Source organism: Heterodontus francisci, chromosome 3 (assembly GCF_036365525.1).
Source record: "Heterodontus francisci isolate sHetFra1 chromosome 3, sHetFra1.hap1, whole genome shotgun sequence".
NCBI classification, from domain to species: Eukaryota; Metazoa; Chordata; class Chondrichthyes; order Heterodontiformes; family Heterodontidae; genus Heterodontus; species Heterodontus francisci.
Window position 1 is genome coordinate 199,022,306 of NC_090373.1, and position 72,089 is coordinate 199,094,394.

Below are 72,089 nucleotides of genomic sequence, written 5' to 3' on the forward strand. Positions count from 1 at the left end.
AACCAACGGATCAAATCTAAGCTCTGCAGTCCTGCCACATCCAGTCATGAATGGTGGAGGACAATTAAATGACTAAATAACTAAGAGGAGGAGTTGTCTCCATAAATATCCCCATCTTCAATGATGGGGGAGTCCAGCACATCAGTGCAAAAGACAAGGCTGAAGCATTTGCATCCATCTTCAGCGACAAGTGTCGAGTGGATGATCCATCTCAGCCTCCTCCTGAAGTTTCCAGCATTACAGATGCCAGTCTTTAACCAATCAAGAAACGACTGAAGGCACTGGATACTGCAAAGGCTATGGACCCTGACAACATTCCGGCAATAGTACTGAAGACCTGTGCTCCAGAACTTGCCGCGCTCCTAGCCAAGCCGTTCCAGTACAGCTACAACACTGGCATCTACCCTGCAATGTGGAAAATTGCCCAGGTATGTCCTGTACACAAAAAGCAGGACAAATCCAACCCGGCCAATTACCGCCCCATCAGCCTACTCTCAATCGTGAGTAAAATGATGGAAGGTGTCATCGACAGTGCTATCAAGCTTAGCAATAACCTGCTCAGTGACGCTCAGTTTGGGTTCTGCCAGGGCCACTCAACTCCTGACCTCATTACAGGTTCAAACATGGAAAAAAGAGCTGAACTCAAAAGGTGAGGTGAGAGTGACTGCCCTTGATATCAAGGCAGCATTTGACCGAGTATGGCATCAAGAAGCCCTAGCAAAACTGCAGTCAATGGAAATCAGGGGGAAAACTCTCCGCTGGTTGGAGTCATACCTAGCACAAAGGAAGATGGTTGTGGATGTTGGAGGCCAATCATCTCATTCCCAGGACATCACTGCAGGAGTTCCTCAGGGTAGTGTCCTAGGCCCAACCATCTTCAGCTGCTTCATCAATGACCTTCCCTTCAATCATAAGGTCAGAAATGGGGATGTTCGCTGATAATTGCACAATGTTCAGCACCATTCGTGTCTCCTCAGATACTGAAGCAGTCCATGTAGAAATGCAGCAAGACCTGGACAATATCCAGCCTTGGGCTGATAAGTGGCAAGTAACATTTGCGCCACAAAAGTGCCAGGCAATGACCATCTCCAACAAGAGAGATCTCCCCTTGACATTCAACAGCATTACCATCGCTGAATCCCCCACTATCAACATCCTAGGGGTTACCATTGACCAGAAACTGAACTGGAGGAGCCAGATAAATACTGTGGTTACAACAGCAGGTCAGAGGCTAGGGATCCTGTTGTGATTAACTCACCTCCTGACTCCCCAATGTCTGTCCACCATCTACAAGGCACAGTGTGATGGAATACACTCCACTTGCCTGGATGGGTGCAGCTCCAACAACACTCAAGAAGCTCGACATCATCCAGGAAAAAGCAGCCCACTTTGATTGGCACCCCATCCACAAACATTCACTCCCTCCACCACTGACACACAGTGGCAGCAGTGTGTACCATCTACAAGATGCACTGCAGCAACTCACCAAGGCTCCTTAGACAGCACCTTCCAAACCCGCGACCTCTACCATGTAGAAGGACAAGGGCAGCAGATGCATGGGAACACCACCACCTGCATGTTCCCCTCCAAGTCCCAACCATCCTGACTTGCAACTATATCGCCGTTCCTTCATTGTCGCTGGGTCAAAATCCTGGAACTCCCTTCCTAACAGCACTGTGGTTGTACCTACCTCACATGGACTGCAGCGGTTCAAGAAGGCAGCTCACCACCACCTTCTCAAGGGCAATTAATGTCAGTGACACCGACATCCCATGAGCGAATTTTAAAAAATCCTCCAGAACCTCACAATCATGAGGGCGCAGGTCTTATCACCAGGTCTTCCGAGGACACTGTGATGAGGATGAGGAAAAGAGAATGTATCTGGAATCCATTTCCTCCGGATGGGGTGTCCATGACTGGATACTCACAGCTGTGGGGGCGGGGAGAGAGGGGGGAAACAGAAAGGAGAGGGGAGAAACAGAGAGGGGAGGAGAGAGGGAGGGGGAGGAGAGAGGGGGGAAGGGAAGGAAGGAGGGGGGAGGGGAGGAGGAGAGAGAGGGGAGAAGGGGAGGAGGAGAGAGAGGGGGCGAGGGGGAGGAGGAGAGTGAGGGGGAGGGGGTGGAGGGAAGAGCGAGAGGGGGGAGGAGAGAAAGGGGGGAAGAGAGAAAGGGGGGAGGAGAGAGAGGGGAGAGACAGGGGGAGGGGGAGGGGGAGGGGGAGAGAGAGGGGAGAGACAGGTGGAGGGGGAGAGGGAGAGAGGGGGAGGGAGAGGGAGAGGGAGGGGGGAGAGAGAGGGAGAGAGAGAGAGGGGGGGAGAAAGAGAGGGGGGAGAGGGAGGGGAGAGAGGGAAGGGAGAGAGGGAGGGGGGAGAGAGGAGGGGGGGGAGAGAGGGTGGGGGGAGAGAGGGTGGGGGGAGGGAGGGGGGGAGAGAGAGGGTGGAGGAGAGAGGGTGGAGGAGAGAGGGTGTGGGGAGGGAGGAGGGGAGAGAGGGTGGGGGGAGAGAGGGGGGTAGAGAGGGTGTGGGGAGGGAGGGGGGGAGAGAGGGTGGGGCAGAGAGGGTGGGGGGAGAGAGGGTGGGGGGAGAGAGGGTGGGGGGAGAGAGGGGGGTAGAGAGGGTGTGGGGAGGGAGGGGGGGAGAGAAAGGGTGGAGGAGAGAGGGTGGAGGAGAGAGGGTGTGGGGAGGGAGGAGGGGAGAGAGGGTGGGGGGCGAGAGGGGGGTAGAGAGGGTGTGGGGAGGGAGGGGGGTAGAGAGGGTGTGGGGAGGGAGGGGGGGAGAGAGGGTGGGGGGAGAGAGGGTGGGGAGAGAGAGGGTGGAGGAGAGAGGGTGGAGGAGAGAGGGTGGAGGAGAGAGGGTGGGGGGAGGGAGGGGGGGAGAGAGAGGGTGGAGGAGAGAGGGTGGAGGAGAGAGGGTGTGGGGAGGGAGGAGGGGAGAGAGGGTGGGGGGAGAGAGGGGGGTAGAGAGGGTGTGGGGAGGGAGGGGGGGAGAGAGGGTGGGGGGAGAGAGGGGGGTAGAGAGGGTGTGGGGAGGGAGGGGGGGAGAGAGGGTGTGGGGAGGGAGGGGGGGAGAGAGGGTGGGGGGAGAGAGGGGGGAAAGAGAGGGGAGGAGAGAGATGGACACAGAGAGGATAGGATTTGACACAGAGAGGGAGAGAGCGAGTGAGAGGGGTGAGAAAGAGATCAGGATCATTCTGGACAGATGGACATCTATCTGGATTCTCCACATCGTTGCATCAAGTGTGCAGGCAGCCATTGACTACTGGTGCCAGGTATCTCACTAAATAGGGAGAAATGCATTTTAAATAGTTTTGTGTTTTGATAGCATTAGGTTGGCTATACACTTTATATATAGATTAATGTACAGGGGAGGTGGTGGACTAGTAACCCAGAGACCCAGGGTATTTCTCTGGGGACATGGGTTCGAATCCCACAACAGCAGAAGGTGGAATTTGAATTTAATGAATAAATCTGGAATGAAAAGCTAGTCTAATGATGGCCATGAAACCATTGTCGATTGTTGTAAAAACCCATCTGGTTCACTAATGTCCTTTAGGGAAGGAAATCTGCTGTCCTTACCTGGTCTGGCCTACATGTGACTCCAGACCCACAGCAATGTGGTTAACTCTTACATGCCCTCTGAAATGGCCTAGCAAGCCACTCAGTTGTATCTAACCGCTACAAAGTCAATAAAAAGTAATGAAACCGGACGGACCACCCGACATCGACCGAGGCACCGGAAACGACAATGGCAAACCCAGCCCTGTCAACCCTGCAAAGTCCTCCTTACTAACATCTGGGGGCTTGTGCCAAAGTTGGGAGAGCTGTCCCACAGACTAGTCAAGCAACAGCCTGACATAGTCATACTCACGGAATCATACCTTACAGACAATGTCCCAGACACTGCCATCACCATCCCCGGGTTTGTCTTGTCTCACCGGCAGGACAGACCCACCAGAGGTGGTGGCACAGTGGTATACAGTAGGGAGGGAGTAGCCCTGGGAGTCCTCAACATCGACTCTGGATCCCATGACGTCTCATGGCATCAGGTCAAACATGTGCACGGAAACCTCCTGATTACCAACTACCGCCCTCCTTCAGCTGATGACTCAGTACTCCTCCATGTTGAACACCACTTAGAGGAAGCGCTGAGGATGGCAAGGGTGCAAAATGTAGTCTGGGAGGGGGACTACAATGTCCATCACCAAGAGTGGCTCGGTCGCACCACTACTGACCAACTCCTAAAGGACATATCTGTTAGACTGGGTCTGCGGCAGGTGGTGAGGGAATCAACAAGAGGGAAAAACACACTTGATCTCGTCATTACCAATCTGCCTGCCGCAGATGCATCTGTCCATGACTGTATTGGTAGGAATGACCACCGCACAGTCCTTGTGGAGACAAAGTCCCGTCTTCACATTGAGGATACCTCTATCATGCTGTGTGGCCCTATCACTGTGCTAAATGGGATAGATTTCGAACAGATCTAGCAATGCAAAACTGGGTATCCATGAGGTGCTGTGGGCCATCAGCAGCAGCAGAATTGTACTCAACCACAATCTGTAACCTCATGGCCCAGCATATCCCCCACTCTACCATTACCATCAATCCAGGAGACCAACCCTGGTTCAATGAAGAGTGCAGGAGGGCATGCCAGAAGCAGCACCAGGCATACCTCATAATGAGGTGTCAACCTGGTGAAGCTACAACACAGGACTATCTGCATGCCAAACTACGTAAGCAGCATGTGATAGACAGAGCTAAGCGATCCCATAACCAACAGATCAGATCAAAGCTGCAGTCCTGCCACATCCAGCTGTGAATGGTGGTGGACAATTAAACAACTAACTGGAGGAGGTGGCTCCACAAATATCCCCATCCTCAATGATGGGGGAGCCCAGCACATCAGTGAAAAAGATAAGGCTGAAGCATTTGCAACAATCTTCAGCCAGAAGTGCCGAGTTGATGATCCATCTCGGCCTCCTCCTGAAATCCCCAGCATCACAGATGCCAGACTTCAGCCAATTCAATTCACTCCGTGTGATATCAAGAAACAACTGAAGGCACTGGATACTGGGTCCTGATAATATTCCGGCAATAGTACTGAAGACCTGTGCTCCGGAACTTGCTGCGCCCCTAGCCAAGCTGTTCCAGTACAGCTACAACACTGGCATCTACCCTGCAATGTGGAAAATTGCCCAGGTATGTCCTGTACACAAAAAGCAGGACAAGTCCAACCCGGCCAACTACCGCCCCATCAGCCTACTCTCAATCATCACTAAAGTGATGGAAGGTGTCACAACAGTGCCGTCAAGCGGCACTTGCTTAGCAATAACCTATGCAGTGACACTCAGTTTGGGTTCCGCCAGGGCCACTCAGCTCCTGACCTCATTGCAGCCTTGGTTCAAACATGGACAAAAGAGCTGAACTCAAGAGGTGAGGTGAGAGTGACTGCCCTCGACATCAAGGCAGCATTTGACCGAGTATGGCATCAAGGAACCCTAGCAAAACTGGAGTCAATGGGAATCAGGGGGAAAACTCTTCACTGGTTGGAGTCATACCTAAAGCAAAGGAAGATGGTTTCGGTTGTTGGAGGTCAATCATCTGAGCTCCAGGACATCACTGCAGGAGTTCTTCAGGGTAGTATCCTCGGCCCAACCATCTTCAGCTGCTTCATCAATGACCTTCCTTCAATCATAAGGTCAGAAGTGGGGATATTCGCTGATGATTGCACAACGTTCAGCAACATTTGCAACTCCTCAGATACTGAAGCAGTCCGTGTAGAAATGCAGCAAGACCTGGACAATATTCAGGCTTGGGCTGATAAGTGGCAAGTAACATTCGCTCCACACAAGTGCCAGGCAATGACCATCTCCAACAAGAGAGAACGTAACCATCTCCCCTTAATGTTCAATGGCATTACCAGAAACTGAACTGGAGTAGCCATATAAATACCGTGGCTACAAGAGCAGGTCAGAGACTAGGAATTTTGCGGTGAGTAACTCACCTCCTAACTCCCCAAAGCCTGTCCACCATCTACAAGGCAAAAGTCAGGAGTGTGATGGAATACTCTCCACTTGCCTGGATGGGTGCAGCTCCAACAACACTCAAGAAGCTCGACACCATCCAGACAAAGCAGCCTGCTTGATTGTCATCTCATCCACACGAGGGTGCCTCAACATGCCCTCAGACAGGTATGTAAAAATTACAGTTTAGGGGGTTGAGGGCTGTTGGCCCCTCTTGATGGCTTGTTGCTATCAGTCCCTCTGGATGCCTTGTTGCTATCAGCCCCTCCGGATGACTTGTTGCTATCAGCCCCTCCGGATGCCTTGTTGCTATCAGCCCCTCCGGATGCCTTGTTGCTATCAGCCCCTCCGGATGACTTGTTGCTATCAGCCCCTCTGGATGACTTGTTGCTATCAGTTCCTCCGGATGCCTTGTTGCTTTCAGTTTCTCCGGATGACTTGTTGCTATCAGTCCCTCCGGATGCCTTGTTGCTTTCAGTCCCTCCGGATGGCTTGTTGCTTTCAGTTTCTCCGGATGACTTGTTGCTTTCAGTCCCGCTTGATGGCTTGTTGCTTTCAGTCCCTCTGGATGCCTTGTTGCTATCAGCCCCTCTGGATGACTTGTTGCTTTCAGTCCCTCCGGATGACTTGTTGCTATCAGCCCCTCTGGATGACTTGTTGCTTTCAGTCCCTCTGGATGACTTGTTGCTATCAGCCCCTCTGGATGACTTGTTGCTATCAGCCCCTCTGGATGCCTTGTTGCTTTCAGTCCCTCCGGATGACTTGTTGCTATCAGCCCCTCTGGATGCCTTGTTGCTTTCAGTCCCTCCGGATGACTTGTTGCTATCAGCCCCTCTGGATGCCTTGTTGCTATCAGCCCCTCTGGATGACTTGTTGCTTTCAGTCCCTCCGGATGACTTGTTGCTATCAGCCCCTCTGGATGACTTGTTGCTTTCAGTCCCTCCGGATGACTTGTTGCTATCAGTCCCTCCGGATGACTTGTTGCTATCAGTCCCTCCGGATGACTTGTTGCTATCAGTCCCTCTGGATGGCTTGTTGCTATCAGTTCCTCTGGATGCCTTGTTGCTATCAGCCCCTCTGGATGACTTGTTGCTTTCAGTCCCTCCGGATGACTTGTTGCTATCAGTCCCTCCGGATGACTTGTTGCTATCAGCCCCTCTGGATGACTTGTTGCTATCAGTCCCTCCGGATGACTTGTTGCTTTCAGTCCCTCCGGATGACTTGTTGCTTTCAGTCCCTCCAGATGACTTGTTGCTATCAGTCCCTCCGGATGACTTGTTGCTTTCAGTCCCTCCGGATGGCTTGTTGCTATCAGTCCCTCCGGATGACTTGTTGCTTTCAGCCCCTCTGGATGCCTTGTTGCTATCAGCCCCTCTGGATGACTTGTTGCTATCAGTTCCTCCGGATGACTTGTTGCTTTCAGTCCCTCCGGATGACTTGTTGCTTTCAGCCCCTCTGGATGCCTTGTTGCTATCAGCCCCTCTGGATGCCTTGTTGCTATCAGCCCCTCTGGATGGCTTGTTGCTTTCAGTTCCTCCGGATGACTTGTTGCTATCAGCCCCTCCGGATGCCTTGTTGCTTTCAGCCCCTCTGGATGACTTGTTGCCATCAGCCCCTCTGGATGCCTTGTTGCTATCAGCCCCTCTGGATGGCTTGTTGCTTTCAGTTCCTCCGGATGGCTTGTTGCTATCAGTCCCTCCGGATGCCTTGTTGCTATCAGTTCCTCCGGATGACTTGTTGCTTTCAGCCCCTCTGGATGACTTGTTGCCATCAGCCCCTCTGGATGGCTTGTTGCTATCAGTCCCTCCGGATGCCTTGTTGCTATCAGTCCCTCTGGATGGCTTGTTGCTATCAGTTCCTCTGGATGCCTTGTTGCTATCAGTTCCTCTGGATGGCTTGTTGCTATCAGTCCCTCTGGATGGCTTGTTGCTATCAGTTCCTCTGGATGCCTTGTTGCTATCAGTCCCTCCGGATGCCTTGTTGCTATCAGTTCCTCTGGATGGCTTGTTGCTATCAGTCCCTCTGGATGCCTTGTTGCTATCAGTCCCTCCGGATGCCTTGTTGCTATCAGTCCCTCTGGATGGCTTGTTGCTATCAGTTCCTCTGGATGCCTTGTTGCTATCAGTTCCTCGGGATGACTTGTTGCTATCAGTCCCTCTGGATGACTTGTTGCTATCAGTCCCTCCGGATGGCTTGTTGCTATCAGTCCCTCTGGATGGCTTGTTGCTATCAGTTCCTCTGGATGCCTTGTTGCTATTAGTTCCTCTGGATGGCTTGTTGCTATCAGTCCCTCTGGATGCCTTGTTGCTATCAGTCCCTCCGGATGCCTTGTTGCTATCAGTCCCTCTGGATGGCTTGTTGCTATCAGTTCCTCTGGATGCCTTGTTGCTATCAGTTCCTCTGGATGGCTTGTTGCTATCAGTCCCTCTGGATGCCTTGTTGCTATCAGTCCCTCCGGATGGCTTGTTGCTATCAGTTCCTCTGGATGGCTTGTTGCTATCAGTCCCTCCGGATGCCTTGTTGCTATCAGTCCCTCTGGATGGCTTGTTGCTATCAGTTCCTCTGGATGGCTTGTTGCTATCAGTCCCTCTGGATGGCTTGTTGCTATCAGTTCCTCTGGATGCCTTGTTGCTATCAGTTCCTCTGGATGGCTTGTTGCTATCAGTTCCTCTGGATGCCTTGTTGCTATCAGTTCCTCTGGATGGCTTGTTGCTATCAGTCCCTCTGGATGCCTTGTTGCTATCAGTTCCTCTGGATGGCTTGTTGCTATCAGTTCCTCTGGATGCCTTGTTGCTATCAGTTCCTCTGGATGGCTTGTTGCTATCAGTTCCTCTGGATGCCTTGTTGCTATCAGTCCCTCCGGATGGCTTGTTGCTATCAGTTCCTCTGGATGGCTTGTTGCTATCAGTTCCTCCGGATGGCTTGTTGCTATCAGTCCCTCTGGATGCCTTGTTGCTATCAGTCCCTCCGGATGGCTTGTTGCTATCAGTCCCTCTGGATGCCTTGTTGCTATCAGCCCCTCTGGATGGCTTGTTGCTATCAGTCCCTCTGGATGCCTTGTTGCTATCAGCCCCTCTGGATGGCTTGTTGCTATCAGTCCCTCCGGATGGCTTGTTGCTATCAGTTCCTCCGGATGGCTTGTTGCTATCAGCCCCTCTGGATGCCTTGTTGCTATCAGTCCCTCCGGATGCCTTGTTGCTATCAGTCCCTCCGGATGCCTTGTTGCTATCAGTCCCTCCGGATGGCTTGTTGCTATCAGTTCCTCCGGATGGCTTGTTGCTATCAGCCCCTCCGGATGCCTTGTTGCTATCAGTCCCTCTGGATGCCTTGTTGCTGTCAGTCCCTCCGGATGGCTTGTTGCTATCAGTCCCTCTGGATGCCTTGTTGCTATCAGTCCCTCTGGATGGCTTGTTGCTATCAGTTCCTCTGGATGCCTTGTTGCTTTCAGTCCCTCCGGATGACTTGTTGCTTTCAGTCCCTCCAGATGACTTGTTGCTTTCAGTCCCTCCGGATGGCTTGTTGCTATCAGTCCCTCTGGATGACTTGTTGCTTTCAGCCCCTCTGGATGCCTTGTTGCTATCAGCCCCTCTGGATGACTTGTTGCTATCAGTTCCTCCGGATGACTTGTTGCTATCAGTCCCTCCGGATGACTTGTTGCTTTCAGCCCCTCTGGATGCCTTGTTGCTATCAGCCCCTCTGGATGCCTTGTTGCTATCAGCCCCTCTGGATGGCTTGTTGCTTTCAGTTCCTCCGGATGACTTGTTGCTATCAGCCCCTCCGGATGCCTTGTTGCTTTCAGCCCCTCTGGATGCCTTGTTGCTATCAGCCCCTCTGGATGCCTTGTTGCTATCAGCCCCTCTGGATGGCTTGTTGCTTTCAGTTCCTCCGGATGACTTGTTGCTATCAGCCCCTCCGGATGCCTTGTTGCTTTCAGCCCCTCTGGATGACTTGTTGCTATCAGCCCCTCTGGATGGCTTGTTGCTTTCAGTTCCTCCGGATGCCTTGTTGCCATCAGTCCCTCCGGATGCCTTGTTGCTTTCAGCCCCTCTGGATGACTTGTTGCTATCAGTCCCTCCGGATGCCTTGTTGCTATCAGTTCCTCCGGATGACTTGTTGCTTTCAGCCCCTCTGGATGACTTGTTGCCATCAGCCCCTCTGGATGGCTTGTTGCTATCAGTCCCTCCGGATGCCTTGTTGCTATCAGTCCCTCTGGATGGCTTGTTGCTATCAGTTCCTCTGGATGCCTTGTTGCTATCAGTTCCTCTGGATGGCTTGTTGCTATCAGTCCCTCTGGATGGCTTGTTGCTATCAGTTCCTCTGGATGCCTTGTTGCTATCAGTCCCTCCGGATGCCTTGTTGCTATCAGTTCCTCTGGATGGCTTGTTGCTATCAGTCCCTCTGGATGCCTTGTTGCTATCAGTCCCTCCGGATGCCTTGTTGCTATCAGTCCCTCTGGATGCCTTGTTGCTATCAGTTCCTCTGGATGCCTTGTTGCTATCAGTCCCTCTGGATGGCTTGTTGCTATCAGTTCCTCTGGATGCCTTGTTGCTATCAGTCCCTCCGGATGGCTTGTTGCTATCAGTCCCTCTGGATGGCTTGTTGCTATCAGTTCCTCTGGATGCCTTGTTGCTATTAGTTCCTCTGGATGGCTTGTTGCTATCAGTCCCTCTGGATGCCTTGTTGCTATCAGTCCCTCCGGATGCCTTGTTGCTATCAGTCCCTCTGGATGGCTTGTTGCTATCAGTTCCTCTGGATGCCTTGTTGCTATCAGTTCCTCTGGATGGCTTGTTGCTATCAGTCCCTCTGGATGCCTTGTTGCTATCAGTCCCTCCGGATGGCTTGTTGCTATCAGTTCCTCTGGATGGCTTGTTGCTATCAGTCCCTCCGGATGCCTTGTTGCTATCAGTCCCTCTGGATGGCTTGTTGCTATCAGTTCCTCTGGATGGCTTGTTACTATCAGTCCCTCTGGATGGCTTGTTGCTATCAGTTCCTCTGGATGCCTTGTTGCTATCAGTTCCTCTGGATGGCTTGTTGCTATCAGTTCCTCTGGATGCCTTGTTGCTATCAGTTCCTCTGGATGGCTTGTTGCTATCAGTCCCTCTGGATGCCTTGTTGCTATCAGTTCCTCTGGATGGCTTGTTGCTATCAGTTCCTCTGGATGCCTTGTTGCTATCAGTTCCTCTGGATGCCTTGTTGCTATCAGTCCCTCCGGATGGCTTGTTGCTATCAGTTCCTCTGGATGGCTTGTTGCTATCAGTTCCTCCGGATGGCTTGTTGCTATCAGTCCCTCCGGATGCCTTGTTGCTATCAGTCCCTCCGGATGGCTTGTTGCTATCAGTTCCTCCGGATGGCTTGTTGCTATCAGCCCCTCTGGATGGCTTGTTGCTATCAGTCCCTCTGGATGCCTTGTTGCTATCAGTCCCTCCGGATGGCTTGTTGCTATCAGTTCCTCCGGATGGCTTGTTGCTATCAGTCCCTCCGGATGCCTTGTTGCTATCAGTCCCTCCGGATGCCTTGTTGCTATCAGCCCCTCCGGATGACTTGTTGCTATCAGTTCCTCCGGATGGCTTGTTGCTATCAGCCCCTCCGGATGCCTTGTTGCTATCAGTCCCTCTGGATGGCTTGTTGCTATCAGTCCCTCTGGATGCCTTGTTGCTGTCAGTCCCTCCGGATGGCTTGTTGCTATCAGTCCCTCTGGATGGCTTGTTGCTATCAGTTCCTCTGGATGCCTTGTTGCTATCAGTTCCTCTGGATGGCTTGTTGCTATCAGTTCCTCTGGATGCCTTGTTGCTATCAGTTCCTCTGGATGGCTTGTTGCTATCAGTCCCTCTGGATGCCTTGTTGCTATCAGTTCCTCTGGATGGCTTGTTGCTATCAGTTCCTCTGGATGCCTTGTTGCTATCAGTTCCTCTGGATGGCTTGTTGCTATCAGTTCCTCTGGATGCCTTGTTGCTATCAGTCCCTCCGGATGGCTTGTTGCTATCAGTTCCTCTGGATGGCTTGTTGCTATCAGTTCCTCTGGATGCATTGTTGCTATCAGTTCCTCTGGATGGCTTGTTGCTATCAGTCCCTCTGGATGCCTTGTTGCTATCAGTTCCTCTGGATGGCTTGTTGCTATCAGTTCCTCCGGATGGCTTGTTGCTATCAGCCCCTCTGGATGGCTTGTTGCTATCAGTCCCTCTGGATGCCTTGTTGCTATCAGTTCCTCCGGATGGCTTGTTGCTATCAGCCCCTCTGGATGGCTTGTTGCTATCAGTCCCTCTGGATGCCTTGTTGCTATCAGCCCCTCCGGATGCCTTGTTGCTATCAGTCCCTCTGGATGCCTTGTTGCTGTCAGTCCCTCCGGATGGCTTGTTGCTATCAGTCCCTCTGGATGCCTTGTTGCTATCAGTCCCTCCGGATGCCTTGTTGCTATCAGTTCCTCCGGATGACTTGTTGCTTTCAGTCCCTCCGGATGACTTGTTGCTTTCAGTCCCTCCGGATGCCTTGTTGCTTTCAGTCCCTCCGGATGACTTGTTGCTATCAGTCCCTCCGGATGACTTGTTGCTTTCAGTCCCTCCGGATGACTTGTTGCTTTCATTCCCTCCGGATGACTTGTTGCTATCAGTCCCTCCGGATGACTTGTTGCTATCAGTCCCTCCGGATGCCTTGTTGCTTTCAGTCCCTCCGGATGGCTTGTTGCTATCAGTTCCTCGGGATGGCTTGTTGCTATCAGTCCCTCCGGATGACTTGTTGCTTTCAGTCCCTCCGGATGGCTTGTTGCTATCAGCCCCTCCGGATGCCTTGTTGCTTTCAGTCCCTCCGGATGGCTTGTTGCTATCAGTTCCTCGGGATGGCTTGTTGCTATCAGTCCCTCCGGATGACTTGTTGCTATCAGTCCCTCCGGATGACTTGTTGCTATCAGTCCCTCCGGATGCCTTGTTGCTATCAGTTCCTCGGGATGGCTTGTTGCTATCAGTCCCTCTGGATGCCTTGTTGCTATCAGTCCCTCCGGATGACTTGTTGCTATCAGTCCCTCTGGATGCCTTGTTGCTATCAGTTCCTCTGGATGCCTTGTTGCTATCAGTCCCTCTGGATGACTTGTTGCTATCAGTCCCTCCGGATGCCTTGTTGCTATCAGTCCCTCCGGATGCCTTGTTGCTATCAGTCCCTCCGGATGCCTTGTTGCTATCAGTCCCTCTGGATGACTTGTTGCTATCAGTCCCTCTGGATGACTTGTTGCTATCAGTTCCTCCGGATGCCTTGTTGCTATCAGTTCCTCCGGATGCCTTGTTGCTATCAGTCCCTCTGGATGACTTGTTGCTATCAGTTCCTCTGGATGGCTTGTTGCTATCAGTCCCTCCGGATGCCTTGTTGCTATCAGTCCCTCTGGATGACTTGTTGCTATCAGTTCCTCCGGATGGCTTGTTGCTATCAGTTCCTCCGGATGCCTTGTTGCTATCAGTCCCTCCGGATGACTTGTTGCTATCAGTTCCTCCGGATGCCTTGTTGCTATCAGTCCCTCCGGATGGCTTGTTGCTATCAGCCCCTCCGGATGGCTTGTTGCTATCAGCCCCTCCGGATGGCTTGTTGCTATCAGTCCCTCCGGATGGCTTGTTGCTATCAGCCCCTCTGGATGACTTGTTGCTATCAGTTCCTCCGGATGCCTTGTTGCTATCAGTCCCTCTGGATGACTTGTTGCTATCAGTCCCTCCGGATGCCTTGTTGCTATCAGTCCCTCTGGATGACTTGTTGCTATCAGTCCCTCCGGATGGCTTGTTGCTATCAGCCCCTCCGGATGGCTTGTTGCTATCAGTTCCTCCGGATGCCTTGTTGCTATCAGTTCCTCCGGATGCCTTGTTGCTATCAGTCCCTCTGGATGACTTGTTGCTATCAGTCCCTCCGGATGCCTTGTTGCTATCAGTCCCTCCGTATGACTTGTTGCTATCAGTCCCTCCGGATGACTTGTTGCTATCAGTTCCTCCGGATGCCTTGTTGCTATCAGTTCCTCCGGATGCCTTGTTGCTATCAGTTCCTCCGGATGCCTTGTTGCTATCAGTCCCTCTGGATGACTTGTTGCTATCAGTCCCTCCGGATGCCTTGTTGCTATCAGTCCCTCCGGATGCCTTGTTGCTATCAGTCCCTCCGGATGCCTTGTTGCTATCAGTCCCTCCGGATGCCTTGTTGCTATCAGTCCCTCCGGATGCCTTGTTGCTATCAGTCCCTCTGGATGACTTGTTGCTATCAGTTCCTCCGGATGCCTTGTTGCTATCAGTCCCTCCGGATGCCTTGTTGCTATCAGTCCCTCCGGATGCCTTGTTGCTATCAGTTCCTCCAGATGCCTTGTTGCTATCAGTCCCTGTGGATGCCTTGTTGCTATCAGTTCCTCCGGATGACTTGTTGCTATCAGTCCCTCCGGATGCCTTGTTGCTATCAGTCCCTCTGGATGCCTTGTTGCTATCAGTCCCTCTGGATGACTTGTTGCTATCAGTTCCTCCGGATGGCTTGTTGCTTTCAGTCCCTCCGGATGACTTGTTGCTTTCAGTCCCTCCGGATGACTTGTTGCTATCAGTCCCTCCGGATGGCTTGTTGCTTTCAGTCCCTCCGGATGACTTGTTGCTTTCAGTCCCTCCGGATGACTTGTTGCTATCAGTCCCTCTGGATGGCTTGTTGCTATCAGCCCCTCCGGATGACTTGTTGCTATCAGTCCCTCCGGATGCCTTGTTGCTATCAGTCCCTCTGGATGGCTTGTTGCTATCAGTCCCTCTGGATGGCTTGTTGCTATCAGCCCCTCCGGATGACTTGTTGCTTTCAGTTCCTCTGGATGACTTGTTGCTATCAGCCCCTCCGGATGCCTTGTTGCTGTCAGTCCCTCTGGATGGCTTGTTGCTATCAGCCCCTCCGGATGACTTGTTGCTTTCAGTCCCTCCGGATGGCTTGTTGCTTTCAGTCCCTCCGGATGCCTTGTTGCTGTCAGTCCCTCTGGATGGCTTGTTGCTATCAGTCCCTCCGGATGGCTTGTTGCTATCAGCCCCTCTGGATGGCTTGTTGCTATCAGTTCCTCCGGATGCCTTGTTGCTATCAGTCCCTCCGGATGCCTTGTTGCTATCAGCCCCTCTGGATGGCTTGTTGCTATCAGTTCCTCCGGATGCCTTGTTGCTATCAGTCCCTCCGGATGACTTGTTGCTATCAGTCCCTCTGGATGGCTTGTTGCTATCAGTCCCTCCGGATGACTTGTTGCTTTCAGTTTCTCCGGATGACTTGTTGCTTTCAGTCCCTCTGGATGGCTTGTTGCTATCAGTCCCTCCGGATGACTTGTTGCTTTCAGTTTCTCCGGATGACTTGTTGCTATCAGCCCCTCCGGATGGCTTGTTGCTATCAGCCCCTCCGGATGACTTGTTGCTATCAGTTCCTCCGGATGCCTTGTTGCTTTCAGTCCCTCCGGATGACTTGTTGCTATCAGTTCCTCCGGATGCCTTGTTGCTATCAGTCCCTCCGGATGACTTGTTGCTATCAGTCCCTCTGGATGGCTTGTTGCTATCAGTCCCTCCGGATGCCTTGTTGCTATCAGTTCCTCCGGATGCCTTGTTGCTATCAGTCCCTCCGGATGACTTGTTGCTATCAGTCCCTCTGGATGGCTTGTTGCTATCAGTCCCTCCGGATGACTTGTTGCTATCAGTCCCTCCGGATGACTTGTTGCTATCAGTCCCTCCGGATGACTTGTTGCTATCAGTCCCTCCGGATGACTTGTTGCTTTCAGTCCCTCCAGATGACTTGTTGCTATCAGTCCCTCCGGATGACTTGTTGCTATCAGTCCCTCCGGATGACTTGTTGCTTTCAGTCCCTCCGGATGACTTGTTGCTATCAGTCCCTCCGGATGACTTGTTGCTATCAGTCCCTCCGGATGACTTGTTGCTTTCAGTCCCTCTGGATGACTTGTTGCTATCAGTTCCTCGGGATGCCTTGTTGCTATCAGTCCCTCCGGATGACTTGTTGCTATCAGTCCCTCCAGATGACTTGTTGCTTTCAGTCCCTCCAGATGACTTGTTGCTATCAGTTTCTCCGGATGCCTTGTTGCTATCAGTCCCTCCGGATGACTTGTTGCTATCAGTCCCTCCGGATGACTTGTTGCTTTCAGTTCCTCCGGATGACTTGTTGCTATCAGTCCCTCCAGATGACTTGTTGCTATCAGTTTCTCCGGATGCCTTGTTGCTATCAGTCCCTCTGGATGACTTGTTGCTATCAGCCCCTCCGGATGACTTGTTGCTATCAGTCCCTCCAGATGACTTGTTGCTATCAGTTCCTCCGGATGACTTGTTGCTATCAGTCCCTCCAGATGACTTGTTGCTATCAGTTTCTCCGGATGCCTTGTTGCTATCAGTCCCTCTGGATGACTTGTTGCTTTCAGCCCCTCCGGATGACTTGTTGCTATCAGTTTCTCCGGATGACTTGTTGCTATCAGTCCCTCCGGATGACTTGTTGCTATCAGTCCCTCTGGATGACTTGTTGCTATCAGTTCCTCCGGATGACTTGTTGCTATCAGTTCCTCCGGATGACTTGTTGCTATCAGTCCCTCCGGATGGCTTGTTGCTATCAGTCCCTCCAGATGACTTGTTGCTATCAGTTTCTCCGGATGACTTGTTGCTTTCAGTCCCTCCAGATGACTTGTTGCTTTCAGTCCCTCCAGATGACTTGTTGCTATCAGTTCCTCCGGATGACTTGTTGCTATCAGTTTCTCCGGATGACTTGTTGCTTTCAGTCCCTCCGGATGACTTGTTGCTATCAGTTCCTCCGGATGACTTGTTGCTTTCAGCCCCTCCGGATGACTTGTTGCTATCAGTTCCTCCAGATGACTTGTTGCTATCAGTTCCTCTGGATGCCTTGTTGCTTTCAGTTTCTCCGGATGACTTGTTGCTTTCAGCCCCTCCGGATGGCTTGTTGCTATCAGTCCCTCCAGATGACTTGTTGCTATCAGTTTCTCCGGATGGCTTGTTGCTTTCAGTCCCTCCGGATGGCTTGTTGCTATCAGTCCCTCCAGATGACTTGTTGCTTTCAGTCCCTCCAGATGACTTGTTGCTATCAGTTCCTCCGGATGACTTGTTGCTATCAGTTTCTCCGGATGCCTTGTTGCTTTCAGTTTCTCCGGATGCCTTGTTGCTATCAGTTCCTCTGGATGCCTTGTTGCTATCAGTTCCTCCGGATGACTTGTTGCTATCAGTTCCTCCGGATGACTTGTTGCTATCAGTCCCTCCGGATGCCTTGTTGCTATCAGTTCCTCTGGATGCCTTGTTGCTATCAGTCCCTCCGGATGCCTTGTTGCTATCAGTCCCTCCGGATGACTTGTTGCTATCAGTTCCTCCGGATGACTTGTTGCTATCAGCCCCTCCGGATGGCTTGTTGCTATCAGTTCCTCCGGATGACTTGTTGCTTTCAGCCCCTCCGGATGACTTGTTGCTATCAGTTCCTCCGGATGACTTGTTGCTATCAGTTCCTCCGGATGACTTGTTGCTTTCAGTCCCTCCAGATGACTTGTTGCTATCAGTTCCTCTGGATGCCTTGTTGCTATCAGTCCCTCCGGATGACTTGTTGCTATCAGCCCCTCCGGATGACTTGTTGCTATCAGTTCCTCCGGATGACTTGTTGCTTTCAGTCCCTCCAGATGACTTGTTGCTATCAGTTCCTCCGGATGACTTGTTGCTATCAGTTCCTCCAGATGACTTGTTGCTTTCAGTCCCTCCAGATGACTTGTTGCTATCAGTTCCTCTGGATGCCTTGTTGCTATCAGTCCCTCCGGATGCCTTGTTGCTATCAGTCCCTCCGGATGACTTGTTGCTATCAGTCCCTCTGGATGACTTGTTGCTTTCAGTCCCTCCGGATGGCTTGTTGCTTTCAGTCCCTCCGGATGCCTTGTTGCTATCAGCCCCTCCGGATGACTTGTTGCTTTCAGTCCCTCCGGATGCCTTGTTGCTATCAGCCCCTCCGGATGACTTGTTGCTATCAGCCCCTCTGGATGACTTGTTGCTATCAGCCCCTCCGGATGACTTGTTGCTATCAGCCCCTCTGGATGCCTTGTTGCTATCAGTCCCTCCGGATGGCTTGTTGCTATCAGCCCCTCTGGATGACTTGTTGCTATCAGTCCCTCCGGATGGCTTGTTGCTATCAGTCCCTCTGGATGGCTTGTTGCTATCAGTCCCTCCGGATGCCTTGTTGCTATCAGTCCCTCTGGATGCCTTGTTGCTATCAGTCCCTCTGGATGGCTTGTTGCTATCAGTCCCTCTGGATGGCTTGTTGCTATCAGTCCCTCCGGATGCCTTGTTGCTATCAGTCCCTCTGGATGGCTTGTTGCTATCAGTTCCTCTGGATGCCTTGTTGCTATCAGTCCCTCTGGATGCCTTGTTGCTATCAGTCCCTCCGGATGCCTTGTTGCTATCAGTCCCTCTGGATGCCTTGTTGCTATCAGTTCCTCTGGATGCCTTGTTGCTATCAGTCCCTCTGGATGCCTTGTTGCTATCAGTCCCTCCGGATGCCTTGTTGCTATCAGTCCCTCTGGATGGCTTGTTGCTATCAGTCCCTCCGGATGCCTTGTTGCTATCAGTCCCTCCGGATGCCTTGTTGCTATCAGTCCCTCTGGATGCCTTGTTGCTATCAGTTCCTCTGGATGCCTTGTTGCTATTAGTTCCTCCGGATGGCTTGTTGCTATCAGTCCCTCCGGATGCCTTGTTGCTATCAGTCCCTCTGGATGGCTTGTTGCTATCAGTCCCTCTGGATGCCTTGTTGCTATCAGTCCCTCCGGATGCCTTGTTGCTATCAGTCCCTCTGGATGGCTTGTTGCTATCAGTTCCTCTGGATGCCTTGTTGCTATCAGTCCCTCTGGATGGCTTGTTGCTATCAGTCCCTCTGGATGGCTTGTTGCTATCAGTTCCTCTGGATGGCTTGTTGCTATCAGTCCCTCTGGATGGCTTGTTGCTATCAGTTCCTCTGGATGGCTTGTTGCTATCAGTCCCTCTGGATGGCTTGTTGCTATCAGTCCCTCTGGATGGCTTGTTGCTATCAGTTCCTCTGGATGCCTTGTTGCTATCAGTTCCTCTGGATGCCTTGTTGCTATCAGTCCCTCCGGATGCCTTGTTGCTATCAGTCCCTCTGGATGCCTTGTTGCTATCAGTCCCTCCGGATGCCTTGTTGCTATCAGTCCCTCTGGATGGCTTGTTGCTATCAGTCCCTCTGGATGCCTTGTTGCTATCAGTCCCTCCGGATGCCTTGTTGCTATCAGTCCCTCTGGATGGCTTGTTGCTATCAGTTCCTCTGGATGCCTTGTTGCTATCAGTCCCTCTGGATGGCTTGTTGCTATCAGTCCCTCTGGATGCCTTGTTGCTATCAGTCCCTCCGGATGCCTTGTTGCTATCAGTCCCTCTGGATGCCTTGTTGCTATCAGTCCCTCCGGATGCCTTGTTGCTATCAGTCCCTCCGGATGCCTTGTTGCTATCAGTCCCTCTGGATGCCTTGTTGCTATCAGTCCCTCCGGATGCCTTGTTGCTATCAGTCCCTCCGGATGCCTTGTTGCTATCAGTCCCTCTGGATGGCTTGTTGCTATCAGTCCCTCTGGATGCCTTGTTGCTATCAGTCCCTCCGGATGCCTTGTTGCTATCAGTCCCTCTGGATGGCTTGTTGCTATCAGTTCCTCTGGATGCCTTGTTGCTATTAGTTCCTCTGGATGGCTTGTTGCTATCAGTCCCTCCGGATGCCTTGTTGCTATCAGTCCCTCTGGATGCCTTGTTGCTATCAGTCCCTCCGGATGCCTTGTTGCTATCAGTCCCTCTGGATGGCTTGTTGCTATCAGTCCCTCCGGATGCCTTGTTGCTATCAGTCCCTCTGGATGGCTTGTTGCTATCAGTTCCTCTGGATGGCTTGTTGCTATCAGTCCCTCTGGATGCCTTGTTGCTACCAGTCCCTCCGGATGCCTTGTTGCTATCAGTCCCTCTGGATGCCTTGTTGCTATCAGTCCCTCCGGATGCCTTGTTGCTATCAGTCCCTCTGGATGGCTTGTTGCTATCAGTTCCTCTGGATGCCTTGTTGCTATCAGTTCCTCTGGATGGCTTGTTGCTATCAGTCCCTCTGGATGCCTTGTTGCTATCAGTCCCTCCGGATGGCTTGTTGCTATCAGTTCCTCTGGATGGCTTGTTGCTATCAGCCCCTCCGGATGCCTTGTTGCTATCAGCCCCTCTGGATGGCTTGTTGCTATCAGTCCCTCCGGATGGCTTGTTGCTATCAGTCCCTCCGGATGCCTTGTTGCTATCAGCCCCTCCGGATGCCTTGTTGCTATCAGCCCCTCTGGATGGCTTGTTGCTATCAGCCCCTCCGGATGCCTTGTTGCTATCAGCCCCTCTGGATGGCTTGTTGCTATCAGTTCCTCCGGATGACTTGTTGCTATCAGCCCCTCTGGATGGCTTGTTGCTATCAGTTCCTCTGGATGGCTTGTTGCTATCAGCCCCTCTGGATGGCTTGTTGCTATCAGTTCCTCTGGATGGCTTGTTGCTATCAGTCCCTCCGGATGGCTTGTTGCTATCAGTTCCTCTGGATGGCTTGTTGCTATCAGCCCCTCCGGATGCCTTGTTGCTATCAGTCCCTCTGGATGGCTTGTTGCTATCAGCCCCTCCGGATGCCTTGTTGCTATCAGCCCCTCTGGATGGCTTGTTGCTATCAGTTCCTCTGGATGCCTTGTTGCTATCAGCCCCTCCGGATGCCTTGTTGCTATCAGCCCCTCTGGATGGCTTGTTGCTATCAGCCCCTCCGGATGCCTTGTTGCTATCAGCCCCTCTGGATGGCTTGTTGCTATCAGTTCCTCCGGATGACTTGTTGCTATCAGTCCCTCTGGATGCCTTGTTGCTATCAGCCCCTCTGGATGGCTTGTTGCTATCAGTCCCTCCGGATGCCTTGTTGCTATCAGCCCCTCCGGATGGCTTGTTGCTATCAGTTCCTCCGGATGCCTTGTTGCTTTCAGTCCCTCTGGATGCCTTGTTGCTTTCAGTCCCTCCGGATGACTTGTTGCCATCAGTCCCTCCGGATGCCTTGTTGCTTTCAGTCCCTCCGGATGACTTGTTGCTATCAGTTCCTCTGGATGGCTTGTTGCTATCAGTTCCTCTGGATGGCTTGTTGCTATCAGCCCCTCTGGATGGCTTGTTGCTATCAGTCCCTCTGGATGGCTTGTTGCTATCAGCCCCTCTGGATGGCTTGTTGAGGTCTCAGGGGCAGCCTGACCTACCTGTAGCCCCTTCTTTGGGGCATTGAGCCTCCTGCCACAGGGAGGCCTCCCCATGTGGTGGAGGGCTTCCAAAATGCTGGTGAGCATGAAAACTAGCCCCAAACTATGCAAATCGGTTGCCTGCCTCCTCCCGCATCCTGGCCACCCTCCTGCCCACCATGGGAAAACCTTCCCGGCTGAGGGACTGCGTCAGGAATTGTCCTGACGTTGTTCCTGACTATTTTACTACCCCCCGCGGCCTTCATTACCATTACCCGGGAGCCGGTAAAATTCAGTCCTCAGACTCTGGTTCCCCTGAATACTCATCCACACATTACTGTTTACCCCATTTTTCTAGTCCTGAACTAAGGACCTGCAGGCTAAAATCCTGAAATAATCTTCTTTGGCCTCCTTGTCTCGAGAGACAATGGGTAAGTGCCTGGAGGTGGTCAGTGATGTGTGGAGCAGCGCCTGGAGTGGCTATAAAGACCAATTCTAGAGTGACAGACTCTTCCACAGGCGCTGCAGATAAAATTGTTTGTCGGGGCTGTACACATTTGGCTCTCCCCTTGCGCTTTCTTTTTTCCTGCCAACTGCTAAGTCTCTTCGACTCGCCACACTTTAGCCCCACCTTTATGGCTGCCCGCCAGCTCTGGCGATCGCTGGCAACTGACTCCCACGACTTGTGATCAATGTCACAGGACCTCATGTTGCGTTTGCAGACGTCTTTAAAGCGGAGACATGGACGGCTGGTGGGTCTGATAGTGACGAGCTCGCTGTACAATGTGTCCTTGGGGATCCTACCATCTTCCATGCGGCTCACATGGCGACGCCATCTCAAGCGCCGCTGACTCAGTATTGTGTATATGCTGGGGATGTTGGCCGCCTCGAGGACTTCTGTGTTGGAGATACGGTCCTGCCACCTGATGCCAAGGATTCTCCGGAGGCAGCAAAGATGGAATGAATTGAGACGTCGCTCTTGGCTGACATACGTTGTCCATGCCTTGCTGCTGTTGAGCAAGGTACTGAGGACACAGGCTTGATACACTCGGACATTTGTGTTCCGTGTCAGTGCACCATTTTCCCAAACTCTCTTGGCCAGTCGGGACATAGCAGTGGACGCCTTTCCCATGCGCTTGTTGATTTCTGCATCGAGAGACAGGTTACTGGTGATAGTTGAGCCTAGGTAGAACATAGAACATAGAACAGTACAGCACAGTACAGGCCCTTTGGCCCACGATGTTGTGCTGAACCTTTAACCTACTCTAGGATCAAACTACCTACATACCTTTCATTCTACTATCATCCATGTACCTATCCAAGAGATGCTTAAATGTCCTTAATGTATCTGCTTCTACTACCACCGCTGGCAGCGCATTCCACGCACCCACCACTCTCTGTGTAAAGAACCTACCTCTGAAATCTCCCCAAAACCTTCCTCCAATCACCTTAGAATTATGCTCCCTGGTGATAGCCCTTTCCCCCCTGGGAAAAAGTCTCTGGCTATCCACTCTATCTATGCCTCTCATCATCTTTTACACCTCTATCAAGTCACCTCTCATCCTTCTTCGCTCCAATGAGAAAAGCCCTAGCTCCCTCAACCTTTCTTCGTAAGACATGCCCTCCAGTCCAGGCAGCATCCTGGTAAATCTCCTCTGCACCCTCTCTAAAGCTTCCACATCCTTCCTATAATGAGGCGACCAGAACTGAACACAATATTCTAAGTGTGGTCTAACCAGGGCTTTATAGAGCTGCAGCATAACCTCGCGGCTCTTAAACTCAATCCCCCTGTTAATGAAAGCCAACACACCATACGCCTTCTTAACAACCCTGTCAACTTGGGTGGCAACTTTGAGCGATCTATGGACATGGACCCCAAGAACCCTCTGTTCCTCCACACTACCAAGAATCCTGTCTTTAAGCCTGCATTCAAATTCGACCTTCCAAAATGAATCACTTCACACTTTTCCAGGTTGAACTCCATCTGCCACTTCTCAGCCCAGCTCTGCATCCTGTCAATGTCCCGTTGCAACCTACAACAGCCTTCCACACTATCCACAACTCCAGCAACCTTCGTGTCATCGGCAAACTTGCTGACCCAGCCTTCCACTTCCTCATCCAAGTCATTTATAAAAATCACAAAGAGCAGAGGTCCCAGAACAGATCCCTGCGGAACACCACTGGTCACCGAGCTCCAGGCTGAATACTTTCCATCTACTACCACCCTCTGTCTTCTATGGGCCAGCCAATTCTGTATCCAGACAGCCAACTTTCCCTGTATCCTATGCCTCCTTACTTTCTGAATGAGCCTACCATGGGGAACCTTATCAAGCGCCTTGCTAAAATCCAAATACACCACATCCACTGCTCTTCCTTCATCAATGTGTTTTGTCACATCTTCAAAGAATTCAATAAGGCTTGTGAGGCATGACCTGCCCCTCACAAAGCCATGCTGACTGTCTCCAATCAAATTATGCTTTTCCAAATAATCATAAATCCTGTCTCTCAGAATCCTCTCCAATAATTTGCCCACCACCGACGTAAGACTGACTGGTCTATAATTCCCAGGGTTATCCCTATTCCTTTTCTTGAACAAGGGAATAACATTTGCCACCCTCCAATCATCCGGCACTACTCCAGTGGACAGTGAGGACGCAAAGATCATCGCCAAAGGCACGGCAATCTCTTCCCTCGCTTCCCGTAATATCCTTGGGTATATCCCGTCTGGCCCCGGGGACTTATCTATCCTCATGTCTTTCAAAATTTCCAGCACATCCTCCCTCTTAACATCAACCTGTTTGAGCATATCAGCCTGTTCCACGCTGTCCTCACAAACGACCAGGTCCCTCTCACTAGTGAATACTGAAGCAAAGTATTCATTTAGGACCTCCCCTACCTCCTCCGACTCCAGGCACAAGTTCCCTCCACTATCCCTGATCGGCCCTAACCTCACTCTGCCCATCCTATTGTTCCTCACATAAGTGTAGAACGCCTTGGGATTTTCCTTAATCCTCCCCGCCAAGACTTTTTCATGTCCCCTTCTAGCTCTCCTAAGTCCATTCTTCAGTTCCTTCCTGGCTACCTTGTAACCCTATAGACCCCTGTCTGATCCTTGCTTCCTCAACCTGAAGTAAGCTTCCTTCTTCCTCTTGACTAGCTGTTCCACATCTCTTGTCATCCAAGGTTCCTTCACCCTACCATCCCTTCCTTGCCTCATCGGGACAAACCTATCCAGCAGTCGCAGCAAGTGCTCCCTAAACAACCTCCACATTTCTGTCGTGCATTTCCCTGAGAACATCTGTTCCCAATTTAAGCTCCCCAGTTCCTGCCTAATAGCATTCTAATTCCCCCTCCCCCAATTAAATATTTTCCCATCCCGTCTGCTCCTATCCCTCTCCATGACTATAGTAAAGGTCAGGGAGTTGTGATCACTATCACCGAAATGCTCTCCCACCGAGAGATCTGCCACCTGGCCTGGTTCGTTGCCAAGCACCAAATCCAACATAGCCTCCCCTCTAGTCGGCCTATCTACATATTGAGTCAGGAAACCTTCCTGGACACACCTGACAAAAACTGCTCCATCCAAACTATTTGCACTAAGGAGGTTCCAGTCAATATTAGGGAAGTTGAAGTCACCCATGACAACAACCCTGTTACTTCTGCACCTTTCCAAAATCTGCCTCCCAATCTGTTCCTCTGTGTCTCTGTTGCTATTGGGGGGTCTATAGAAAACTCCCAACAAATTGACTGCTCCTTCCTGTTTCTGACTTCCACCCATACTGACTCAGTAGACAAACCTTCCTCGACGACCTCCCTTTCTGCAGCTGTGATACTATCCCTGATTAGCAATGCCACTCCCCCACCTCTTTTACCTCCCTCCCTATTCCTTTTGAAACATCTAAACCCCGGAACATCCAACATCCATTCCTGCCCCTGTGATATCCAAGTCTCCGTAATGGCCACAACATCGTAGCTCCAAGTACTGATCCATGCTCTAAGTTCATCACCCTTATTCCTGATACTTCTTGCGTTAAAGTAGACACACTTCAACGCATCATACTGGCTGCAACTTTGCCCTGTCAACTGTCTAACCTTCCTCACAGACTCTCTGCACTCTGTATCTGCCTGTTCAACAGCTACCCCATCCACTGATCCGTAGCTCCGGTTCCCATCCCCCTGCCAAACTAGTTTAAACCCTCCCGAAGAGCGCTCGCAAACCTCCCGCCCAGGATGTTGGTGCCCCTCCAGTTCAGATGCAACCCGTCCTTCTTGTACAGGTCCCACCTTCCCCAGAAGGTATCCCAATGATCCACATATCTGAAGCCCTCCCTCCTGCACCAGCTCTGTAGCCACGTGTTCAGCTGCACTCGCTCTCTGTTTCTAGCCTCACTAGCACGTGGCACCGGTATCAATCCTGAGATTACTATCCTGCTCGTCCTGCCTTTTAGCTTCCAACCTAACTCCCTATATTCGCTGTTCAGGTCCTCATCCCTTTTCCTCGCTTTGTCATTGGTACCGATGTGTACCACGACTTCTGGCTGCCTCCCCTCCCCCTTAAGAATCCCGTAGACTCGATCCGAGACATCCCTGACCCTGGCACCCGGGAGGCAACATACCATCCGGGAGTCTCGTTCGCGACCACAGAATCTCCTGTCTGTTCAAAGAACAAAGAACAAAGAAAATTACAGCACAGGAACAGGCCCTTCGGCCCTCCAAGCCTGCGCCGATCCAGATCCTCTATCTAAACATGTCGCCTATTTTCTAAGGGTCTGTATCTCTTTGCTTCCTGCCCATTCATGTATCTGTCTAGATACATCTTGAAAGACGCTATCGTGCCCGCATCTACCACCTCCGCTGGCAACGCGTTCCAGTCACCCACCACCCTCTGCGTAAAGAACTTTCCACGCATGTCCCCCCTAAACTTTTCCCCTCTCACTTTGAACTCGTGACCCCTAGTAATTGAATCCCCCACTCTGGGAAAAAGCTTCTTTGCTATCCACCCTGTCTATACCTCTCATGATTTTGTACACCTCAATCAGGTCCCCCCTCAACCTCCGTCTTTCTAATGAAAATAATCCTAATCTACTCAACCTCTCTTCATAGCTAGCACCCTCCATACCAGGCAACATCCTGGTGAACCTCCTCTGCACCCTCTCCAAAGCATCCACATCCTTTTGGTAATGTGGCGACCAGAACTGCACGCAGTATTCCAAATGTGGCCGAACCAAAGTCCTATACAACTGTAACATGACCTGCCAACTCTTGTACTCAATACCCCGTCCGATGAAGGAAAGCATGCCGTATGCCTTCTTGACCACTCTATTGACCTGCGTTGCCACCTTCAGGGAACAGTGGACCTGAACACCCAAATCTCTCTGTACATCAATTTTCCCCAGGACTTTTTCATTTACTGTATGGTTCACTCTTGAATTGGATCTTCCAAAATGCATCACCTCGCATTTGCCCTGATTGAACTCCATCTGCCATTTCTCTGCCCAACTCTCCAATCTATTTATATTCTGCTGTATTCTCTGACAGTCCCCTTCACTATCTGCTACTCCACCAATCTTAGTGTCGTCTGCAAATTTGCTAATCAGACCACCTATACTTTCCTCCAAATCATTTATGTATATCACAAACAACAGTGGTCCCAGCACGGATCCCTGTGGAACACCACTGGTCACACGTCTCAATTTTGAGAAACTCCCTTCCACTGCTACTCTCTGTCTCCTGTTGCCCAGCCAGTCCTTTATCCATCTAGCTAGTACACCCTGGACCCCATGCGACTTCACTTTCTCCATCAGCCTACCATGGGGAACCTTATCAAACGCCTTACTGAAGTCCATGTATATGACATCTACAGCCCTTCCCTCATCAATCAACTTTGTGACTTCCTCAAAGAATTCTATTAAGTTGGTAAGACATGACCTTCCCTGCACAAAACCATGTTGCCTATCACTGATAAGCCCATTTTCTTCCAAATGGGAATAGATCCTATCCCTCACTATCTTCTCCAGCAGCTTCCCTACCACTGACGTCAGGCTCACCAGTCTATAATTACCTGGATTATCCCTGCTACCCTTCTTAAACAAGGGGACAACATTAGCAATTCTCCAGTCCTCCGGGACCTCACCCGTGTTTAAGGATGCTGCAAAGATATCTGTTAAGGCCCCAGCTATTTCCTCTCTCGCTTCCCTCAGTAACCTGGGATAGATCCCATCCGGACCTGGGGACTTGTCCACCTTAATGCCTTTTAGAATACCCAACACTTCCTCCCTCCTTATGCTGACTTGACCTAGAGTAATCAAACATCTGTCCCTAACCTCAACATCCGTCATGTCCCTCTCCTCGGTGAATACCGATGCAAAGTACTCGTTTAGAATCTCACCCATTTTCTCTGACTCCACGCATAACTTTCCTCCTTTGTCCTTGAGTGGGCCAATCCTTTCTCCAGTTACCCTCTTGCTCCTTATATATGAATAAAAGGCTTTGGGATTTTCCTTAACCCTGTTTGCTAAAGATATTTCATGACCCCTTTTAGCCCTCTTAATTCCTCGTTTCAGATTGGTCCTACATTCCCGATATTCTTTCAAAGCTTCGTCTTTCTTCAGCCTCCTAGACCTTATGTATGCTTCCTTTTTCCTCTTAGCTAGTCTCACAATTTCACCTGTCATCCATGGGTCCCTAATCTTGCCATTTCTATCCCTCATTTTCACAGGAACATGTCTCTCCTGAACGCTAATCAACCTCTCTTTAAAAGCCTCCCACATATCAAATGTGGATTTACCTTCAAACAGCTGCTCCCAATCTACATTCCCCAGCTCCTGCCGAATTTTGGTATAGTTGGCCTTCCCCCAATTTAGCACTCTTCCTTTAGGACCACTCTCGTCTTTGTCCATGAGTATTCTAAAGCTTACGGAATTGTGATCACTATTCCCAAAGTAGTCCCCTACTGAAACGTCAACCACCTGGCCGGGCTCATTCCCCAACACCAGGTCCAGTATGGCCCCTTCCCGAGTTGGACTATTTACATACTGCTCTAGAAAACCCTCCTGGATGCTCCTTACAAATTCTGCTCCATCTAGACCTCTAACCATTGAATCTCCTATCACTATCGCTCACCTATTCTCCCCCCTTCCCTTCTGAGCCACAGAGCCAGGCTCAGTGCCCGAGACCTGGCCGCTGTGGCTTTCCCCTGGTAGGTCGTCCCCCCCAACCGTATCCAAAACGGTATACGTATTATTGAGGGGAACGGCCACAGGGGATCCCTGCACTGTGCGCCTATTCCCTTTCCCTCCGCTGACGGTCACCCAGCTACCTTTATCCTGTGACTTAGGTGTCACTACTTCCCTATAACTGCTCTCTATCACCCCCTCAGCCGCCTGAATGATCCGAAGTTCCTCCAGCTCCAGTTCCTTAACGCGGTCTGCGAGGAGCTGGAGTTGGGTGCACTTCTCACAAGTGAAGTCAGCAGGGACACAAGTGGTGACCCTTACCTCCCACATCCTGCAAGAGGAGCCCTAGCTTCCATCCCCTCTGCACTAAATTGACAACAGAGATTAAGTAAAAATAAAGGAAACCTTACCTTACCAAACCCTCCACACAAGGTAGGTGAACTCTTGAACCAATTCCAGAGTGTGGTCGCCGATATTGATGGATGGAGCATTTCTGACGTCCTGTCCCATGATGTTCCTTTTCTTGAGGCTGATGGTTAGGCCAAATTCGTTGCAGGCGGCCGCAATCCTATCAATGAGTCTCTGCAGACACTCTTCTGTGTGAGATGTTAAAGTAGCATCGTCAGCACAGAGGAGTTCCCTGATGAGGACTTTCCATACTTTAGACTTCGCTCTTAGATGGGCAAGGTTGAACAACCTGCCCCTGATCTTGTGTGGAGGAAAATTCCTTCTTCTGAAGACTTGAATGCATGTGAGAGCAGTAGGGAGAAGAAGATCCCAAACAGTGTAGGTGCGAGAACACAGCCCTGTTTCACGCCACTTAGGATAGGAAAGGGGTCTGATGAGGCGCCGCTATGCTGAATTGTGTCTTTCATATTGTCATGGAATGAGGTGATGATACTTAGTAGCTTTGGTGGACATCCGATCTTTTCTAGTAGTCTGAAGAGACCACGTCTGCTGACGAGGTCAAAGGCTTTAGTGAGATCAATGAAAGCAATGTAGAGGGGCATCTGTTGTTCGCGGCATTTCTCCTGTATCTGATGAAGGGAGAACAGCATGTCGACGGTCGATCTCACTGCACGAAAGCCTCACTGTGCCTCAGGGTAGACGCGCTCGGCCAGCTTCTGGAGCCTGTTTAAAGCGACTCGAGCGAAGACTTTCCCCACTATGCTGAGCAGGGAGATTCCACGGTAGTTGTTGCAGTCACCGCGGTCACCTTTGTTTTTATAGAGGGTGATGATATTGGCATCGCGCATGTCCTGTGGTACTGCTCCCTTGTCCCAGCACAGGCAAAGCAGTTCATGTAGTGCTGAGAGTATAGCAGGCTTGGCACTCTTGATTATTTCAGGGGTAATGCTGTCCTTCCCAGGGGCTTTTCCGCTAGCTACAGAATCAATGACATCACTGAGTTCCGATTTTGTTGGCTGTACGTCCAGCTCATCCAAGACTGGCAGAGACTGGGCTGCATTGAGGGCGGTCTCAGTGACAACTTTTTCCCTGGAGTACAGTTCTAGGTAGTGCTCAACCCAGCGGTCCATTTGCTTGCGTTGGTCAATGATTGTGTCCCCTGATTTAGATTTGAGAGGGGCGATCTTCTTGATGGTTGGCCCAAGAGCTCTCTTCATGCCATCATACATTCCTCTGATGTTTCTGGTGTCTGAGGCCAGCTGAATATGACTTCATAGATGTTGCCAGTAGTCATTTGCGCAGCGCCTGGCTGTTCTTTGTCCAGTGCTTCTGGTTGTTTTAAGTGCTGCGGATGTTAAATCGCTGGGGGCTTTCCTGTAGATCAGCAGTGTAATGCGCTTAGCGGCTATGACAGGTTCCAGCTCTTCAAAATGAGATTGAAACCAGTCTGCATTCCGCTTCACACGTTTGCCATTGGTGGTCATTGCTGACTCATAGATGGCATCTCTGATGTGGGCCCACTTGGTCTCTGCATCCCCTTTGGGAGTGTTTTGAAGGGCTTTTTCAAGTGAATTTAGAAATTTTTGTAACAGCTGTGGATAAGAAATTCTGCTCGTGTTGATGCGCGGGCGGCCCTTCTGCTTGAGGTGATGCAGCTTCTTTGGCTTGAGTCTAACTTTGCTGCACACCAGGGAGTGGTCAATGTCACAGTCCGCACTGCGGAAGCTGCGTGTGATTTGAACACAGTTTAAGGAGGCTCGCCTTGTGACGATGAGGTCCAGCTGGTGCCAACGACGTGATCTTGGGTGCCTCCAAGAAATCTGGTGACAGGGTTTAGTGTGAAAGAACGAGTTGGTGATGCAGAGGTTATGATAGGTACACAACCCAAGCAGTCTCTGTCCATTCTCATTCATCCTTCCAACGCCATAGCGCCCAAGGCAGAAGGGCCATGAGTCATGGTCGGCCCCAACCCTGGCATTAAAGTCCCCCAGCAGGAACAGATGTTTGGTATTGGGGATGCTACTAATGATATTATGGAGTTCCTCAAAGAACTGGTCTTTATCTTCAGGTGGGGAGCAGAGTGTTGGAGCATAGATGCTGAGTAGGTGTACTAGACCAGAGGTGGTGAGCAGTCGGATGGACAGTATGCGTTCTAAGCCATTTGAGGGTGGCTCTATCATGCTGAGCAAAGAGTTTCTGATGGTGAAGCCCACTCCATACTGTCTTGGTTCTTCAGGATCCCTACCCTGCCAGAAGAAGGTGTAGTCTTGCTCTCTTAGAGATCCGCTCACAGGGAGGTGTGTCTCCTGAAGTGCTGCAATTGTCCACATTGAGTCTACTGAGCTCGTTGTTAATGATGGCGGTCTTCCGAGAATCGTTGATTTGTGTAAGGTCTTCCAACAGGCCAGGACACATAGTTCTGACGTTCCAGCTTGCTGTTTGGCGTGGTGTTTCAATCCACCTTTCGGGCAATGACCCTGAGCTCCAAGCACCCATTGAAGCAGATGGACTGTGGCGGGACAGAACCTTATTGACCGGGGGCTGCCCGGTTTGAGGTGGGCGGTAGCTGTCCAGTGAGGGGCGATGACCTCTCCCACCGACAAAGGCAAGCCGTGGCGCCCAATCTCTACGCCAATTGAGCTGGACCTATAACCCGTAACTGCTGCCTTCCGTGTTGTTTCGGTCGCTGTGAGGCGACTATGGAGTGACCTCTCCATGGCACATGCCTGGGCGAATGTATGGAGGTTGTGAGTTGCCCAAGCGTCAAAACCCCCCTCTCGGCCTTTCTGGTGGGGTCTAAAGGAGTGCAGAGCACGACGTTTGGCACCGTTATGGCTGCAGGAACTGCCAGAAACATGCCAAAGGTGACACATGACCGCCTACGGGGTTCCGCTCTGGATTTTCTGTTAGGGTTTACTCCCTTTATGCTCCCGAGACACCCACAAGGCAGTGGGGTTGTTAGGGCCCCTGCTCAGGGATAGGTGGATGCCGGTGGGAGGGGGGGGGGGTGTGAGGGGGAGCTGGGAAGGGGGCTGTAGAGGGGTGGGGGGGGTGCAGGGGAAGGGGGTGCAGGGGGAAGATGGTGCGAGGGGGGAGCTGGGAAGGGGTTGCGAGGGGGGAGGGGGTGGGGGAAGAGGGTGCGGGGGGGTGAGCTGGGAGGGGGGAGCTGGGAAGGGGAAGCGGGGGTGGGGTGTGCGGAAGGGGGTGCAGGTAATAAAACATTTCATCAGTTCCCACCATCGACACCGGGAAAGCTCATCTGCGTCCTCCAGGAGGTGGGCGACAGCCTCAGGTGCCAGTACCAGCCGGAATTCGCACATCTCCCGCGGGCGCTTTGAAGTTGCGGCCAAGGAGCTGTTCCGCGATGGAGTCAACTGGGGCCGGGTCGTGGCTTTTTACGTGTTCGGGGTTTTTCTCAATGCTTCCCCTCTGTACTAGGTCTTATTACCCTAGGGTAAGACTAGTTTATTCAACTTTACAGGCTCCTGGAAGATGGTTCCCTAGGAAGCTCCCTTGCTGTGCAACTCTATCCATGGCCATCTGCTCCCATTCTTAGTGCTTTTCCCCCCAATCTACCCTCTTAAACTGTTTAAATTCCCCTGGCTCTTTAATCAGTACATGTGAGCCCTAACTACAAGTTAACAGCTAGTTTAATGTTACCTGGGCCCACTGCCCTCTCCCAGCCATACCTGCTCTTTGCTTTCTTCATTGAGCACTGAATTGTGCTCAAATTGACATCCAGTTTTCTGGACGCCTAGGCTACACTTCTCTACTGGACAAAATTGCAAAGTACAGCTGGTGATACTCTGATCATCTATCCTGTTGTCTACATCGTCCAGAGCGTCCGCGGCCATGGCGTGCGGTAAGTCCAGTGCAGAGAGGAAGGAGCAGCGGAACCCTAGGGTAATAAGACCTAGTACAGAGGGGAAGCATTGAGAAAAACCCTGAAATAATAGACAGCACAAAAAAAGCATTCCATAACAACTTTATCCAACAACACTTCCAATAAGACATATAAAACTCAACTATTCACCCTTGTGCATTCCCTCAGTGCCTGTCTTGCAGGTTCCTTTGGCTGGCCTAGTGCTGCTACATGTGTTACCTCAGTGGCAGCTGGAAGGCTGCTGATTTTCACTGGGAAACGCTGTGAACAGTCTTGCAGGAGCAGCTCTGGGTCTTGAGGGCCCAGCTTCAGACTGCTCCACCTCGGCATGCGTGGCAGCAGTCTGGGCTGGCTGGCTGACAGGTGGCTACAGGGGCACAGGCGAGGTGGCAGTGGTGGCAGCAGGAATGCTGTCATCCTGAGAGGAACAGCAGTTTGGAGCACCACAGAGCCACTGACAATCCCCCCGGGACAGCATGTCAGCAATCCTCGGAATCTATTGAAGGAGAGATTGCTGGCCTGCAGTGGGTCATTGCAAATCCTTTGAGCACTGGTATCCACAGCAGTGATGGCAGCAGTCTGATCCTGTATGGCAGCAAGCATGGATCTCATGACCTCAGTCTGAGCATCCACTGCAACACTGAGATGCTGGGTGGTTTCTGCCTCTGCTGCAATGGAAGCTGCATCATGCTTGGGTTTACAAGTGTTATCATGGAGTTGGCCACCCATTCCACATTGGAAAGGATGGGCTCCAAGCTCTGCACAAAGTCCTGAGCCAAGTTGGAACCAGACTCTTCCATGCTGTTTAACAGTTATGTGGCAGGCTTGTTGTTGTGCATGCCCCACAGTGTTTGCCTTTACACCACTCCATCGACATCCTCATCTGAGTCCTGTGCAGCAGAACTTGTCTGCGACCTTGCACTCCGGTAAGCTGGCACACAAGCTATCCTTTCCCCTGCCTCAGTGGGATTGGACACAGGGTAATTACCATCATGATGGCTGATATTGGACCTAATCCAATTTTTCAATTACATCTCGAGTGTCATTGACAGGAAGAGCAATGTAAACAAGAACAAGAGTGACTGATTGGAGGGATAATAGGAAGGAAGCTCAAACTCCTTGCAGGAATGAACTGCAGCAATTGTGTTAAACCACAGAAAGACATTGCCCCACTGCATTGCACTCCTGCCATTTTCCGTGACAACAACCTGAATTTTTATAGTGCCTATAACCTAGTAAAACATCCCAATGAGCTTCACAGGAGCATTCTAAAACAAAGTACAACACTGAGCCACATAAGATAACGTTAGGGCAGGTGCTGAAAAGCTCAATCAAAGAAATAGGTTTTAAGGAGTATCTCAAGGAGGAAAGGAAGGTAGAGAGATGGACAGAATTCCAGAGCTCAGGGCCTCAGCAGTTGAACATGCAGTTGCCAATGGTGAACAGATTAAAATGAGGGATACCTGAGAGGTCAGAATTGGATGAATTCAGATACGGCACAAAGTTAATAAAAACAGGAAGTGCTGGAAATACTCAGCAGGTCTGGCAGCATCTGTGGAGAGAGAAACAGAGTTAACGTTTCATGAAAATGTCACAGAGCTGAAACGTTAACTCTGCTTCTCTCTCCACAGCTGCTGCCAGACCTGCTGAGTATTTCCAGCACTTTCTGTTTTTATTTCAGATTTCTAGCATCCGCAGTATTTTGCTTTTATTGTCCAGAGTTATAGTGCTGGAGGTTAGAGGTTACAGAGATAGGGATAGAGATAATGACTACATAACACTACATAATGACAACATGATCTGTTTTACTGATAGTGGTTGAGGCAAAAATGTTGGCCAGGACATTGGGCTGAAATCCCTGAATGGGATCTTTTACATCTACCTGAGAGGGAAGATGGGGTTCTTGGTTGACTGTCTCTTCGAAAAGACGGCACGTCCAGCGGTTTACTCTCTCAGTACTGCACTGGAGTGTCAGCCTAGATAATGTGCTCATGTCTCTGGAAGTGAGGTTTGAACTCGTGAATAAGAGGTGAGAGTGCAACTGGGATCGGGCAGCAGTGGGTTATTTGATTGTGTAAGGCATCACACCACAAATTTCACCATATGTAAGCATTGGGAAGCTAGTGGGAGGGATATAAAGAAACAAATTTGCAAGGAAATTACAGAAAGGTGCAAAAACTGTAGCGTTATAATAGGTGACTTTAATTATCCTAATATAGACTGGGATAGTAACACTGTAAAAGGCAGAGAGGGCCAACATTTCTGAAGTGTGTTCAGGAGAATTTTCTGGATCGCCATGTTTCCAGTCCATTGAGGAAGGAGGTGGGTCAAGTGTATCAAGTGTCAGTGGGGGAACATTTAGGGGACAGTGATCGTAGCATCATAAGGTTTAGGTTGGCTATGAAAAAGGAAAAGGAGCAATCCAGTGTAAATATAATTAATTGGTCGAAGGCTAACTTCAATGGGGTGAGAACAGATCTGTTCCAACTAAATTGGAATCAAAGATTGGCAGGCAAAACTGTAACTGAGCAATGGGCTTCCTTTAAATAGGAGATAGTTTGGGTAGGGTCAAGGTATATTCCCATGAAGGGGAAAGGTAGGGTAAACAGATCTGCCTATGACAGATGTCAGGTGGATAATACAATTGAGAACCAGGCTGAATAAAGAAAGTTCAGAGAGGAAAACAAATAAGAAAAGCAAAGAGAGAGTATGAGAAGAGACTGGCAGCTAACGTAAAAGGGAATTGAAAAGTCTTCTATAGGTACATAAATAATAAAAGGGTCGCAAAAGGAGGAGTGAGGCCAATTAGGGACAAAAAAGGGATTTATGCATGGAGGGAGACGGCATGGCTGAGGTACTAAATGAGTACTTTGTATCTGTCTTTACCAGTTATTTTATTTATTTATGGCATAGAAGGAGGCCATTGTCCCATCAAGTCCATGCCAGCTCTCCGTGGAGCAATCCAGTCAGTCCCACTCTCTCGCTCGATCCCCATAGCCCTTCAAGTTTATTTCTTTCAAGCGCCCATCCAATTTCCTTTTGAAATCACTGATTGTCTCCACTTCCACCACCCTCGAGGACAGCGAGTTCCAGGTCATTAGCCCCCACCGTGTAAAAAAGTTCTTCCCTACATCCCCCTGCATCTCTTGCCCAAAACCTTTAATCTGTGTTCTTTAGTCCTTGTACCATTTGTTAATGGAAACAGTTTTCCCTTGTCTAACTTATCTAAGCCTATCATAATCTTGTACACTTCTATCAAATCTCCCCTCAATCTCCATTGCTCCAGAGAGAACAACCCCAGATTTTCCAACTTAACCTTGTAATTAAAATCCTCCATCCCTGGAACCATTCTGGTAAATCTCCTCTGTGCCTTCTCAAGGGCCCTCACATCCTTCCTGAAGTGTGGTGACCAGAACTGGATGCTATACTCCCGTTGGGGGCCTAACCAGAGCTTTATAAAGGTCCAGCATAACTTTCTTGCTTTTGTCCTCTATTCCTCTATTTATGAAGCCCAAGATCCCGTATGTTTTACTAACCGCTCTCTCAATATGTCCTGTCATCTTTAAATATCGATGCACATGCACTGCCAACTCCCTCTGTCCCTGCACACTCTTTAGAACTGTGCCATTAAGTCTATATTACCTCTTCCTATTTCTTCTGCCAAAATGCATCAGCTCACACTTGTCAGTATTAAATTCCATCTGCCATCTCTCTGCCCATTCTGCTAGCCTGTCTATGTCTTGTTGCAGGTGGCTCATATCATCCTCACTTTGCTGCATCTTCACCTTTGATGTCTTCAGCAAATTTTGAAATTCTACTTTGTATTCCAAGATCCAACTCATTTATATATATATCAAAGAAAGCAGTGGTCGCAGCACTGACCCTTGGGGAACATCACTGTCTACCATCCTCCAGTCTGAATAACAACCATTTACTACAACTCAATGTTTTTTGTCCTTGAGCCAATTTTTTATCCAATTGGACACTGACCCTCCTATTCCATGAGTTTCAATTTTCTTACCCATCCTTTTATGTGGTACTTTATCAAATGCTTTCTTAAAATCCATATAGATAACATCCACCTCATTCTCTTCATCAACCTTCTCTGTTACTTCATTAAAAAATTCAATGAGTCAAGCAGTATCTGCCTTTTACAAATCCATGCTGTCTATGGTGTGGGAAGACATTGGATGGCATTCCCAATGGATTCTCAACACCATGCCATTTTGCCAGTGGTGGGAAAAGTGGCAAACAGCCCAACTTAAGTGGTCAATTGAGGGCCTGTCCTAGCCTCTGCTGGCATTTTAGCTAGTGGCCTCCCAGCAGGCTCTGTGAGGGTGGTGGGGTTGCTCCCTCCTTTTTTGGGCATTCTTGGGCTGACGAAAAGGCCCACTCAGTTTCAATGGCTGCCCGCACAGCATCAGTGCCGCCTGCCCTCAGCAACCACACTCCACTGCCTCCTCATTGGGGCCTGCCTGACTGGTACCGGCCCCCCAGACGCCACTCACCTGGTTGTGAAGGCACATGTCCATTACTGGGTCCTCTTCCTCCAGGTGCAGCCCGATCAGTGACCACCACTCCCAGTGGAGCTGCTGAGCTGTCAGCCCTCTATCTGGGCCGGCAGATCTTGAGGGGGGGCCTCCATCCTTCACAGTCCTGGCAGCAGCCACTTCATTGATAACTGTCTGTAATTGTGGCCCTGGGTCCGGCCACCTGAAGACGCAGGGTTGTTCCCCCTCCCCTACTTCTGGACCTGGCAGCGGGACCCCTGCCACCTCAGAAAAATCCTAGCCATTGAGAAAAAGCAAGGAAGTTCTAATGAACTTTATTGAAACTCTGGTTCAGCCTCAACTGGAGTACAATTCTGGGCACACACTTTAGGAAGGAGGTAGGGCTTTAGAGAGGGTTCAAAAAATATTTCTGAGAATGGTTCTGGGGATGGGAGATTTCAGTTATGAGGCTAGATTGGAGAAGCTGGGGTTGTTCTCCTTAGAGAAAATTGAGAGGAGATTTGATAAAGGTGTTCAAAATCACCTTAGAGAACCAGAGGACACCAATTTAAGGTGATTGGCAAAAGAACCAGAGACATGAGGAAAGACCTTTTTATGCAGGGAGTTGTTCAGATCTGGAATGCACTGCCTGAGAATGTGGTGGAGACAGATTCAATAGTGGCTTTCGAAAGAGAATTGGATAATTATCTGGAGAAAAAACTTGCAGGGCTATGGGAAAAGGATGAGGGGAGTGGGAGTAGGAGAGTTGTTCTTGCTGTACAGTGGGGCAGCTGGAAGATTGGGAAAGCAATAGTGATAGGGGCTTTGATAGTTAGGGGAATAGACAGGTGATTCCGCAGCCACAGATGTGAATCCAGGATGGTTTGTAGCCTTCCTGGTGCCAGGGCCAAGGATGTCACTGAACAGCTGCAGAGCACCCTAAGGGGGAAGGGTGAATAGCCAGCAGTCATGGTCTACATTGGTACCAGTGACATAGGTAGAAAGAGGGAGAGGTCCTGTAGGCAGATTTTAGGGAGCTAGGAAAGAAACTAGCAAGTAGGGCCTCAAAGATAGTAATCTCTGGATAACTCTCAGTACCACACACGAGTGAGTATAGAAATAGGAGGATAGAGCAGATGAATGTATGGCTGCAAAGATGGTGCAAAAGGGAAGGCTTTAGATTCCTGGGACATTAGGACCGGTTCTGGGGGAGATGGGACCTGCTCAGGTCGGACGGGTTGCACTTAAACAGAGCCAGGACCAAAGTCCTTCCGGGGCGATTTGCTGGTGCTATTGGGGAGGGTTTAAACTAACTTGGCAGGGGTGTGGGAACCAGGAGATTAACTTAGAGAGAAAAACCAAGGAGCACAGAGAATTGGGAAAGACAGATAGCACTGGAGTAGGAAATAGTAAATTGTTAGATGGAGCCAGAGAAAGAGGGAATGTAACAAGGTTAAAACCAATCTGGTTCACTAATGTCCTTTAGGGAAGGAAATCTGCCATCCTTACCTGGTCTGGCCTACATGTGACTCCAAACCCACAGCAATGTGGTTGACTCTTAAATGCCCTCTGAGATGGTGTAGCAAGCCATTTAGTTCAAAGGCAATTCAGGATGGGAAATAAATGCTGGCCTAACCAGTGATGCCCACATCCCATGAATGAATAAGAAAAATTTGGTTTACTGTGGATGTATGTGAATGCGAGGAGTGTGTTAAAATAAGGTTGGTGAGCTACAGGTGCAGATAACCACATGGGAATATGATGTTGTGGTGATAACGGAGACCTGGTTCAAGAAAGGGCAGGACTGGATATTAAATATTCCTGTATACAAAGTGTTCAGGAAAGATAGGGAAGGAAAGAAGAGAGGAGGAGTAGCAGTATTGATTAAGGAGAACATTACAGTGCTGGAGAGAGAGGATGTCATAGAGGACAGAATCTATTTGGTTAAAGCTGAGAAATAATAAGGGTACCACTACATTACTTGGGGTATTCTATAGGCCACCAACTAGTGGGAAAGATATAGAGGAACAAATTTGCAGGGAAATTACAGAGGTGCAAGAAGTATAAAATAGTTATAATGGGGGACTTTAATTATCCTAATATAGACTGGGATAGTAATAGTGTAAAGGCCAGAGAGGGGCAAGAGTTTCTAGAGTGTGTTCAGGAGGATTTTCTACATCAGTATGTTTCCATCCAATGAGGAAGGAGGCATTGCTGGATCTAGTTCTGGGGAATGAGATGGGTCAAGAGAATCAATTGACTGTAGGGAACCATTTAGAGTGACCATAGTATTGTAAGGTTTCAGTTAGCTATGGAAAGGAACAAGCAGCAATCCAGTGTAAAGATAATTAATTTGGGGAGGGCCAACTTCAATGGAGTGAGAACAGATCTGGCCCAAGTAAATTGCAATCAAAGATTAGACGGCAAAACTGTAACTGAACAGTGGGCTGCTTTTAAAGGGGAAATAGCTCAGGGACAATCAAGGTACATTCCCATGAGAGGGAAAGATAGGGCGGACAGATCCAGAGATCCCTGGATGATGAAAAAGGTAGAGAGTAAGATAAAGCAGGAAAAAGGTGCATATGACAGATGTCAGGTGGATTGGCCAATTGAGAACCAGGATGAATGTAGAAGGTTCAGAGAGGAAGCGAAAAGCAAAAAAGAGCAGCAAGGAGAGAGTATGAGAAGAGAATAAAAGGGAATCTAAAAGTCCCGTATAGGCATATAATTACTAAAAAGTTGATAACAGCAGGACTGGGGCTGATTAGGGACCTAAAAGGGGATTTACACATAAATAACTGAAAGATTGATAAGAAAGGTAAAATTAGAGTGAGAGAAAGCTAGCTAGAAATATGAAGACAGATAGTAAGAGTTTCTATACATATTTTAAAAAGAAGCGAGTTAATAAAGTGAACATTGGTCCTATAAAAAGTGAGTCTGGGGAATTAATAATGGATAATAAGAAGATGGCAGATGAATTGAACAGATATTTTGCATCGGTCTTCACTATTGAGGATACAAGTAATATCCCAGTATTAACTGTAAGTCAGGAAACGGAAGGGAGGAAGGAACTCAAAAAAATTACAATCACCAGGGAAGTGGTACTGAACAAATTCATAGATAGATTCTTGATAAGCAAGGGGGTGGAAGGTGATCGAGGATAGGTGGAAATGTGGAGTAATCAGTTCAGCCATGAACTTATTGAATGGCAGAGCAGGCTCGAGGGGTCGAGGGGCCTACTCCTGCTCCTAATTCGTATGTTTGTATGTTCATAGGCAGGGAGCTTGGCTGAGGTACTAAGTGAACACTCTGCATCTGTCTTTACCAGGGAAGAAGATGCTGCTAAAGTCGAAGTGAAAGAAGAGGCAGCTGAGACACTGAATAAAGACGAGATATTAGGCAGGCTGATTGTATTTAAAGTTTATAAGTCACCAGGGCCAGATGAGATATATCCAAAGATACTGAGGGAAGTTAGGGTGAATATTGCGGAGGTACTGACCATAATTTCCAATCCTTGTTAGACACAGGGGTGGTGTCAGATGTCTTGAAAATTGCAAACGTTAAACTCTTGTTCAAAAAAGGGCGTAAGGATAAACTCAGCAACTACAGGTCAGTCAGTTTAACGTCGGTAGTGGGGAAGCTTTAAGAAATGATAATTTGGGACAAAAGTAATCGTCACTTGCACCAAGGTGGATTAATTAAGGAAAGGCAGTACGGAGTTGTTCGGGGCAAATCATGTTTAACTAACTTGCTTGAGTTTTTTAATGAGGTAACAGAGAGGCTTGACGAGGGTAATGAGGTGTTGATGTGGTGTACACAGAGTTCCAAAAGGCATTTGATATAGTGGCAGATAACAGACTTGTCAGGAAAGTTGAAGCCGATGGAAGAAAGGGGAAAGTGACAGCATGGAAACAGGAAACAGAGTAGTTATGAACGGTTGTTTTTTGGATTGGAGGAAGGTATATAGTGGCATTCCCCAGGGGCAGGTTCTTGGACCCCTGCTTTTCTAGATCTTTATTAATGTTCTAGACTTGGGTGGAACCAGGGCATAATTTCAATTTTGCGGATGGCAGAAAACTTGGAAGTATTGTGAAGCGTGAGGAAGACAGTGATAAACTTCAAAAGGACATAGACAGATTGTTGGAATGGACAGGCAAATGGCAGATGAAATTTAATGCAGTAAAATGTGAAGTGATTCATCTTGGTAGGAAAAAGGAGGAGAGGCAATTTAAATTAAAGTATATAATTCTAAAGGGGGTGCAGGAGCAGAGGGACTTGGGGGTACGTGTGCACAAATCATTGAAGGTGGCAGGGCAGGTTGACAAAGTGGTTAACAAAGCATATGGGCTCCTGGGCTTTATAAACAGGGGCAAAGAGTACAAAACCAAGGAAGTTATGATAAATGAAAGCAAAAGATTCCAGATGCTGGTAACCTGAAATAAAAACAGAAAGTGTTTGAAATACTCAGCAGAGTATTGTGGGCGGCACAGTGGTTAGCACCGCAGCCTCACAGCTCCAGCGACCCGGGTTCAATCCTGGGTACTGCCTGTGTGGAGTTTGCAAGTTCTCCCTGTGTCTGCGTGGGTTTCCTCCGGGTGCTCCGGTTTCCTCCCACATGCCAAAGACTTGCAGGTTGGTAGGTAAATTGGCCATTATAAATTGCCCCTAGTATAGGTAGGTGGTAGGGAAATATAGGGACAGGTGGGGATGTGGTAGGAATATGGAATTTGTGTAGGATTAGTATAAATGGGTGGTTGATGGTCGGCACAGACTCGGTGGGCCGAAGGGCCTGTTTCAGTGCTGTATCTCTAAAACTAAAACTAAAGATCTGGCAACATATGTTGAGAGAGAAACAGTGTTAAGGTTTAAGGTCTCTGAACTTACATCAGAACTCCTGTAGTTCGGATAAATCTATATAAATCACTGGTTCGGCCTCAAATGGAGTGATGTGTCCAGTTCTGGGAACAACACCTTAGGAAGAATGTGAAGGCTTTAGAGAGAGTGCGGAAAAGATTCCTAAGAATGGTTCCACGGATAAGGAAACTCAGTGAAGTGGAAAGGCTGGAGAAGCTGGGTATGTTCTCCTTGGAGAAGGTTTAGAGGATATTTGATAGAAGTGTACAAAATGCTGAGGAGTTTGAAGAGAGTGGAGAGGGACAAACTGTTCCCATTGGCAGAAAGATCGAGAACGAGAGCACACTGATTTAAGCTGATTGGTAAAAGAAATGACAGCGACATGAGGAAAACCAGCATCACACAGTGAGTGGTTGGGATCTGGAATGCACCCCCTGAGACTGGAATAGAGGCAGATAGAGTCCTGACTTTCAAAAGAGAAATGGATAATTATCTGAAGCGAAAAAACGTGCAGGGCTACGGGGAAAAGGCAGGAGTTGGGAATAGGTGAATTGCTCTTGCAGAGATCCGGCACAGACAGGATGGGCCGAATGAGATCGTTCCGTGCACGAAGCATTCTCTGATATAAAGATGAATATGCAGCTTACAGGGAGGGTTTGCTACTTACTAACTCATGACTGAGTTTACAGAGAGAGTGTGCTACTCACTCACTCACTGAGTTTACAGAGAGAGTGTGCTACTCACTCACTCACTGAGTTTACAGAGAGAGTGTGCTGCTCACTCACTCACTGAGTTGACAGAGAGAGTGTGCTGCTCACTCACTCACTGAGTTGACAGAGAGAGTGTGCTGCTCACTCACTCACTGGATGTACAGACAGAGTGTGCTGCTCACTCACTCACTGTGTTTACAGAGAGAGTGTGCTGCTCACTCACTCACTGGATGTACAGAGAGAGTGTGCTGCTCACTAACTCACTGAGTTTACAGAGAGAGTGTGCTGCTCACTCACTCACTGAGTTTACAGAGAGAGTGTGCTGCTCACTCACTCACTGAGTTTACAGAGAGAGTGTGCTGCTCACTCACTCACTCAGAGTTTACAGAGAGAGTGTGCTGCTCACTCACTCACTCAGAGTTTACAGAGAGAGTGTGCTCACTCACTCAGTCACTGAGTTTACAGAGAGAGTGTGCTGCTCACTCACTCACTGAGCTTACAGAGAGAGTGTGCCGCTCACTCACTCACTGAGTTTACAGAGAGAGTGTGCTGCTCACTCACTCACTGAGCTTACAGAGAGAGTGTGCCGCTCACTCACTCACTGAGTTTACAGAGAGAGTGTGCTGCTCACTCACTCACTGAGTTTACAGAGAGAGCGTGCTGCTCACTCACTGAGATTACAGAGAGAGTGTGCTGCTCACTCACTCACTGAGTTTACAGAGAGAGTGTGCTGCTCACTCACTCACTGGATGTACAGAGAGAGTGTGCTGCTCACTAACTCACTGAGTTTACAGAGAGAGTGTGCTGCTCACTCACTCACCGAGTTCACAGAGAGAGTGTGCTGGTCACTACATCACTGGATGTACAGAGAGAGTGTGCTGCTCACTCACTCACTGAGTGTACAGAGAGAGTGTGCTGCTCACTCACTCACTGGATGTACAGAAAGAATGTGCTGCTCACTCACTCACTGGATGTACAGAGAGAGTGTGCTGCTCACTCACTCACTGAGTTTACAGAGAGAGTGTGCTGCTCACTCACTCACTGGATGTACAGGGAGAGTGTGCTGCTCACTCACTCACTGGATGTCCAGAGAGAGTGTGCTGCTCACTAACTCACTGAGTTTACAGAGAGAGTGTGCTGCTCACTCACTCACTGGCTGTACAGAGAGAGTGTGCTGCTCACTAACTCACTGAGTTTACAGAGAGAGTGTGCTGCTCACTCACTCACTGGATGTACAGAGAGAGTGTGCTGCTCACTCACTCATTGAGTGTACAGAGAGAGTGCGCTGCTCACTCACTCACTGAGTGTACAGAGAGAGTGTGCTGCTCACTCACTCACTGAGTGTACAGAGAGAGTGTGCTACTCACTCACTCACTGAGTTTACAGAGAGAGTGTGCCGCTCACTCACTCACTGAGTTTACAGAGAGTATGCTGCTCACTCACTCACTGAGTGTACAGAGAGAGTGTGCTGCTCACTCACTAACTGAGTGTACAGAGAGAGTGTGCTGCTCACTCACTCATTGAGTGTACAGAGAGAGTGCGCTGCTCACTCACTCACTGAGCTTACAGAGAGAGTGTGCTGCTCACTCACTCACTGAGTTTACAGAGAGAGCGTGCTGCTCACTCACTGAGATTACAGAGAGAGTGTGCTGCTCACTCACTCACTGAGTTTACAGAGAGAGCGTGCTGCTCACTCACTGAGATTACAGAGAGAGTGTGCTGCTCACTCACTCACTGAGTTTACAGAGAGAGTGTGCTGCTCACTCACTCACTGAGTTTACAGAGAGAGTGTGCTGCTCACTTACTCACTGAGTTTACAGAGAGAGTGTGCTGCTCACTCACTCACCGAGTTCACAGAGAGAGTGTGCTGGTCACTACATCACTGGATGTACAGAGAGAGTGTGCTGCTCACTCACTCACTGAGTTCACAGAGAGAGTGTGCAGCTCACTACATCACTGGATGAACAGAGAGAGTGTGCTGCTCACTCACTCACTGAGTGTACAGAGAGAGTGTGCTGCTCACTCACTCACTGGATGCACAGAAAGAATGTGCTGCTCACTCACTCACTGGATGTACAGAGAGAGTGTGCTGCTCACTCACTCACTGAGTTTACAGAGAGAGTGTGCTGCTCACTCACTCACTGGATGTCCAGAGAGAGTGTGCTGCTCACTAACTCACTGAGTTTACAGAGAGAGTGTGCTGCTCACTCACTCACTGGCTGGACAGAGAGAGTGTGCTGCTCACTAACTCACTGAGTTTACAGAGAGAGTGTGCTGCTCACTCACTCACTGGATGTACAGAGAGAGTGTGCTGCTCACTCACTCATTGAGTGTACAGAGAGAGTGCGCTGCTCACTCACTCACTGAGTGTACAGAGAGAGTGGGCTGCTCACTCACTCACTGAGTGTACAGAGAGAGTGTGCTACTCACTCACTCACTGAGTTTACAGAGAGAGTGTGCTGCTCACTCACTCACTGAGTTTACAGAGAGAGTGTGCTGCTCACTCACTCACTGAGTTTACAGAGAGTATGCTGCTCACTCACTCACTGAGTTTACAGAGAGAGTGTGCTCACTCACTCACTCACTGAGTTTACAGAGAGAGTGTGCTCACTCACTCACTCACTGAGTTTACAGAGAGAGTGTGCTGCTCACTCACTCACTGAGCTTACAGAGAGAGTGTGCCGCTCACTCACTCACTGAGTTCACAGAGAGAGTGTGCTGCTCACTCACTCACTGAGTTTACAGAGAGAGTGTGCCGCTCACTCACTCACTGAGTTTACAGAGAGAGTGTGCTGCTCACTCACTGAGATTACAGAGAGAGTGTGCTGCTCACTCACTCACTGAGTTTACAGAGAGAGTGTGCTGCTCACTCACTCACTGAGTTTACAGAGAGAGTGTGCTGCTCACTCACTCACTGAGTTTACAGAGAGAGTGTGCTGCTCACTCACTCACTGAGTTCACAGAGAGAGTGTGCTGGTCACTACATCACTGGATGTACAGAGAGAGTGTGCTGCTCACTCACTCACTGAGTTCACAGAGAGAGTGTGCTGCTCACTCACTCACTGAGTTCACAGAGAGAGTGTGCTGCTCACTACATCACTGGATGAACAGAGAGAGTGTGCTGCTCACTCACTCACTGAGTTTACAGAGAGAGCGTGCTGCTCACTCACTGAGATTACAGAGAGAGTGTGCTGCTCACTCACTCACTGAGTTGACAGAGAGAGTGTGCTGCTCACTCACTCACTGAGTTTACAGAGAGAGTGTGCTGCTCACTCACTCACTGAGTTTACAGAGAGAGTGTGCTGCTCACTCACTCACTGGATGTACAGAGAGAGTGTGCTGCTCACTAACTCACTGAGTTTACAGAGAGAGTGTGCTGCTCACTCACTCACTGAGTTCACAGAGAGAGTGTGCTGCTCACTCACTGAGTTCACAGAGAGAGTGTGCTGCTCACTACATCACTGGATGAACAGAGAGAGTGTGCTGCTCACTCACTCACTGAGTGTACAGAGAGAGTGTGCTGCTCACTCACTCACTGGATGTACAGAAAGAATGTGCTGCTCACTCACTCACTGGATGTACAGAGAGAGTGTGCTGCTCACTCACTCACTGAGTTTGCAGAGAGAGTGTGCTGCTCACTCACTCACTGGATGTACAGGGAGAGTGTGCTGCTCACTCACTCACTGGATGTACAGAGAGAGTGTGCTGCTCACTAACTCACAGAGTTTACAGAGAGAGTGTGCTGCTCACTCACTCACTGGCTGTCCAGAGAGAGTGTGCTGCTCACTAACTCACTGAGTTTACAGAGAGAGTGTGCTGCTCACTCACTCACTGGATGTACAGAGAGAGTGTGCTGCTCACTCACTCATTGAGTGTACAGAGAGAGTGCGCTGCTCACTCACTCACTGAGTGTACAGAGAGAGTGTGCTGCTCACTCACTCACTGAGTGTACAGAGAGAGTGTGCTACTCACTCACTCACTGAGTTTACAGAGAGAGTGTGCCGCTCACTCACTCACTGAGTTTACAGAGAGTGTGCTGCTCACTCACTCACTGAGATTAGAGAGAGAGTGTGCTCACTCACTCACTCACTGAGTTTACAGAGAGAGGGTGCTCACTCACTCACTCACTGAGTTTACAGAGAGAGTGTGCTCACTCACTCACTCACTGAGTTTAGAGAGAGAGTGTGCTGCTCACTCACTCACTGAGCTTACAGAGAGAGTGTGCCGCTCACTCACTCACTGAGTTCACAGAGAGAGTGTGCTGCTCACTCACTCACTGAGTTTACAGAGAAAGTGTGCCGCTCACTCACTCACGCACTGAGTTTACAGAGAGAGTGTGCTGCTCACTCACTCACTGGATGTACAGAGAGAGTGTGCTGCTCACTCACTCACTGAGTTTACAGAGAGAGTGTGCTGCTCACTCACTCACTGGATGTACAGAGAGAGTGTGCTGCTCACTCACTCACTGGATGTACAGAGAGAGTGTGCTGCTCACTCACTCACTGAGTTTACAGAGAGAGTGTGCTGCTCACTCACTCACTGAGTTTACAGAGAGAGTGTGCTGCTCACTCACTCACTGGATGTACAGAGAGAGTGTGCTGCTCACTAACTCATTGAGTTTACAGAGAGAGTGTGCTGCTCACTCACTCACTGGATGTACAGAGAGAGTGTGCTGCTCACTCACTCACTGAGTTTACAGAGAGAGTGTGCTGCTCACTCACTCACTGGATGTACAGAGAGAGTGTGCTGCTCACTCACTCACTGGATGTACAGAGAGAGTGTGCTGCTCACTAACTCACTGAGTTTACAGAGAGAGTGTGCTGCTCACTCACTCACTGAGTTGACAGAGAGAGTGTGCTGCTCACTCACTCACTGAGTTGACAGAGAGAGTGTGCTGCTCACTCACTCACTGGATGTACAGACAGAGTGTGCTGCTCACTCACTCACTGAGTTCACAGAGAGAGTGTGCTGCTCACTGCAGCACTGGATGTACAGAGAGAGTGTGCTGCTCACTCACTCACTGAGTTCACAGAGAGAGTGTGCTGCTCACTACAGCACTGGATGTCCAGAGAGAGTGTGCTGCTCACTCACTCACTGGATGTACAGAAAGAATGTGCTGCTCACTCACTCACTGGATGTGCAGAGAGAGTGTGCTGCTCACTCACTCACTGAGTTTACAGAGAGAGTGTGCTGATCACTCACTCACTGGATGTACAGAGTGTGCTGCTCACTCACTCACTGGATGTACAGAGAGAGTGTGCTGCTCACTCACTCACTGAGTGTACAGAGAGAGTGTGCTGCTCACTCACTCACTGAGTGTACAGAGAGAGTGTGCTACTCACTCACTCACTGAGATTACATCGAGAGTGTGCTGCTCACTCACTCACTGAGTGTACAGAGAGAGTGTGCTGCTCACTCACTCACTGAGATTACATCGAGAGTGTGCTGCTCACTCACTCACTGGATGTACAGAGAGAGTGTGCTGCTCAATCACTCACTGGATGTACAGAGAGAGTGTGCTGCTCACTAACTCACTGAGTTTACAGAGAGAGTGTGCTGCTCACTCACTCACTGAGTTGACAGAGAGAGTGTGCTGCTCACTCACTCACTGGATGTACAGACAGAGTGTGCTGCTCACTGCAGCACTGGATGTACAGAGAGAGTGTGCTGCTCACTCACTCACTGAGCTTACAGAGAGAGTGTGCCGCTCACTCACTCACTGAGTTCACAGAGAGAGTGTGCTGCTCACTCACTCACTGAGTTTACAGAGAAAGTGTGCTGCTCACTCACTCACTGGATGTACAGAGAGAGTGTGCTGCTCACTCACTCACTGAGTTTACAGAGAGAGTGTGCTGCTCACTCACTCACTGGATGTACAGAGAGAGTGTGCTGCTCACTCACTCACTGGATGTACAGAGAGAGTGTGCTGCTCACTCACTCACTGAGTTTACAGAGAGAGTGTGCTGCTCACTCACTCACTGAGTTTACAGAGAGAGTGTGCTGCTCACTCACTCACTGGATGTACAGAGAGAGTGTGCTGCTCACTCACTCACTGAGTTTACAGAGAGAGTGTGCTGCTCACTCACTCACTGGATGTACAGAGAGAGTGTGCTGCTCACTCACTCACTGGATGTACAGAGAGAGTGTGCTGCTCACTCACTCACTGAGTTTACAGAGAGAGTGTGCTGCTCACTCACTCACTGAGTTTACAGAGAGAGTGTGCCGCTCACTCACTCACTGAGTTTACAGAGAGAGTGTGCTGCTCACTCACTCACTGAGTGTACAGAGAGAGTGTGCTGCTCACTCACTCACTGAGTGTACACAGAGAGTGTGCTACTCACTCACTCACTGAGATTACATAGAGAGTGTGCTGCTCACTCACTCACTGAGTGTACAGAGAGAGTGTGCTGCTCACTCACTCACTGGATGTACAGAGAGAGTGTGCTGCTCACTCACTCACTGGATGTGCAGAGAGAGTGTGCTGCTCACTCACTCACTGAGTTTACAGAGAGAGTGTGCTGCTCACTCACTCACTGAGTTGACAGAGAGAGTGTGCTGCTCACTCACTCACTGGATGTACAGACAGAGTGTGCTGCTCACTCACTCACTGAGTTCACAGAGAGAGTGTGCTGCTCACTGCAGCACTGGATGTACAGAGAGAGTGTGCTGCTCACTCACTCACTGAGTTCACAGAGAGAGTGTGCTGCTCACTACAGCACTGGATGTCCAGAGAGAGTGTGCTGCTCACTCACTCACTGAGTGTACAGAGAGAGTGTGCTGCTCACTCACTCACTGGATGTACAGAAAGAATGTGCTGCTCACTCACTCACTGGATGTGCAGAGAGAGTGTGCTGCTCACTCACTCACTGAGTTTACAGAGAGAGTGTGCTGATCACTCACTCACTGGATGTACAGAGTGTGCTGCTCACTCACTCACTGGATGTACAGAGAGAGTGTGCTGCTCACTAACTCATGGAGTTTACAGAGAGAGTGTGCTGCTCACTCACTCACTGGATGGACAGAGAGAGTGTGCTGCTCACTCACTCATTGAGTGTACAGAGAGAGTGTGCTGCTCACTCACTCACTGAGATTACATAGAGAGTGTGCTGCTCACTCACTCACTGAGTTTACAGAGAGAGTGTGCCGCTCACTCACTCACTGAGTTTACAGAGAGAGTGTGCTGCTCACTCACTCACTGAGTGTACAGAGAGAGTGTGCTGCTCACTCACTCACTGAGTGTACAGAGAGAGTGTGCTACTCACTCACTCACTGAGTTTACAGAGAGAGTGTGCCGCTCACTCACTCACTGAGTTTACAGAGAGTGTGCTGCTCACTCACTCACTGAGTTTACAGAGAGAGTGTGCTCACTCACTAACTCACTGAGTTTACAGAGAGACTGTGCTCACTCACTCAATCACTGAGTTTACAGAGAGAGTGTGCTCACTCACTCACTCACTGAGTTTACAGAGAGAGTGTGCTGCTCACTCACTCACTGAGCTTACAGAGAGAGTGTGCCGCTCACTCACTCACTGAGTTTACAGAGAGAGTGTGCTGCTCACTCACTCACTGAGTTTAAAGAGAAAGTGTGCCGCTCACTCACTCACAGGATGTACAGAGAGAGTGTGCTGCTCACACACTCACTGAGTTTACAGAGAGAGTGTGCTGCTCACTCACTCACTGGATGTACAGAGAGAGTGTGCTGCTCACTCACTCACTGGATGTACAGAGAGAGTGTGCTGCTCACTCACTCACTGAGTTTACAGAGAGAGTGTGCTGCTCACTCACTCACTGGATGTACAGAGAGAGTGTGCTGCTCACTCACTCACTGAGTTTACAGAGAGAGTGTGCTGCTCACTCACTCACTGAGTTGACAGAGAGAGTGTGCTGCTCACTCACTCACTGAGTTGACAGAGAGAGTGTGCTGCTCACTCACTCACTGGATGTACAGACAGAGTGTGCTGCTCACTCACTCACTGAGTTTACAGAGCGAGTGTGCTGCTCACTCACTCACTGAGTTTACAGAGAGAGTGTGCTGCTCACTCACTCACTGGATGTACAGAGAGAGTGTGCCGCTCACTCACTCACTGAGTATACAGAGAGAGTGTGCTACTCACTCACTCACTGAGTTTACAGAGAGAGTGTGCCGCTCACTCACTGAGTGTACAGAGAGAGTGTGCTGCTCACTCACTCACTGAGTTTACAGAGAGTGTGCTGCTCACTCACTCACTGAGTTTACAGAGAGTGTGCTGCTCACTCACTCACTGAGTTTACAGAGAGAGTGTGCTGCTCACTCACTCACTGAGTTTACAGAGAGTGTGCTGCTCACTCACTCACTGAGTTTACAGAGAGAGTGTGCCGCTCACTCACTCACTGAGTTTACAGAGGGAGTCTGCCGCTCACTCACTCACTCACTGAGTTTACAGAGAGAGTGTGCCGCTCACACACTCAGTGAGTTTACAGAGAGAGTGTGCCGCTCACTCACTCACTGAGTTTACAGAGAAAGTGTGCCGCTCACTCACTCACTGAGTTTACAGAGGGAGTGTGCTGCTCACACACGCACTGAGTTTACAGAGAGAGTGTGCCGCTCACTCACTCACTCACTGAGTTTACAGAGAGAGTGTGCCGCTCACACACTCACTGAGTTTACAGAGAGAGTGTGCCGCTCACTCACTCACTGAGTGTACAGAGAGAGTGTGCTGCTCACTCACTCACTGAGTGTATAGAGAGAGTGTGCTGCACACTCACTCGCTGAGTGTACAGAGAGAGTGTGCTGCTCACTCACTCACTGAGTTTACAGAGAGAGTGTGCTGCTCACTGCAGCACTGGATGTACAGAGAGAGTGTGCTGCTCACTCACTCACTGAGTTCACAGAGAGAGTGTGCTGCTCACTACAGCACTGGATGTCCAGAGAGAGTGTGCTGCTCACTCACTCACTGAGTGTACAGAGAGAGTGTGCTGCTCACTCACTCACTGGATGTACAGAAAGAATGTGCTGCTCACTCACTCACTGGATGTGCAGAGAGAGTGTGCTGCTCACTCACTCACTGAGTTTACAGAGAGAGTGTGCTGATCACTCACTCACTGGATGTACAGAGTGTGCTGCTCACTCACTCACTGGATGTACAGAGAGAGTGTGCTGCTCACTAACTCATGGAGTTTACAGAGAGAGTGTGCTGCTCACTCACTCACTGGATGGACAGAGAGAGTGTGCTGCTCACTCACTCATTGAGTGTACAGAGAGAGTGTGCTGCTCACTCACTCACTGAGATTACATAGAGAGTGTGCAGCTCACTCACTCACTGAGTTTACAGAGAGAGTGTGCCGCTCACTCACTCACTGAGTTTACAGAGAGAGTGTGCTGCTCACTCACTCACTGAGTGTACAGAGAGAGTGTGCTGCTCACTCACTCACTGAGTGTACAGAGAGAGTGTGCTACTCACTCACTCACTGAGATTACATCGAGAGTGTGCTGCTCACTCACTCACTGAGTGTACAGAGAGAGTGTGCTGCTCACTCACTCACTGGATGTACAGAGAGAGTGTGCTGCTCAATCACTCACTGGATGTACAGAGAGAGTGTGCTGCTCACTAACTCACTGAGTTTACAGAGAGAGTGTGCTGCTCACTCACTCACTGAGTTGACAGAGAGAGTGTGCTGCTCACTCACTCACTGGATGTACAGACAGAGTGTGCTGCTCACTGCAGCACTGGATGTACAGAGAGAGTGTGCTGCTCACTAACTCACTGAGTTTACAGAGAGAGTGTGCTGCTCACTCACTCACTGAGCTTACAGAGAGAGTGTGCCGCTCACTCACTCACTGAGTTCACAGAGAGAGTGTGCTGCTCACTCACTCACTGAGTTTACAGAGAAAGTGTGCCGCTCACTCACTCACGCACTGAGTTTACAGAGAGAGTGTGCTGCTCACTCACTCACTGGATGTACAGAGAGAGTGTGCTGCTCACTCACTCACTGAGTTTACAGAGAGAGTGTGCTGCTCACTCACTCACTGGATGTACAGAGAGAGTGTGCTGCTCACTCACTCACTGAGTGTACAGAGAGAGTGTGCTACTCACTCACTCACTGAGTTTACAGAGAGAGTGTGCCGCTCACTCACTCACTGAGTTTACAGAGAGTGTGCTGCTCACTCACTCACTGAGTTTACAGAGAGAGTGTGCTCACTCACTAACTCACTGAGTTTACAGAGAGACTGTGCTCACTCACTCAATCACTGAGTTTACAGAGAGAGTGTGCTCACTCACTCACTCACTGAGTTTACAGAGAGAGTGTGCTGCTCACTCACTCACTGAGCTTACAGAGAGAGTGTGCCGCTCACTCACTCACTGAGTTTACAGAGAGAGTGTGCTGCTCACTCACTCACTGAGTTTAAAGAGAAAGTGTGCCGCTCACTCACTCACAGGATGTACAGAGAGAGTGTGCTGCTCACACACTCACTGAGTTTACAGAGAGAGTGTGCTGCTCACTCACTCACTGGATGTACAGAGAGAGTGTGCTGCTCACTCACTCACTGGATGTACAGAGAGAGTGTGCTGCTCACTCACTCACTGAGTTTACACAGAGAGTGTGCTGCTCACTCACTCACTGGATGTACAGAGAGAGTGTGCTGCTCACTCACTCACTGAGTTTACAGAGAGAGTGTGCTGCTCACTCACTCACTGAGTTGACAGAGAGAGTGTGCTGCTCACTCACTCACTGAGTTGACAGAGAGAGTGTGCTGCTCACTCACTCACTGGATGTACAGACAGAGTGTGCTGCTCACTCACTCACTGAGTTTACAGAGCGAGTGTGCTGCTCACTCACTCACTGAGTTTACAGAGAGAGTGTGCTGCTCACTCACTCACTGGATGTACAGAGAGAGTGTGCCGCTCACTCACTCACTGAGTATACAGAGAGAGTGTGCTACTCACTCACTCACTGAGTTTACAGAGAGAGTGTGCCGCTCACTCACTGAGTGTACAGAGAGAGTGTGCTGCTCACTCACTCACTGAGTTTACAGAGAGTGTGCTGCTCACTCACTCACTGAGTTTACAGAGAGTGTGCTGCTCACTCACTCACTGAGTTTACAGAGAGAGTGTGCTGCTCACTCACTCACTGAGTTTACAGAGAGTGTGCTGCTCACTCACTCACTGAGTTTACAGAGAGAGTGTGCCGCTCACTCACTCACTGAGTTTACAGAGGGAGTCTGCCGCTCACTCACTCACTCACTGAGTTTACAGAGAGAGTGTGCCGCTCACACACTCAGTGAGTTTACAGAGAGAGTGTGCCGCTCACTCACTCACTGAGTTTACAGAGAAAGTGTGCCGCTCACTCACTCACTGAGTTTACAGAGGGAGTGTGCTGCTCACACACGCACTGAGTTTACAGAGAGAGTGTGCCGCTCACTCACTCACTCACTGAGTTTACAGAGAGAGTGTGCCGCTCACACACTCACTGAGTTTACAGAGAGAGTGTGCCGCTCACTCACTCACTGAGTGTACAGAGAGAGTGTGCTGCTCACTCACTCACTGAGTGTATAGAGAGAGTGTGCTGCACACTCACTCGCTGAGTGTACAGAGAGAGTGTGCTGCTCACTCACTCACTGAGTTTACAGAGAGAGTGTGCTGCTCACTGCAGCACTGGATGTACAGAGAGAGTGTGCTGCTCACTCACTCACTGAGTTCACAGAGAGAGTGTGCTGCTCACTACAGCACTGGATGTCCAGAGAGAGTGTGCTGCTCACTCACTCACTGAGTGTACAGAGAGAGTGTGCTGCTCACTCACTCACTGGATGTACAGAAAGAATGTGCTGCTCACTCACTCACTGGATGTGCAGAGAGAGTGTGCTGCTCACTCACTCACTGAGTTTACAGAGAGAGTGTGCTGATCACTCACTCACTGGATGTACAGAGTGTGCTGCTCACTCACTCACTGGATGTACAGAGAGAGTGTGCTGCTCACTAACTCATGGAGTTTACAGAGAGAGTGTGCTGCTCACTCACTCACTGGATGGACAGAGAGAGTGTGCTGCTCACTCACTCATTGAGTGTACAGAGAGAGTGTGCTGCTCACTCACTCACTGAGATTACATAGAGAGTGTGCAGCTCACTCACTCACTGAGTTTACAGAGAGAGTGTGCCGCTCACTCACTCACTGAGTTTACAGAGAGAGTGTGCTGCTCACTCACTCACTGAGTGTACAGAGAGAGTGTGCTGCTCACTCACTCACTGAGTGTACAGAGAGAGTGTGCTACTCACTCACTCACTGAGATTACATCGAGAGTGTGCTGCTCACTCACTCACTGAGTGTACAGAGAGAGTGTGCTGCTCACTCACTCACTGGATGTACAGAGAGAGTGTGCTGCTCAATCACTCACTGGATGTACAGAGAGAGTGTGCTGCTCACTAACTCACTGAGTTTACAGAGAGAGTGTGCTGCTCACTCACTCACTGAGTTGACAGAGAGAGTGTGCTGCTCACTCACTCACTGGATGTACAGACAGAGTGTGCTGCTCACTGCAGCACTGGATGTACAGAGAGAGTGTGCTGCTCACTAACTCACTGAGTTTACAGAGAGAGTGTGCTGCTCACTCACTCACTGAGCTTACAGAGAGAGTGTGCCGCTCACTCACTCACTGAGTTCACAGAGAGAGTGTGCTGCTCACTCACTCACTGAGTTTACAGAGAAAGTGTGCCGCTCACTCACTCACGCACTGAGTTTACAGAGAGAGTGTGCTGCTCACTCACTCACTGGATGTACAGAGAGAGTGTGCTGCTCACTCACTCACTGAGTTTACAGAGAGAGTGTGCTGCTCACTCACTCACTGGATGTACAGAGAGAGTGTGCTGCTCACTCACTCACTGGATGTACAGAGAGAGTGTGCTGCTCACTCACTCACTGAGTTTACAGAGAGAGTGTGCTGCTCACTCACTCACTGAGTTTACAGAGAGAGTGTGCTGCTCACTCACTCACTGAGTTTACAGAGAGAGTGTGCTGCTCACTCACTCACTGAGTTTACAGAGAGAGTGTGCTGATCACTCACTCACTGGATGTACAGAGAGAGTGTGCTGCTCACTCACTCACTGAGTTTACAGAGAGAGTGTGCTGATCACTCACTCACTGGATGTACAGAGTGTGCTGCTCACTCACTCACTGGATGTACAGAGAGAGTGTGCTGCTCACTAACTCATGGAGTTTACAGAGAGAGTGTGCTGCTCACTCACTCACTGGATGGACAGAGAGAGTGTGCTGCTCACTCACTCACTGGATATACAGAGAGAGTGTGCTGCTCACTGACTCACTGAGATTACATAGAGAGTGTGCTGCTCACTCACTCACTGAGTTTACAGAGAGAGTGTGCTGCTCACTCACTCACTGAGTGTACAGAGAGAGTGTGCTGCTCACTCACTCACTGAGTGTACAGAGAGAGTGTGCTGCTCACTCACTCACTGAGTGTACAGAGAGAGTGTGCTACTCACTCACTCACTGAGATTACATAGAGAGTGTGCTGCTCACTCACTCACTGAGTGTACAGAGAGAGTGTGCTGCTCACTCACTCACTGGATGTACAGAGAGAGTGTGCTGCTCACTCACTCACTGGATGTGCAGAGAGAGTGTGCTGCTCACTCACTCACTGAGTTTACAGAGAGAGTGTGCTGCTCACTCACTCACTGAGTTGACAGAGAGAGTGTGCTGCTCACTCACTCACTGGATGTACAGACAGAGTGTGCTGCTCACTCACTCACTGAGTTCACAGAGAGAGTGTGCTGCTCACTACAGCACTGGATGTCCAGAGAGAGTGTGCTGCTCACTCACTCACTGAGTGTACAGAGAGAGTGTGCTGCTCACTCACTCACTGGATGTACAGAAAGAATGTGCTGCTCACTCACTCACTGGATGTGCAGAGAGAGTGTGCTGCTCACTCACTCACTGAGTTTACAGAGAGAGTGTGCTGATCACTCACTCACTGGATGTACAGAGTGTGCTGCTCACTCACTCACTGGATGTACAGAGAGAGTGTGCTGCTCACTAACTCATGGAGTTTACAGAGAGAGTGTGCTGCTCACTCACTCACTGGATGGACAGAGAGAGTGTGCTGCTCACTCACTCATTGAGATTACATAGAGAGTGTGCTGCTCACTCACTCACTGAGTTTACAGAGAGAGTGTGCTGCTCACTCACTCACTGAGATTACATAGAGAGTGTGCTGCTCACTCACTCACTGAGTTTACAGAGAGAGTGTGCCGCTCACTCACTCACTGAGTTTACAGAGAGAGTGTGCTGCTCACTCACTCACTGAGTGTACAGAGAGAGTGTGCTGCTCACTCACTCACTGAGTGTACAGAGAGAGTGTGCTACTCACTCACTCACTGAGTTTACAGAGAGAGTGTGCCGCTCACTCACTCACTGAGTTTACAGAGAGTGTGCTGCTCACTCACTCACTGAGTTTACAGAGAGAGTGTGCTCACTCACTCACTCACTGAGTTTACAGAGAGACTGTGCTCACTCACTCACTCACTGAGTTTACAGAGAGAGTGTGCTCACTCACTCACTCACTGAGTTTAAAGAGAAAGTGTGCCGCTCACTCACTCACTGGATGTACAGAGAGAGTGTGCTGCTCACTCACTCACTGAGTTTGCAGAGAGAGTGTGCTGCTCACTCACTCACTGGATGTACAGAGAGAGTGTGCTGCTCACTCACTCACTGGATGTACAGAGAGAGTGTGCTTCTCACTCACTCACTGAGTTTACAGAGAGAGTGTGCTGCTCACTCACTCACTGGATGTACAGAGAGAGTGTGCTGCTCACTAACTCACTGAGTTTACAGAGAGAGTGTGCTGCTCACTCATTCACTGAGTTGACAGAGAGAGTGTGCTGCTCACTCACTCACTGGATGTACAGACAGAGTGTGCTGCTCACTCACTCACTGAGTTTACAGAGCGAGTGTGCTGCTCACTCACTCACTGAGTTTACAGAGAGAGTGTGCTGCTCACTCACTCACTGGATGTACAGAGAGAGTGTGCTGCTCACTCACTCACTGAGTATACAGAGAGAGTGTGCTACTCACTCACTCACTGAGTTTACAGAGAGAGTGTGCCGCTCACTCACTGAGTGTACAGAGAGAGTGTGCTGCTCACTCACTCACTGAGTTTACAGAGAGTGTGCTGCTCACTCACTCACTGAGTTTACAGAGAGTGTGCTGCTCACTCACTCACTGAGTTTACAGAGAGAGTGTGCTGCTCACTCACTCACTGAGTTCACAGAGAGTGTGCTGCTCACTCACTCACTGAGTTTACAGAGAGAGTGTGCCGCTCACTCACTCACTGAGTTTACAGAGGGAGCCTGCCGCTCACTCACTCACTCACTGAGTTTACAGAGAGAGTGTGCCGCTCACACACTCACTGAGTTTACAGAGAGAGTGTGCCGCTCACTCACTCACTGAGTTTACAGAGAAAGTGTGCCGCTCACTCACTCACTGAGTTTACAGAGGGAGTCTGCCGCTCACTCACTCACTCACTGAGTTTACAGAGAGAGTGTGCCGCTCACACACTCACTGAGTTTACAGAGAGAGTGTGCCGCTCACTCACTCACTGAGTGTACAGAGAGAGTGTGCTGCTCACTCACTCACTGAGTGTATAGAGAGAGTGTGCTGCACACTCACTCGCTGAGTGTACAGAGAGAGTGTGCTGCTCAGTCACTCACTGAGTTTACAGAGAGAGTGTGCCGCTCACTCACTCACTGAGTTAACAGAGAGAGTGTGCCGCTCACACACTCACTGAGTTTACAGAGAGAGTGTGCCGCTCACTCACTCACTGAGTTTACAGAGAGAGTGTGCCGCTCACACACTCACTGAGTTTACAGAGAGAGTGTGCTGCTCACTCACTCACTGAGTGTATAGAGAGAGTGTGCTGCACACTCACTCGCTGAGTGTACAGAGAGAGTGTGCTGCTCACTCACTCACTGAGTTTACAGAGAGAGTGTGCCGCTCACACACTCACTGAGTTTACAGAGAGAGTGTGCCGCTCACACACTCACTGAGTTTACAGAGAGAGTGTGCTGCTCACTCACTCACTGAGTGTATAGAGAGAGTGTGCTGCACACTCACTCGCTGAGTGTACACAGAGAGTGTGCTGCTCACCCACTCACTGAGTTTACAGAGAGAGTGTGCTGCTCACTCACTCACTGAGTGTACAGAGAGAGTGTGCTGCTCACTCACTCACTGAGTTTACAGAGAGAGTGTGCTGCTCACTCACTCACTGAGTTTACAGAGAGAGTGTGCTGCTCACTCACTCACTGGATGTACAGAGAGAGTGTGCTGCTCACTCACTCACTGAGTTTACAGAGAGAGTGTGCTGCTCACTCACTCACTGAGTTTACAGAGAGAGTGTGCTGCTCACTCACTCACTGAGATTACAGAGAGAGTGTGCTGCTCACTCACTCACTGAGTTTACAGAGAGAGTGTGCTGCTCACTCACTCACTGAGTTTACAGAGAGAGTGTGCGGCTTACTCACTCACTGAGTTTCCAGAGAGAGTGTGCTGCTCACTCACTCACTGAGATTACAGAGAGAGTGTCCTGCTCACTCACTCACTGAGTGGACAGAGAGAGTGTGCTGCTCACTCACTCACTGAGTTTACAGAGAGAGTGTGCTGCTCATTCACTCACTGAGTTTACAGAGAGAGTGTGCTGCTCACTCACTCACTGAGTTTACAGAGAGTGTGCTGCTCACTCACTCACTGAGTTTACAGAGAGAGTGTGCTGCTCACTCACTCACTGAGATTACAGAGAGAGTGTGCTGCTCACTCACTCACTGAGTTTACAGAGAGAGTGTGCTGCTCACTCACTCAGAGTTTACAGAGAGAGTGCGCTGCTCACTCACTCACTGAGTTTACAGAGAGAGTGTGCTGCTCACTCACTCACTGGATGTACAGAGAGAGTGTGCTGCTCACTCACTCACTGGATGTGCAGAGAGAGTGTGCTGCTCACTCACTCACTGAGTTTACAGAGAGAGTGTGCTGCTCACTCACTCACTGAGTTTAGAGAGAGAGTGTGCCGCTCACTCACTCACTGAGTGTACAGAGAGAGTGTGCTGCTCACTCACTCACTGAGTTTCCACAGAGTGTGCTGCTCACCCACTCACTGAGTTTACAGAGAGAGTGTGCCGCTCACTCACTCACTGAGTTTAGAGAGGGAGTGTGCTGCTCACTCACTCACTGAGTTTACAGAGAGAGTGTGCTGCTCACTCACTCACTGAGTTTACAGAGAGAGTGTGCTGCTCACTCACTCACTGAGTTTACAGAGAGAGTGTGCTGCTCCCTCACTCACTGAGTTTACAGACAGTGTGCTGCTCACTCACTCACTGAGTTTACAGAGAGAGTGTGCTGCTCACTCACTCACTGAGATTACAGAGAGAGTGTGCTGCTCACTCACTCACTGAGTTTACAGAGAGAGTGTGCTGCTCACTCACTCACTGAGTTTACAGAGAGAGTGTGCTGCTCACTCACTCACTGAGATTACAGAGAGAGTGTGCTGCTCACTCACTCACTGAGTTTACAGAGAGAGTGTGCTGCTCACTCACTCACTGAGTTTACAGAGAGAGTGTGCGGCTTACTCACTCACTGAGTTTCCAGAGAGAGTGTGCTGCTCACTCACTCACTGAGATTACAGAGAGAGTGTCCTGCTCACTCACTCACTGAGTGGACAGAGAGAGTGTGCTGCTCACTCACTCACTGAGTTTACAGAGAGAGTGTGCTGCTCACTCACTCACTGAGTTTACAGAGAGTGTGCTGCTCACTCACTCACTGAGTTTACAGAGAGAGTGTGCTGCTCACTCACTCACTGAGATTACAGAGAGAGTGTGCTGCTCACTCACTCACTGAGTTTACAGAGAGAGTGTGCTGCTCACTCACTCAGAGTTTACAGAGAGAGTGCGCTGCTCACTCACTCACTGAGTTTACAGAGAGAGTGTGCTGCTCACTCACTCACTGGATGTACAGAGAGAGTGTGCTGCTCACTCACTCACTGGATGTGCAGAGAGAGTGTGCTGCTCACTCACTCACTGAGTTTACAGAGAGAGTGTGCTGCTCACTCACTCACTGAGTTTAGAGAGAGAGTGTGCCGCTCACTCACTCACTGAGTGTACAGAGAGAGTGTGCTGCTCACTCACTCACTGAGTTTCCACAGAGTATGCTGCTCACCCACTCACTGAGTTTACAGAGAGAGTGTGCCGCTCACTCACTCACTGAGTTTAGAGAGGGAGTGTGCTGCTCACTCACTCACTGAGTTTACAGAGAGAGTGTGCCGCTCACTCACTCACTGAGTTTAGAGAGAGAGTGTGCCGCTCACTCACTCACTGAGTTTAGAGAGAGAGTGTGCCGCTCACTCACTCACTGAGTTTAGAGAGAGAGTGTGCTCACTCACTCACTGAGTTTACAGAGAGAGTGTGCTGCACACTCACTCACTGAGTGTACAGAGAGAGTGTGCTGCTCACTCACTCACTGAGTTTACAGAGAGAGTGTGCTGCTCACTCACTCACTGAGTGTACAGAGAGAGTGTGCTGCTCACTCACTCACTGAGTTTACAGAGAGAGTGTGCTGCACACTCACTCACTGAGTGTACAGAGAGAGTGTGCTGCTCACTCACTCACTGAGTTTACAGAGAGAGTGTGCTGCTCACTCACTCACTGAGTGTACAGAGAGAGTGTGCTGCTCACTCACTCACTGAGTGTACAGAGAGAGTGTGCTGCTCACTCACTCACTGAGTTTACAGAGAGAGTGTGCTGCTCACTCACTCACTGAGTTTACAGAGAGAGTGTGCTGCTCACTCACTCACTGAGTTTACAGAGAGAGTGTGCTGCACACTCACTCACTGAGTGTACAGAGAGAGTGTGCTGCTCACTCACTCACTGAGTTTACAGAGAGAGTGTGCTGCTCACTCACTCACTGAGTTTACAGAGAGAGTGTGCTGCTCACTCACTCACTGAGTTTAGAGAGAGAGTGTGCCGCTCACTCACTCACTGAGTTTAGAGAGAGAGTGTGCCGCTCACTCACTCACTGAGTTTACAGAGAGAGTGTGCTGCACACTCACTCACTGAGTGTACAGAGAGAGTGTGCTGCTCACTCACTCACTGAGTTTACAGAGAGAGTGTGCTGCTCACTCACTCACTGAGTGTACAGAGAGAGTGTGCTGCTCACTCACTCACTGAGTTTACAGAGAGAGTGTGCTGCACACTCACTCACTGAGTGTACAGAGAGAGTGTGCTGCTCACTCACTCACTGAGTTTACAGAGAGAGTGTGCTGCTCACTCACTCACTGAGTGTACAGAGAGAGTGTGCTGCTCACTCACTCACTGAGTTTACAGAGAGAATGTGCTGCTCACTCACTCACTGAGTGCACAGAGAGAGTGTGCTGCTCACTCACTCACTGAGTTTACAGAGAGAGTGTGCTGCTCACTCACTCACTGAGTTTACAGAGAGAGTGTGCTGCACACTCACTCACTGAGTGTACAGAGAGAGTGTGCTGCTCACTCACTCACTGAGTGTACAGAGAGAGTGTGCTGCTCACTCACTCACTGAGTTTACAGAGAGAGTGTGCTGCACACTCACTCACTGAGTGTACAGAGAGAGTGTGCTGCTCACTCACTCACTGAGTGTACAGAGAGAGTGTGCTGCTCACTCACTCACTGAGTTTACAGAGAGAGTGTGCTGCACACTCACTCACTGAGTGTACAGAGAGAGTGTGCTGCTCACTCACTCACTGAGTTTACAGAGAGAGTGTGCTGCTCACTCACTCACTGAGTGTACAGAGAGAGTGTGCTGCTCACTCACTCACTGAGTGTACAGAGAGAGTGTGCTGCTCACTCACTCACTGAGTTTACAGAGAGAGTGTGCTGCTCACTCACTCACTGAGTTTACAGAGAGAGTGTGCTGCTCACTCACTCACTGAGTTTACAGAGAGAGTGTGCTGCACACTCACTCACTGAGTGTACAGAGAGAGTGTGCTGCTCACTCACTCACTGAGTTTACAGAGAGAGTGTGCTGCTCACTCACTCACTGAGTGTACAGAGAGAGTGTGCTGCTCACTCACTCACTGAGTTTAGAGAGAGAGTGTGCCGCTCACTCACTCACTGAGTTTAGAGAGAGAGTGTGCCGCTCACTCACTCACTGAGTTTACAGAGAGAGTGTGCTGCACACTCACTCACTGAGTGTACAGAGAGAGTGTGCTGCTCACTCACTCACTGAGTTTACAGAGAGAGTGTGCTGCTCACTCACTCACTGAGTGTACAGAGAGAGTGTGCTGCTCACTCACTCACTGAGTTTACAGAGAGAGTGTGCTGCACACTCACTCACTGAGTGTACAGAGAGAGTGTGCTGCTCACTCACTCACTGAGTTTACAGAGAGAGTGTGCTGCTCACTCACTCACTGAGTGTACAGAGAGAGTGTGCTGCTCACTCACTCACTGAGTTTACAGAGAGAATGTGCTGCTCACTCACTCACTGAGTGCACAGAGAGAGTGTGCTGCTCACTCACTCACTGAGTTTACAGAGAGAGTGTGCTGCTCACTCACTCACTGAGTTTACAGAGAGAGTGTGCTGCACACTCACTCACTGAGTGTACAGAGAGAGTGTGCTGCTCACTCACTCACTGAGTGTACAGAGAGAGTGTGCTGCTCACTCACTCACTGAGTTTACAGAGAGAGTGTGCTGCACACTCACTCACTGAGTGTACAGAGAGAGTGTGCTGCTCACTCACTCACTGAGTTTACAGAGAGAGTGTGCTGCTCACTCACTCACTGAGTGCACAGAGAGAGTGTGCTGCACACTCACTCACTGAGTGGACAGAGAGAGTGTGCTGCTCACTCACTCACGGAGTGGACAGAGAGAGAGTGCTGCTCACTCACTCACTGAGTTTACAGAGAGAGTGTGCTGCTCACTCACTCACTGAGTGGACAGAGAGAGTGTGCTGCTCACTCACTCACTGAGTTTACAGAGAGAGTGTGCTGCTCACTCACTCACTGAGTTTACAGAGAGAGTGTGCTGCTCACTCACTCACTGAGTGTACAGAGAGAGTGTGCTGCTCACTCACTCACTGAGTGGACAGAGAGAGTGTGCTGCTCACTCACTCACTGAGATTACAGAGAGAGTGTGCTGCTCACTCACTCACTGAGTTTACAGAGAGAGTGTGCTGCTCACTCACTCACTGAGTTTACAGAGAGAGTGTGCTGCTCACTCACTCACTGAGTTTACAGAGAGAGTGTGCTGCTCACTCACTCACTGAGTTTACAGAGAGAGTGTGCTGCTCACTCACTCACTGAGATTACAGAGAGAGTGTGCTGCTCACTCACTCACTGAGTTCACAGAGAGAGTGTGCTGCTTACTCACTCACTGGATATACAGGGAGAGTGTGCTGCTCCCTCACTCACTGAGTTTACAGAGAGAGTGTGCTGCTCACTCACTCACTGAGATTACATAGAGAGTGTGCTGCTCACTCACTCACTGAGATTACATAGAGAGTGTGCTGCTCACTCACTCACTGAGTTTACAGAGAGAGTGTGCTGCTCACTCACTCACTGAGTTTACAGAGAGAGTGTGCTGATCACTCACTCACTGGATGTACAGAGTGTGCTGCTCACTCACTCACTGGATGTACAGAGAGAGTGTGCTGCTCACTAACTCATGGAGTTTACAGAGAGAGTGTGCTGCTCACTCACTCACTGGATGGACAGAGAGAGTGTGCTGCTCACTCACTCACTGGATATACAGAGAGAGTGTGCTGCTCACTGACTCACTGAGATTACATAGAGAGTGTGCTGCTCACTCACTCACTGAGTTTACAGAGAGAGTGTGCTGCTCACTCACTCACTGAGTGTACAGAGAGAGTGTGCTGCTCACTCACTCACTGAGTGTACAGAGAGAGTGTGCTGCTCACTCACTCACTGAGTGTACAGAGAGAGTGTGCTACTCACTCACTCACTGAGATTACATAGAGAGTGTGCTGCTCACTCACTCACTGAGTGTACAGAGAGAGTGTGCTGCTCACTCACTCACTGGATGTACAGAGAGAGTGTGCTGCTCACTCACTCACTGGATGTGCAGAGAGAGTGTGCTGCTCACTCACTCACTGAGTTTACAGAGAGAGTGTGCTGCTCACTCACTCACTGAGTTGACAGAGAGAGTGTGCTGCTCACTCACTCACTGGATGTACAGACAGAGTGTGCTGCTCACTCACTCACTGAGTTCACAGAGAGAGTGTGCTGCTCACTACAGCACTGGATGTCCAGAGAGAGTGTGCTGCTCACTCACTCACTGAGTGTACAGAGAGAGTGTGCTGCTCACTCACTCACTGGATGTACAGAAAGAATGTGCTGCTCACTCACTCACTGGATGTGCAGAGAGAGTGTGCTGCTCACTCACTCACTGAGTTTACAGAGAGAGTGTGCTGATCACTCACTCACTGGATGTACAGAGTGTGCTGCTCACTCACTCACTGGATGTACAGAGAGAGTGTGCTGCTCACTAACTCATGGAGTTTACAGAGAGAGTGTGCTGCTCACTCACTCACTGGATGGACAGAGAGAGTGTGCTGCTCACTCACTCATTGAGTGTACAGAGAGAGTGTGCTGCTCACTCACTCACTGAGATTACATAGAGAGTGTGCTGCTCACTCACTCACTGAGTTTACAGAGAGAGTGTGCCGCTCACTCACTCACTGAGTTTACAGAGAGAGTGTGCTGCTCACTCACTCACTGAGTGTACAGAGAGAGTGTGCTGCTCACTCACTCACTGAGTGTACAGAGAGAGTGTGCTACTCACTCACTCACTGAGTTTACAGAGAGAGTGTGCCGCTCACTCACTCACTGAGTTTACAGAGAGTGTGCTGCTCACTCACTCACTGAGTTTACAGAGAGAGTGTGCTCACTCACTCACTCACTGAGTTTACAGAGAGACTGTGCTCACTCACTCACTCACTGAGTTTACAGAGAGAGTGTGCTCACTCACTCACTCACTGAGTTTACAGAGAGAGTGTGCTGCTCACTCACTCACTGAGCTTACAGAGAGAGTGTGCCGCTCACTCACTCACTGAGTTTACAGAGAGAGTGTGCTGCTCACTCACTCACTGAGTTTAAAGAGAAAGTGTGACGCTCACTCACTCACTGGATGTACAGAGAGAGTGTGCTGCTCACTCACTCACTGAGTTTGCAGAGAGAGTGTGCTGCTCACTCACTCACTGGATGTACAGAGAGAGTGTGCTGCTCACTCACTCACTGGATGTACAGAGAGAGTGTGCTTCTCACTCACTCACTGAGTTTACAGAGCGAGTGTGCTGCTCACTCACTCACTGGATGTACAGAGAGAGTGTGCTGCTCACTAACTCACTGAGTTTACAGAGAGAGTGTGCTGCTCACTCATTCACTGAGTTGACAGAGAGAGTGTGCTGCTCACTCACTCACTGGATGTACAGACAGAGTGTGCTGCTCACTCACTCACTGAGTTTACAGAGCGAGTGTGCTGCTCACTCACTCACTGAGTTTACAGAGAGAGTGTGCTGCTCACTCACTCACTGGATGTACAGAGAGAGTGTGCTGCTCACTCACTCACTGAGTATACAGAGAGAGTGTGCTACTCACTCACTCACTGAGTTTACAGAGAGAGTGTGCCGCTCACTCACTGAGTGTACAGAGAGAGTGTGCTGCTCACTCACTCACTGAGTTTACAGAGAGTGTGCTGCTCACTCACTCACTGAGTTTACAGAGAGTGTGCTGCTCACTCACTCACTGAGTTTACAGAGAGAGTGTGCTGCTCACTCACTCACTGAGTTCACAGAGAGTGTGCTGCTCACTCACTCACTGAGTTTACAGAGAGAGTGTGCCGCTCACTCACTCACTGAGTTTACAGAGGGAGCCTGCCGCTCACTCACTCACTCACTGAGTTTACAGAGAGAGTGTGCCGCTCACACACTCACTGAGTTTACAGAGAGAGTGTGCCGCTCACTCACTCACTGAGTTTACAGAGAAAGTGTGCCGCTCACTCACTCACTGAGTTTACAGAGGGAGTCTGCCGCTCACTCACTCACTCACTGAGTTTACAGAGAGAGTGTGCCGCTCACACACTCACTGAGTTTACAGAGAGAGTGTGCCGCTCACTCACTCACTGAGTGTACAGAGAGAGTGTGCTGCTCACTCACTCACTGAGTGTATAGAGAGAGTGTGCTGCACACTCACTCGCTGAGTGTACAGAGAGAGTGTGCTGCTCACTCACTCACTGAGTTTACAGAGAGAGTGTGCCGCTCACTCACTCACTGAGTTTACAGAGAGAGTGTGCCGCTCACACACTCACTGAGTTTACAGAGAGAGTGTGCCGCTCACTCACTCACTGAGTTTACAGAGAGAGTGTGCCGCTCACACACTCACTGAGTTTACAGAGAGAGTGTGCTGCTCACTCACTCACTGAGTGTATAGAGAGAGTGTGCTGCACACTCACTCGCTGAGTGTACAGAGAGAGTGTGCTGCTCACTCACTCACTGGGTTTACAGAGAGAGTGTGCCGCTCACACACTCACTGAGTTTACAGAGAGAGTGTGCCGCTCACACACTCACTGAGTTTACAGAGAGAGTGTGCTGCTCACTCACTCACTGAGTGTATAGAGAGAGTGTGCTGCACACTCACTCGCTGAGTGTACACAGAGAGTGTGCTGCTCACCCACTCACTGAGTTTACAGAGAGAGTGTGCTGCTCACTGACTCACTGAGTGTACAGAGAGAGTGTGCTGCTCACTCACTCACTGAGTTTACAGAGAGAGTGTGCTGCTCACTCACTCACTGAGTTTACAGAGAGAGTGTGCTGCTCACTCACTCACTGGATGTACAGAGAGAGTGTGCTGCTCACTCACTCACTGAGTTTACAGAGAGAGTGTGCTGCTCACTCACTCACTGAGTTTACAGAGAGAGTGTGCTGCTCACTCACTCACTGAGATTACAGAGAGTGTGTGCTGCTCACTCACTCACTGAGTTTACAGAGAGAGTGTGCTGCTCACTCACTCACTGAGTTTACAGAGAGAGTGTGCGGCTTACTCACTCACTGAGTTTCCAGAGAGAGTGTGCTGCTCACTCACTCACTGAGATTACAGAGAGAGTGTCCTGCTCACTCACTCACTGAGTGGACAGAGAGAGTGTGCTGCTCACTCACTCACTGAGTTTACAGAGAGAGTGTGCTGCTCATTCACTCACTGAGTTTATAGAGAGAGTGTGCTGCTCACTCACTCACTGAGTTTACAGAGAGTGTGCTGCTCACTCACTCACTGAGTTTACAGAGAGAGTGTGCTGCTCACTCACTCACTGAGATTACAGAGAGAGTGTGCTGCTCACTCACTCACTGAGTTTACAGAGAGAGTGTGCTGCTCACTCACTCAGAGTTTACAGAGAGAGTGCGCTGCTCACTCACTCACTGAGTTTACAGAGAGAGTGTGCTGCTCACTCACTCACTGGATGTACAGAGAGAGTGTGCTGCTCACTCACTCACTGGATGTGCAGAGAGAGTGTGCTGCTCACTCACTCACTGAGTTTACAGAGAGAGTGTGCTGCTCACTCACTCACTGAGTTTAGAGAGAGAGTGTGCCGCTCACTCACTCACTGAGTGTACAGAGAGAGTGTGCTGCTCACTCACTCACTGAGTTTCCACAGAGTGTGCTGCTCACCCACTCACTGAGTTTACAGAGAGAGTGTGCCGCTCACTCACTCACTGAGTTTAGAGAGGGAGTGTGCTGCTCACTCACTCACTGAGTTTACAGAGAGAGTGTGCTGCTCACTCACTCACTGGATGTACAGAGAGTGTGTGCTGCTCACTAACTCACTGAGTTTACAGAGAGAGTGTGCTGCTCACTCATTCACTGAGTTGACAGAGAGAGTGTGCTGCTCACTCACTCACTGGATGTACAGACAGAGTGTGCTGCTCACTCACTCACTGAGTTTACAGAGCGAGTGTGCTGCTCACTCACTCACTGAGTTTACAGAGAGAGTGTGCTGCTCACTCACTCACTGGATGTACAGAGAGAGTGTGCTGCTCACTCACTCACTGAGTATACAGAGAGAGTGTGCTACTCACTCACTCACTGAGTTTACAGAGAGAGTGTGCCGCTCACTCACTGAGTGTACAGAGAGAGTGTGCTGCTCACTCACTCACTGAGTTTACAGAGAGTGTGCTGCTCACTCACTCACTGAGTTTACAGAGAGTGTGCTGCTCACTCACTCACTGAGTTTACAGAGAGAGTGTGCTGCTCACTCACTCACTGAGTTCACAGAGAGTGTGCTGCTCACTCACTCACTGAGTTTACAGAGAGAGTGTGCCGCTCACTCACTCACTGAGTTTACAGAGGGAGCCTGCCGCTCACTCACTCACTCACTGAGTTTACAGAGAGAGTGTGCCGCTCACACACTCACTGAGTTTACAGAGAGAGTGTGCCGCTCACTCACTCACTGAGTTTACAGAGAAAGTGTGCCGCTCACTCACTCACTGAGTTTACAGAGGGAGTCTGCCGCTCACTCACTCACTCACTGAGTTTACAGAGAGAGTGTGCCGCTCACACACTCACTGAGTTTACAGAGAGAGTGTGCCGCTCACTCACTCACTGAGTGTACAGAGAAAGTGTGCTGCTCACTCACTCACTGAGTGTATAGAGAGAGTGTGCTGCACACTCACTCGCTGAGTGTACAGAGAGAGTGTGCTGCTCACTCACTCACTGAGTTTACAGAGAGAGTGTGCCGCTCACTCACTCACTGAGTTTACAGAGAGAGTGTGCCGCTCACACACTCACTGAGTTTACAGAGAGAGTGTGCCGCTCACTCACTCACTGAGTTTACAGAGAGAGTGTGCCGCTCACACACTCACTGAGTTTACAGAGAGAGTGTGCTGCTCACTCACTCACTGAGTGTATAGAGAGAGTGTGCTGCACACTCACTCGCTCTGTGTACAGAGAGAGTGTGCTGCTCACTCACTCACTGAGTTTACAGAGAGAGTGTGCCGCTCACACACTCACTGAGTTTACAGAGAGAGTGTGCCGCTCACACACTCACTGAGTTTACAGAGAGAGTGTGCTGCTCACTCACTCACTGAGTGTATAGAGAGAGTGTGCTGCACACTCACTCGCTGAGTGTACACAGAGAGTGTGCTGCTCACCCACTCACTGAGTTTACAGAGAGAGTGTGCTGCTCACTCACTCACTGAGTGTACAGAGAGAGTGTGCTGCTCACTCACTCACTGAGTTTACAGAGAGAGTGTGCTGCTCACTCACTCACTGAGTTTACAGAGAGAGTGTGCTGCTCACTCACTCACTGGATGTACAGAGAGAGTGTGCTGCTCACTCACTCACTGAGTTTACAGAGAGAGTGTGCTGCTCACTCACTCACTGAGTTTACAGAGAGAGTGTGCGGCTTACTCACTCACTGAGTTTCCAGAGAGAGTGTGCTGCTCACTCACTCACTGAGATTACAGAGAGAGTGTCCTGCTCACTCACTCACTGAGTGGACAGAGAGAGTGTGCTGCTCACTCACTCACTGAGTTTACAGAGAGAGTGTGCTGCTCATTCACTCACTGAGTTTACAGAGAGAGTGTGCTGCTCACTCACTCACTGAGTTTACAGAGAGTGTGCTGCTCACTCACTCACTGAGTTTACAGAGAGAGTGTGCTGCTCACTCACTCACTGAGATTACAGAGAGAGTGTGCTGCTCACTCACTCACTGAGTTTACAGAGAGAGTGTGCTGCTCACTCACTCAGAGTTTACAGAGAGAGTGCGCTGCTCACTCACTCACTGAGTTTACAGAGAGAGTGTGCTGCTCACTCACTCACTGGATGTACAGAGAGAGTGTGCTGCTCACTCACTCACTGGATGTGCAGAGAGAGTGTGCTGCTCACTCACTCACTGAGTTTACAGAGAGAGTGTGCTGCTCACTCACTCACTGAGTTTAGAGAGAGAGTGTGCCGCTCACTCACTCACTGAGTGTACAGAGAGAGTGTGCTGCTCACTCACTCACTGAGTTTCCACAGAGTGTGCTGCTCACCCACTCACTGAGTTTACAGAGAGAGTGTGCCGCTCACTCACTCACTGAGTTTAGAGAGGGAGTGTGCTGCTCACTCACTCACTGAGTTTACAGAGAGAGTGTGCTGCTCACTCACTCACTGAGTTTACAGAGAGAGTGTGCTGCTCACTCACTCACTGAGTTTACAGAGAGAGTGTGCTGCTCCCTCACTCACTGAGTTTACAGACAGTGTGCTGCTCACTCACTCACTGAGTTTACAGAGAGAGTGTGCTGCTCACTCACTCACTGAGATTACAGAGAGAGTGTGCTGCTCACTCACTCACTGAGTTTACAGAGAGAGTGTGCTGCTCACTCACTCACTGAGTTTACAGAGAGAGTGTGCTGCTCACTCACTCACTGAGATTACAGAGAGAGTGTGCTGCTCACTCACTCACTGAGTTTACAGAGAGAGTGTGCTGCTCACTCACTCACTGAGTTTACAGAGAGAGTGTGCGGCTTACTCACTCACTGAGTTTCCAGAGAGAGTGTGCTGCTCACTCACTCACTGAGATTACAGAGAGAGTGTCCTGCTCACTCACTCACTGAGTGGACAGAGAGAGTGTGCTGCTCACTCACTCACTGAGTTTACAGAGAGAGTGTGCTGCTCATTCACTCACTGAGTTTACAGAGAGAGTGTGCTGCTCACTCACTCACTGAGTTTACAGAGAGTGTGCTGCTCACTCACTCACTGAGTTTACAGAGAGAGTGTGCTGCTCACTCACTCACTGAGATTACAGAGAGAGTGTGCTGCTCACTCACTCACTGAGTTTACAGAGAGAGTGTGCTGCTCACTCACTCAGAGTTTACAAAGAGAGTGCGCTGCTCACTCACTCACTGAGTTTACAGAGAGAGTGTGCTGCTCACTCACTCACTGGATGTACAGAGAGAGTGTGCTGCTCACTCACTCACTGGATGTGCAGAGAGAGTGTGCTGCTCACTCACTCACTGAGTTTACAGAGAGAGTGTGCTGCTCACTCACTCACTGAGTTTAGAGAGAGAGTGTGCCGCTCACTCACTCACTGAGTGTACAGAGAGAGTGTGCTGCTCACTCACTCACTGAGTTTCCACAGAGTATGCTGCTCACCCACTCACTGAGTTTACAGAGAGAGTGTGCCGCTCACTCACTCACTGAGTTTAGAGAGGGAGTGTGCTGCTCACTCACTCACTGAGTTTACAGAGAGAGTGTGCCGCTCACTCACTCACTGAGTTTTGAGAGAGAGTGTGCCGCTCACTCACTCACTGAGTTTAGAGAGAGAGTGTGCCGCTCACTCA